Source organism: Gigantopelta aegis, chromosome 1, assembly GCF_016097555.1.
Source record: "Gigantopelta aegis isolate Gae_Host chromosome 1, Gae_host_genome, whole genome shotgun sequence".
NCBI classification, from domain to species: Eukaryota; Metazoa; Mollusca; class Gastropoda; order Neomphalida; family Peltospiridae; genus Gigantopelta; species Gigantopelta aegis.
This window is the reverse complement of record NC_054699.1, coordinates 22632102-22693526: the sequence shown is the minus strand read 5'-3', so window position 1 is coordinate 22693526 and position 61425 is coordinate 22632102. Positions and strand designations below refer to the sequence as shown.

General features: G+C 37.8%; 1 protein-coding gene across 2 annotated transcripts; it reads left to right on the top strand.

Annotated features, from left to right (window-relative positions):
* The first annotated feature begins 5491 nt into the window (after positions 1–5491).
* On the top strand, positions 5492–60908 carry LOC121372252 (U2 snRNP-associated SURP motif-containing protein-like). Of its 2 annotated transcripts, none has more exons than XM_041498551.1 (24): positions 5492–5571; positions 11201–11296; positions 11937–12054; positions 13162–13295; positions 13962–14032; positions 14312–14451; positions 15430–15512; positions 19791–19956; positions 20778–21025; positions 24257–24300; positions 31571–31675; positions 32927–32993; positions 34417–34589; positions 35024–35186; positions 38659–38738; positions 41784–41871; positions 49412–49525; positions 51318–51471; positions 54075–54185; positions 57596–57674; positions 58094–58223; positions 58582–58692; positions 59365–59477; positions 60007–60908. In XM_041498551.1, the coding sequence occupies exons 1-24, from the start codon at positions 5512–5514 to the stop codon at positions 60104–60106; spliced, it is 2748 nt and encodes a 915-aa protein (XP_041354485.1). In that variant the 5' UTR covers positions 5492–5511; the 3' UTR covers positions 60107–60908. The 2 variants fall into 2 exon arrangements, with proteins under 2 accessions (XP_041354485.1, XP_041354480.1); XM_041498546.1 differs by having other exon boundaries at positions 13159–13295.
* Positions 60909–61425: the final 517 nt, after the last annotated feature.

Below are 61425 nucleotides of genomic sequence, written 5' to 3'. Positions count from 1 at the left end.
TGACATTAATGACTGGTATTCATGAGATACATTCACATGGAAGCATGGCCAGTTATCATCAGTAATCGAGTTGCATTCGTAATCGAAAAGTTCAACACCCCCCCCCCCCCCCCCCCCCATATCAAGGCCAGTATCTGGTGTGTCCACCATTGGCCTGTGAGCATGCGTGAAGACGACGGGGAAAGGATTGACACAAACATCTCAAATAAGCCGCAGGAATGTTCCTCCACTCCTCCTGCAACGCCTGTGCAAGCTCAGCAACGTTACGCGGTGGGGGCTGGCGGTGACGTACACGACGTCCTAACTCATCCCACATGTGTTCAAATGGGGCCAGTTCATAACGGTGATACCGGCTTGTTGCAGGAATGCCTGGGTAATTCTTGTAGTATGTGGACGGGCATTGTCTTATTGAAGCAGAAGGGGACCTCCTGGTCTTCGGTGACGGCGCAAAAGTGGCTGGAGAACTGGTCTTAGAATAACGTCAACATAACGCTGGGCTGTAAGAGCATGGTGGACAATGATGAGATCACTCCTGAAATCACAGTTGATTGCGGTGATTGCCCCCCCCCCCCCCCCCATACCATCAGACAACCGCCGCCAAACCGATCACGTTGCCTCACACATCCATCAGCGTACCGTTCATGGAGTCTCCTGTACACACGTGCTCTTCCGTCGGTAAAGGAGACAGAGAAACGGGACTCATGTGAGAAAACAATGCTCCGGTAAAAGGCTGGTGGATGATTACCATTCTGGAGAGCAAACTGTAGTCTCGCAGCACGATGTCGCGGTGTCATGGTGTTGCCGTTGTACGGGCGTCTGCATCTGAGTCCAGCCTTTCTGAGTCGACGGATGACCGTCATCGGATGGATAGGCCTTCCATGACGTCCTATCGTGTTGCTTGCTGTCATCGTCGCAGTTCTGAACCGGTCACGGAGGTGGTGTCGTCGAATCTGCCGATATTGGCGTGGGGTCGTAACGGGACGTTGACCAGGTCGAGGTCGATCACGGACACTCCCGGTCTGTTGATGACGTTCAGCAAGTCGTCCAATAGTTGATGGATGGACTCTGAAGGTCCTAGCAACTTGGCTTTGCGAAGTCCCCTCTTGAACCATGCCCAACGCTCTCTCCCTTTGTTCTTCTCCGAGTCGTGGCATTCTTAATGTGATGAGGAATATGACACCGTTACGTGACTTTTATGTGTCCACATACTGGCATTTCACGTGCATTGCATGCAGCATGATTGAGCATGTAGTGAACGCATTTCACATCATTTTGTGTTTCTGCTATTGTATGTGTAACGAGAACAAAACCAGGATTAAAACCCAGACAAAAGTACCAATCAATGGCTTCCTCTCATAAATTGTTATTTAAGTCCAATAAATATATTTTTCATTAATCACAACAAAATAGTGAAAAATATCTGTTTTGCGTTTTCATTGTGTGTCAGTATATATAGAGTAGAAAAAAATTTGTTTGTTTTTTTGTGGGTTTTTTTTTTTTTACCTATTCTTTATCGAGTTAGGGTGCACATCCCTCGCCCCAGCTCCCTGGTTCCTACGGACCTGCAATACACACTTCAGTGACAAATGAACAGTTTTTGTTTGTTCTAATAAAAAACATGGGATATGTATCGTGTCACGACCTACACGTGTCGAATGTTTAAAGTTACATTCTCTGGTTACCATGGTATAACATCATGTACATCATAACATCATAACGGATATCGTCAAACGTATACGCTTGATTCCGTCGCCCGTGCCGCCATAGCTTGGCAAAGCACAAACGACAGCCTGTTGTTAATTTCAGTTAACACGTCCGTTTGCCGATTTCAAATTGTTGGGTTCGTCTCAGAAAATTAAAAGAGAAATCTTGCGCTGTACGAAGAACGTTCGGTTGAGAATACGGTACTCTTGAGTTAACCGGCCTCGGTGGCGTCGTGGTTAGGCCATCTGTCAACAGGCTGATAGGTACTGGGTTCGGATCCCTGTCGAGGCATGGGATTTTTAATCCAGATACCGACTCCAAACCCTGAGTGAGTGCTCCGCAAGGCTCAATGGGTAGGCGTAAACCACTTGCACCGACCAGTGATCCATAACTGGTTCAACAAAGGCCATGGTTTGTGCTATCCTGCCTGTGGGAAGCGTAAATAAAAGATCCCTTGCTGCTAATCGGAAAGAGTAGCCCATGTAGTGGCGACAGCGGGTTTCCTCTCAAAATCTGTGTGGTCCTTAACCATATGTCTGACGTCATATAACCGTAAACAAAATGTGTTGAGTGCGTCGTTAAATAAAACATTTCTTTCTTTTTTCTAGTCTTTAGTTAAAATCGGTTTGATCTTGACAACGTATTATCGACAGTCGTACCTTCCTATTTCGGAACTGATATTTTATAAAGTGTTAGTAGAACTTTCAAGGTTTAGTTTGTATACTAGTAACACATTAATCATGTTGTCACGGGGATCCTATAATACCCGTAACTGAATGAAACACGATTGTCCAAATATCTCTCCTAACTGTATATCTATTAGATCTCTCTGCAACAGGCAGTTATACCCGCTGGCTCGTCTAGGTATGATCAGAGATAAGATCTTATATAAAGTATATATAATATAGCACGTTTAGTTCACTAGAAAACACAACAAAAACACAATACACTTTGGAATCTGTATTAACCTACGCTGACAAATGTACAGCCGCAGTAGTTAATTAACAACAATAAATAATAACAATCCAGAACTGATCACTTAATTAGTTAAGCTCTAGGTGTCTAGTTTACACAATATGCTAATCACTTCACCGTGACACAACACCCACACGTGTGATAATTGAGAAACGCTTCCAGGAGAACTTAATTAATAAAGGAATTACAACTCTATTCCTAACTGGTTAATTTTTAATTAACCCTTAACTACTCATTCAGTAACCTTGTAATACAGACTTAATACTGGTACCTATCACAATAAAGACAATAACCTACAGTTTACCTAGGTCCTCTAGGATGACTGGCTAAGCTTTATATATTTATTTAGACAGCGAGCCTACAGTTTACTGCGTCAGATGACCGGCAGCACCGTCTAAATAATATTGGTATAATACAGTATTAAAATATTTAAAGTCACATCAATCACATCAAGGTTATACACAGAGCAGAAATAAAATTATTTATCAGTCCGGACGGACAGCGATCCCCTGGAGCCTTCCTTATGTTTCTCCCCGATATCTCTAAAACCCTAGCTATTTATTATAAAACCAAATATCGCGGTACCTCACGTATCATCTGATATTTCCACCTCTCCCAGAGTCGGTATATTTCCTTAGATGACCAGACATTCTGTCGCCAGTTGCCAAAATCACGGTTGTAAAAACCGCACTCGCGGAGGTATTACGTAACTACTGGCCACCTGGGCTTAAGTGCATATGGAACTGCACACGGCCCTCTAAAACAATTAATATCGCCACGGGCGAAAAGAAATTAAGAGCATGTATCGTCACACATGTATACATATATTTTTAAAATAAATTATACTAAAGTAGACAATGAAAGAAGTGTTTTATTTAACGACGCACTCAACACATTTTATTTACGGTTATATGGCGTCAGACATATGGTTAAGGACCACACAGATTTTGAGAGGAAACCCGCTGTCGCCACTACATGGGCTACTCTTCCGATTAGCAGCAAGGGATCTTTTATTTGCGCTTCCCACAGGCAGGATAGCACAAACCATGGCCTTTGTTGAACCAGTTATGGATCACTGGTCGGTGCAAGTGGTTTTATACCTACCCATTGAGCCTTGCGGAGCACTCACTCAGGGTTTGGAGTCGGTATCTGGATTAAAAATCCCATGCCTCAACTGGGATCCGAACCCAGTACCTACCAGCCTGTAGACCGATGGCCTGCCACGACGCCACCGAGGCCGGTTAAAGTAGACAATTAATTCAAATAAATATTATTTCGTTTGGAAAGGGTAAAGTTGGGGGGGGGGGGGGTGTTTAACGACATCAAAGATAAAGCATATTGATTTAATAATCATCCGACCCCATACAACCGTAAATAAAATGTGTTGAGTGCGTCGTTAAATAAAACATATCCTATCCTTTCTTCCATCTGCTGTTGGATGTCTAACATTTGGTAATTTTGACATATAGTCTTAGAGAGGAATCGGGTGCATGTGCAGGGGGAGGGTATTGGAGGTCGAAACCCTTACTTGCCCAAGCTTAAAAAAAATTGAAATGTATTTTTGGGGGGAGCATGGCCCCATATAAACTTTGCTCAACACAGTCTATAACCCCAACCCCGCTGAAATCCCTGCACACGCGCCTTGGAAACCCGCTACATTTTATTTTATTTTATATGTAAGCCTACCATCCCACAGACAGGATATCACATACCATGGTCTTTTTGTATACCCGCCGATGGGGATCGATCCTAGACTGACCGCGCATTTCCAAAAACCCACCTTTTTAGGTCTAAGTAATGAATACAAATAACATATAGATCTAGTCTTGAAAAATGTTACGTAAATCGAACACAATACCCTCTTCCTCTACCTATAGAGCGTTACGTAATTAGCAACACCCCTTACATGTAACGCGTATGCCAACAGCTGGCCACTGTCAAATTTTCAAGGCAAATCCCCCACTGACCGACCCCTAGAAAGGCGTTGTACCATATCTCTATGGATATAAATATGTTTTGGAGATATGAGATGACCCCTCAATCAAAACAATTAAATTTGCCCCACTTTCAAAATAATGGCTTTGTTTTTTTTACCTGGATAAGGCAGCGTAGTGCGGTGCACCAAACGTAATTGGATTTTCTGTTCTATATGCTTAAATAATAAAACTATTCCAGGGAATGTAGTTTTAATGACACCATTGCAAAAATATTTACATCGGCTATTGGGAGTCAAACAAAGGTAAATTTATACCGTTAAACCTGCTCTAGTTGACGCCTGTTTTAATTCATAATTAATTATTTTTATTTTTTTTGCCATCAGAGGGCTCCATCTTGCGTAGTTTCTATAAACTGAACAAATATAATAACATAAATAACTTAATATAGGCATAGTATTATTTACTTTGTGACAGTTTAAAAACATTTATTTAAAATCTAAAATCGCTATCTTCTTGTAAACTAAAACAGTTTTCAACAAAAAGATGCTCTCAAGAAAACACACACATACATATTTTAATAATAATGATGATGATGATAATAATAATAATAATAAATATATATAAAATAAATAATTAGCTAGTGAACACATCATGTAGAACGCATTCAAATGGTGGAGGGATGGTGCATATGAAAATATCTTGCTACTTAGTCTAATGGGAAAATGTAGCGGGTTTCCTCTAAACTTATATATCAGAATTACCAAATGTTTGACATTCAACAGCAGATGATTAATAAATCAATCTGCTCTAAAACAAGAAAGACAGATGCTGGATCTTTGAAATGAATGGAGGAAATTTCTAGAATTTTCGGAAAGAAAGACGCCGCACACCCAAAATGGCTGACAAATTACCTTGGGGGATGAAGGGGGATAGATTAACCCCCGGATCAACCAAAGTAAGTGTAATTTTTATCATTGTTCTATTCTTGTACAACTTAATGATATTGTTCATCAAATAAAGTTGATAACATGCAATTGTTTGATGCATTCTTTCCAGAATTCCTTTTTTTCGCAGCAGTGCTGATCGTAGCATTGCAGTTTGCATTAGCCATGATTAGGCTTAGCAATGAACAGATCAATGAGTGAATGACTTGATTTTATGATTTAATAGGGTAACCGGACACTTTTTGAATATAACAAGAATGATAGTCATTTTGGGAAAGAGCTCGACCCGTACCTCTCCTATACTAACACTATAACTAACCTTAGGCTAACCATTGAAAAGGGGTTACCGGTTGAACTCATGCTATACAATAAGCAAAAAAATCAAATATAATAAAAACAATACTTCGTAAATACAGTAATACTTTACCTATCTCAAGTAACATTATTTTATTATGAAAAACAGTAATAATCTCCCACGAACGTAACATTTTCCTCCAACAAACTAAGCCCTATTGTCCGAACCAAATTGTTAACAACTACAAAAAATTACTCTCCTGCCTTTAATTGCCGTTAGATTTCCTCCAAAGTTTGTCCAAACACAAATCGTAAAAAAAACCCCACTACAAATATACAGATTCCACACACAAGATTGCAACGATGTCGCCGATATTGTCTTTGCTGAGATTGCATAGGGAAAAATACATGCAGTTTTCTGCCGTCTGCCATGTTGCTTGTTTATGGAATACTCTTCAAGAGGGGTGAAAGCCTCCAAAGTATGTGACACAATTAATATGAAATCGATGATCTCTAGTGGTATCTTTAAAATAATAATAATATTTTTTTTTAATAATATGACGTCATCACGTTTGCTTTTATATCATAACATGTTATGATGTTGTTAGATTAAGTCCTATCCTTTCACCCCTCTTGAAGAATATTCCATAAAAAGTCAAAATGGCAGCTGATACAAAATTACATGCTTTTTTCCCTATGCGCTCTCAGCGAAGTCGATATAGGTGACATGGTTATTATCTGGTATGTGGAATGTGTGTCATTGTAATGTTTTTTTCAAGATTTGTGTCTGGACACACTTTGGAGGAAATCTAACAGCAATTAAAGGTAGGAGAGTAATTTATCGTAGTTGTTAACAATTTGGTTCGGACAATAAGTCGTACAGCCTACAGGACGTAACAGGTGTTTCTGCTATATTTTGACAAATGTCATATGTTTTCAATAGTTTCATTGGCTAATCTATTTTTTGTCCTTGTTATGGTAATGTAGTGTAGGTACACTCCATGCAATAATTTACATCAAATTCTTCTTTTGAAAATAAAATCATAAAATGTTTGTAAAAACTTGTAAAACATATTAAGTAATTTTCAGATCAATAAAAAGTGTTCACTGAAAACCAGTGGTTGCAAAACAAGGCGTCGTGCATCGCATGCGACATTTACTACCCTCATTTCCGACGTCTGTTTTCGCCACAGTTGCTCAGACTCCAGTTCATATTTTCTTGGTTCTTGTCTGAATGTATAGCTCGGCTTATATGGGTTAATTTCTTCAGGAAAACTGAGTTTCCCACGAATACGGCGTCCATTACTGCTCATTGCCTTTGTTTTTAAAATATATTTTGTTTTGATTCATGAGCACACTCACTGGTAGACCCAGTGATTTTCCGCGATCGCAGAAAATGGACGGAATTCCCATTGTGAAACAGAATTTACATTTGGAAACGGAATTACGATTTTCCGCGAAGTTAAAAATAAATAAAAAAATACTATTTTACTATTGCCACATGCTGTAAAACTGACGCTTGACCCGTGCGCAGTACTATTGGCAAACGCTAGACTGGATTATGCGCTTCACGGTAAACCAAATGGTCACACTGGGAACCAATCAAATATTTTGCGAACGTTAGCGAAACGTTTGCTGACTGAACTTGGGGCTGGTTTTCTACTTAGTCTGTTGCGCCTGCGCAGATGGAACAGGTTTTTATTTTCCAGGAGTAAGCTTAGCCAGCGGTTTGTCGCTAACACTTGTCTCGGAAGACAAATTTTTACGCTACACATTAAACCGAATGACCATTTTGGGAACCACCAGTCAAAATAGGTTTGCAAACATTTAGCAAAAAAACAGTTGGCTGAACGTTGCGATGATAAAATAAATGTTTACGTTTTGTGAACCCTAAGCCCCATTGAATAAAGCAGTGCACTTAATTGTTGGACAGTCATGCTTTATGTAGTTATTACAATTGTAGCCTTTGCTCCTGATGTGATTTTTCGCAACTAATATGTAGGCTTACTTTGATTTAATGACAAATAGCGACGCATGTTAACACCAGTACATTTTCGGACCCTTTAATTTGTCACAACTTGTGTTAGTTCAAATGTTAATTACATATTGTAGTCTGAAACGGAATTTACAAAAACATGAAGCTGAAAATAGCTCCTTTTTTTAAAAACGGAAAACCACGAGTCATACTTGTTCTATTCTTGGGCCAACAATTTCACCAACTATATGCATTACAAGTGTACTACATTGCACACTTCTGTGGTAACAGAGTCCGGCCCATATCTGGGTTCTAGACTTGAGCAGATACTCCACTTGTAAACTTCGACTAGACATCAGTGATCTTAATAGTCATATAAAAAATTTTCGTTATATCTCAGATGATCCGTCTTGTTCTTGTGGCCATCCAATAGAAGATACAAATCATTTCATTCTCCACTGTCCCCTATACGATGAACAAAGAAACAATTTCATGTCAAACTATTTACATCTAAATTATAAGCAGATTCTGTTGGGAAATTCAGAATTTAGTGAAAAAGAAAATGAAAAAATAATTAAAACTACTTTAAAATACATAACTGCTACTAAACGTTTCTGCTAAAGTTTACACTAATGTTTTGGCTAGAAATTCCCAAAACCAAAGAAAAGTATTTAGTTTTTTATTTACTATACCTACACCTTTCACTCTATCCCCTCTTCTTTTCTTCCTCCTTTAAATCTACTATAGTCTGTGGTATCTAAACATGTATCCGCATGTAAATTGTAGGGAGAGGTCTTAATATAGGCTAAGCCTGTTGACTAATCCCAGTATGTTGTTTTGGCAAATAAATATTGTTTAAACCAGCTATATATTTTCATAAAATCTAACTCCACCAGACCCTAATCTTGTCGGCGAAATGAGCATTTTGTTTGCCGAGAGTCTACTCAAGTCGCCGAGTTATTAGCAGTAGTGAGAAGTCGAAGTCGTCGTAATATTTTTGACCTAATCCTATTTCAAAAACGAAATCATACAACAGACGTCAAGATCCCGACTTGTTTATTGTCATAGATCACATGGCACTTTGTCGCCATATGTCTAAGTGTTTTTTCTTTGGTGTTAGACTGTATTCTTGATGTATAATCTCGAACCTGCCTATTAACGGGAAATGGTTTCTGTGCACGCGCATTGTAATGACCGATTGATTTGATGAATTAATGTTTTACCTTGATCAATTTATTATTAAAATCAACCAACAAATGTTAATACTCATGCCAGTTTTGCTGTGAAGAGATTAAATAAATTTTTAATGAAACCAGAGGTTCTAGAATACGGTGGCCCGATGCCCGAGGTCAGTGCTTTTTGGATTCGGGCCAGTAAAAGTTGTTGTGTGCCATCCCTATGGCAAGTCGTCAAAACATTTCTTTTTTTCAATCTACAATGCTACGATTGTACGAAAACAAAATAAACATTTACAAGTTACTTCTTACATTTTGCTGTCACATGCAATATATCGGCAACAAATAGTTGGCCACCAGTAATCTTTGACCCATCCATGACATCAATATACCTATCGATGTAACTATATTCAAGTGTAAACATTGAAAAAACAAAAGTTCATTGTATCGCTGCCATTTTCTTTTTTGCAACGGAACCCAAAGATTTGTTACTCTAATACTAATATTAGTACAGTGCAAGCATAATATGCCAAACTGTAACCAGTCTTTTATTAGTTTAAAGGTTGCAAGCTATTATTTACATTTGCAAAAATTTAAAATTTAAAATTATTTATTTAATTTATAAAATGACATAAATTTTAATAAATAAATAAATAAATAAAAATAATTAAATACACAATATCATGGAATATATACATTTAATTTAAGTATCTACATTCAAAAAATACTAATTCGGTGTGGGGGGGTTGTACAGGGGGAGAAGTTCCCATTCATAAGTAAATCAATATATACTCATAAGATTAATTATGTCACATAATTAGGAGGCTTCCACCCCTCTTGAAGAATATTCCATAAAAAAACCAAAGTGCCAGATGGTGAAAAATTGCATGTCTTTTGTCCTAGGAGAAAGTGGATATTGGTGATATGGTTTCAGTATTATAACCGGCCTCGGTGGCGTCGTGGTTAGGCCATCGGTCTACAGACTGGTAGGTACTGGGTTCGGATCCCAGTCGAGGCATGGTATTTTTAATCCAGACACCGTCTCCAAACCCTGAGTGAGTGCTCCGCAAGGCTCAATAGGTAGGTGTAAACCACTTGCACTGACCAGTGATCCATAACTGGTTCAACAAAGGCCATGGTTTGTGCTATCCTGCCTGCGGGAAGCGCAAATAAAAGATCCCTTGCTGCTAATTGGAAAGAGTAGCCCATGTAGTGGCGACAGCGGGTTTCCTCTCAAAATCTGTGTGGTCCTTGAACCATATGTCTGACGCCATATAACCGTAAATAAAATGTGTTGAGTGTGTTGTTAAATAAAAAAATTCTTTCTTTCAGTCTAATAGGTGGAATCCATGTCAATGTATTAATTTTTTTTTCATGATTTATGTTTGGACAAAACTTGGAGAAAATCTAATGGTAATTAAAGGTACTTATGTAGGAGAGTAATTTATCGTAGTTGTCATCAATTTGGTTCGGACTTAGGTCACATTGTACAACTATTTTGATGTAAACAGAAGGGACAATGGAATCCAGTTCCCGTAATATTCCTGTAAACAAAAATTATGATAATCTAATTAGATTCCTGACATAACATCATTGTCATCAAAATTTAAAAAACAAAAAAAACAACAGTGAAAGAAACATTGAGAAAAAAAATATCGTTCTGGGCACACACAAAAAAATTTTCCCACAGATTTACAGGGTTCTATATTTTTATTAAAAAAGACATAGTTGCAACCAGTTTTATGTATATTGACTTGGAATTTTTCTGATTAAATGCGGAACAGGGCGAAATGTTACGAAATGTACCAATACATATATTCACTTCGCCTATTTTTATCAAACTTCTCTCCTTTTTTGGGGGAAGGAAGAAGTCATTTCTCCTACTTTTTCAATTCTAGATTAGGGCCTGCATACGATAGAGCATTAAATCGGGATCATTTTGTTTTCAGCGATATTTTTAGTCAATTGAAACTTCATTACCACTACTGTTTAATGTTTAAAAATTGTGTAGCGATGTCTGAAACTTGCGTAGTGAATCGCGACACGATACTGAACAAAATGTTCCCTGTTACATTACATAATTGTGGAGCAGCCACATACATGTAATTCCCATTTAAAAACATATTTATTTCCTTTGCTCCTGCTAGAAAGAATATTGTTTCATCATCGTCATTTGTATGTTTTTGTCTTTTCCAGGCAATATCAGAAAGTAAACTAAAGATGTTTGAGATTGGAAATATGAATTTGAAGAAAACACTCACAAAGAAAGAACAAGAAGAATTACGCAAAAAGGTTAGCATTGATGCTGTGTAAAACTATATGGATTCATTACTTTGTTTTATTAGCAACGTTACTATGGAATAGAATGGTGATGGTAGGTGATACTATGTCATATGGATTTTATCATGGATGGCATTTTTAATACCTTGTTTGGGGTGGGGGGGACTAGCTCAGTCGGTAGAGTGCTCGCCTGATGTGCTTTCATAATAGGATTGAACCACCTCAGTCGACCCATTCTCTGATTTGTTTTTTGTCCCGTCCCAACCAATGACCCACATCTGTTATATCAAATGCTGTGGTATGTGATGCCCTGTCTATGAAAGAAATTGCATATAAAAGATCCCTTGCTGCTAATGTAGCAGGTTCCTCTAAGATTGTGGTAAAAAAAAAAAAAAACCATACATACGTTTGACATCCAGTAGCCAATGATTAATGAATCAATGTGTTTTAGTGGTGTCGTTAAACAGAAAAACTTTTAACTTCAGGCATCAAAATAAGAAGTTCAGTATTGTCATTTGGGTTACTAAGACGTTACTGTGCATGTTAATAAAAATGGGTTAAGCAAACTATACTTACGCGAACGAGGCTCGAGCGAAACTATAACTGTATGTGATGTCGTTATTAAGTACACATTATTTTCTTTTGTTCCTAGCGAGATGAAGAAGCGACGGCTCAAGTGTACCGGGAATTTGTTGCCTCGTTTGAGGACTCCCACAAACACGCGGGCGGCAAGACGTGGGTGAAGGGAGGAACAGTGAATGCTGACAAAGGTGAGTACAGCAGTGCTAGCTCTGGGTGAGCAAAATATCTCGGCAAATTATCTTTAAAAAAATGCAAAACCTTGTTATTTTCCTACACATTTTTTTCGTCAAATAGTTTTTTTATTTTTTTTATTTTTCTTAAAATTGGCAAGTGACAAAGCTAGCCCTGGTACAGTCAAACCTTGTCTAACAGACACATGAGAGCGAGACAGCCCAGTGGTAAAACACTTGCGTGATGCACTGATGGTCTGGGATCGATCCCCGTCAGTGGGACCACTGGGCTATTTCTCGTTCCAGTTGGTGTAACAAAACCCATGGTATGTACTATCCCAGGGTGCGAAATAAGCGATATCTATTCGCAAACTGTGACACAAATATCATGGTTTGCTAGTCAAATATGTTTCTGTGTTGCAGACAATTGCGATGTAATTTTTAATTGTAATTAAAAATATATATTATTATGAAAATGTGTATGTCATTCAAGCATGGACTAAAGTCAATCCCCGGGTCTATAGTGTAGAATGCAATCAAATTGTAAATTTTTTGAAAGAGGCACGCTAGGTTTTCGCTTCCTATTTATTGCACAAGTTTATTTTGCTCAAGAATAATATACCACCAGACCATGTAACATTCGAATAGTATGTTCATGCGCAAACGAAACAAGTGCAATAAATAGTGAAAAAGACTGTGACGAATCCTTTATGTATTAAGATAAATTAACTGATGGTGAGGTTATGTTTATTTTAGTAACATGGTTATGTGTTGTATGTATCTGTAGGTGATGCAGGGCAGAACGTAGCCCAGTGGTACAGTGCATGCTCGCTGTGCGGTCGGTCTGGGATCGATCCCCATCGGTAGACCCATTGGGCTATTTCTAGTTCCATCCAGAGCACCACAACTGGTATATCAAAGGCCGTGGTAATGTACTACCCTGTCTGTGGGACTGTGCATATAAAAGATCCCTTGCTGCTAATCAAAAAGAGTAGCCCATGAAGTGGCGACAGCGGGTTACCTCTCTCATTATCTGTGTGGTCCTTAACCATATGTTTGATGCCATATAACCGTAAATACAATGTGTTGAGTGCATTGTTAAAAAAAAACATTTCCTTCCAGTAGGTGATGCAAAGCAGGAGAAGGGTAAGCTGTATCGACCGACATCGAAGCTGGCCGAACTCGCATCAACATTCCAGTCGAACAAGGAGCCGCGCAGTCAGGATGAAGACAGCCCAAGTCACAGATTGGCTGCTGCGGTTTGTAGTGTCCTATATTTCTCGTTCCAGTCAGTGCACCATGACTGGTATTTCAAAGGCCATGGTATATCAAATCCGTGATATGTGCTATCCTGTTTGAGGGATGGTGCATATAAAAGATCCTTTGCTACTAATGGAAAAATGTAGCAGGTTTCTTCTATAAGACTACATGTAAAAAAAATAGCAAATGTTTAACATCCAATAGCTGATAACTAATAAATCAATATGCTATAATGGTGTCATTGTAACTGTTAAGTAACTTAGTTGAAGGGTCTTTTCCATCCTGTTACAAAAATGTTTTTTGTAAATAATTTCATTATGGTTTGACGTAAGAAGAAAAGTAAAAATAGTTTGAAAATAACAAAAATATACCATTTTTGTGTGCAATTTAGAAAACAATCGGATCAGAAATAATTTGTAGTAAATTCTATAGTATGGGGGAAAAAAGGAGTTCCTTGTGGGAAGGACTATAGGTTTCTTGTCAGTTTGTCACACAGTGTTTCCAACATTGTAACTGTTAAGTAATTTAGAAGAGAGGAGCTACAGTAGAAATGTCACAGACGTTGCCATTTAAAGGGAGCTGTCACTCTCATTCCCCATCACTCACCCACCCCCCATGATGTTAGTGTTACTTGCATATTGATTATTAATGACTGTATGTTTCAGAAATCGGCCAAAAAGAAGATGGATGAGAAGAAGAAGAGTAATCTTGAATTATTCAAAGAAGAGCTCAAACAGTGAGTAGTCTTGTCTATCTGTCTTATATCTGTGTCATGAATTATTCACGGAAGCTCTGAAACATCGAGTAACTTGTTAATTTCTCAGTGACTTGGCAGTGTCATTGAGACATCTTGGTTCATAGTATCCAAATTTTAAGTTATAAATTGTAATCTTCAGCGGGGGGGGGGGGGGGGGGGGGGGGTGTGGGTCCCGTCAGTTTTAATTACAAGTAAACTGACTCACGGTTATTGGATTTATATTTGATATTGTTATTAAGATATTTTGTTAACTTTCAGAATTCAGGAGGAGAGACAAGAGCGACACAAGCTGAAGAGAGCTTTCCGCAGCATTTCTCAGCAGAATCCGACAGTTAACGTTCCAGACATCCCCGACGTTGACCCCATGGATGTTGGTCCACCCTCTCTTAAAGGTCCAGGTAACTAGCTTTTCTTTTCAGACAAAATCGGATGTCCAAGGTTGGCGTGATTTATCATATTGTCAATATTGTATATTCATTTGTCAATCTGATTTTGGTTTTTTAGTCCCCGACCAGTCCGACTGAAGGGGACTATAGGTTTCGTTTCCATTTGTCTGTCCTTCCATCTGTCCCACATATAGTTTTGCAATATTTTTACAATGCCTCAAGATTTTAAGCTGACATTTTGTGTATGACTTTATCATGTTCTGTTACAGATCAAATTCAACTTTCATTGTGATTTACCCATTTTTATGGACCTTGAGCTTAGACTGGGTTTTTTCTCTCATAATACCTCAAGATATTGAGCTGAATTTTTTTTGTGTAGCTTTATCATGTATTGTTACAGATCAACTTTGACTTTCATGACGATTTACCCATTTTTCAATGAGTTATGGCCCTTGAACTTAGGATATACAAATGTTTGTTGGGTCCGGCAGGGGACATGTATTGCTTTAGCAGTACTCTAAAAATGCTTGTTTTTAAATATTTACGTCGGTGAACTTGCCTTGAATTTCAAAAATCCGATAGTCTATTTTTATTATTGTGCTGTTACAAAGATATTCAATAAAGTATCATAGTTGTCAAACGTCAGTATTTAAATCCCAAATTGATGGAAACTAAACACAAAAGTAAGGTTTGTTGGTGTTGCATCTTTCCACAAAATTGTAAAATAATTTATTTTTATGGAATAAAATGAAAATAGTTGATTTACCAGGAAAGGAAAACAAAATTAATCAATTATTTTGTTGTTTTGTTTCTGTTAATTAAAGTTAAAAAAAGTTTGAAGGAATTAATTTTACATGTGGCACTAAACCATACATAGTCTTCAGTATGTATCCATCAAAGTATGTAGTGGTCAAAAAACCTTAATTTAGCATTTCTTTATCTAGTTAATCACATGCAAATTTAATGTTGTACTGTATGTATTGCTTTCAGGAGATCGTGGTGCACCCGGATCATGGGGAGACCCTGGCGATGAGAACACAACAAACATATACGTAGGAAACATCAACCCTAAGGTAGGAATCGCCTTTCCCAAGTGGGGAAAATAGCTATGCTGAATACTAAATACGAAACATCAACCCTAAGGTAGGAATCGCCCTTCCCGAGTGGGGAAAAAACCTATGCTGAATACTAAATATGAAACATCAACCGTACGGTAGGAATCGCTCTTCCTGAGTGGGGGAAAAAATCTATACTGAATACTAAATATGAAACATAAACCGTACGGTAGGAATCGCTCTTCCTGAGTGGGGGAAAAAAGCTATACTGAATACTAAATATGAAATATCAACCGTACGGTAGGAATCGCTCTTCCCGAGTGGGGGGAAAAAGCTATACTGAATACTAAATATGAAATATCAACCGTACGGTAGGAATCGCTCTTCCCGAGTGGGGGAAAAAAGCTATACTGAATACTAAATATGAAACATCAACCCTAAGGTAGGAATCGCTCTTCCTGAGTGGAGGAAAAAAGCTATGCTGAATACTAAATATGAAACATCAACCCTACGGTAGGAATCGCTCTTCCCGAGTGGGGGAAAAAAGCTATACTGAATACTAAATATGAAACATCAACCGTACGGTAGGAATCGCTCTTCCCGAGTGGGGGAAAAAAGCTATACTGAATACTAAATATGAAACATCAACCCTACGGTAGGAATCGCTCTTCCTGAGTGGGGGAAAAAAGCTATACTGAATACTAAATATGAAACATCAACCCTAAGGTAGGAATCGCCCTTCCTGAGTGGGGGAAAAAAGCTATACTGAATACTAAATATAAAACATCAACCGTACGGTAGGAATCGCCCTTCCTGAGTGGGGGAAAAAAGCTATACTGAATACTAAATATAAAACATCAACCGTACGGTAGGAATCGCTCTTCCCGAGTGGGGAAAGCTATACTGAATACTAAATATGAAACATCAACCGTACGGTAGGAATCGCTCTTCCCGAGTGGGGAAAGCTATATTGAATACTAAATATAAAACATCAACCGTACGGTAGGAATCGCTCTTCCCGAGTGGGGAAAGCTATACTGAATACTAAATATGAAACATCAACCCTAAGGTAGGAATCACCCTTCCTGAGTGGGGGAAAAAAGCTATACTGAATACTAAATATGAAACATCAACCCTACGGTAGGAATCGCTCTTCCTGAGTGGGGAAAGCTATACTGAATACTAAATATGAAACATCAACCCTAAGGTAGGAATCGCTCTTCCCGAGTGGGGAAAGCTATACTGAATACTAAATATGAAACATCAACCCTAAGGTAGGAATCACACTTCCCAAGTGGGGAAAAAACCTATGCTGAATACTAAATATGAAACATCAACCCTACGGTAGGAATCGCTCTTCCTGAGTGGGGGAAAAAAGCTATACTGAATACTAAATATGAAACATCAACCCTACGGTAGGAATCGCTCTTCCTGAGTGGGGAAAGCTATACTGAATACTAAATATGAAACATCAACCCTAAGGTAGGAATCGCTCTTCCCGAGTGGGGAAAGCTATACTGAATACTAAATATGAAACATCAACCCTAAGGTAGGAATCACCCTTCCCAAGTGGGGAAAAAACCTATGCTGAATACTAAATATGAAACATCAACCGTACGGTAGGAATCGCTCTTCCTGAGTGGGGGAAAAAAGCTATACTGAATACTAAATATGAAACATCAACCCTACGGTAGGAATCGCCCTTCCCGAGTGGGGGAAAAACCTATGCTGAATACTAAATATGAAACATAAACCCTACGGTTGGAATCGCTCTTCCTGAGTGGGGGAAAAAAGCTATACTGAATACTAAATATGAAACATCAACCCTACGGTAGAAATCGCTCTTCCTGGGTGGGGGAAAAAAGCTATACTGAATACTAAATATGAAACATCAACCCTACGGTAGGAATCGCTCTTCCTGAGTGGGGGAAAAAAAGCTATACTGAATACTAAATATGAAACATAAACCGTACAGTAGGAATCGCTCTTCCTGAGTGGGGGAAAAAAGCTATACTGAATACTAAATGTGAAACATCAACCCTACGGTAGGAATCGCCCTTCCCGAGTGGGGAAAGCTATGCTAAATACTAAATATGAAACATCAACCCTACGGTAGGAATCGCTCTTCCTGAGTGGGGGAAAAAAGCTATACTGAATATTAAATATGAAACATCAACCCTACGGTAGGAATTGCTCTTCCTGAGTGGGGGAAAAAAGCTATACTGAATACTAAATATGAAACATCAACCCTACGGTAGGAATCGCTCTTCCTGAGTGGGGGAAAAAAGCTATACTGAATATTAAATATGAAACATCAACCCTATGGTAGAAATCGCTCTTCCTGAGTGGGGGAAAAAAGCTATACTGAATACTAAATATGAAACATCAACCCTACGGTAGGAATCGCTCTTCCTGAGTGGGGGAAAAAAGCTATACTGAATACTAAATATGAAACATCAACCCTACGGTAGGAATCGCTCTTCCTGAGTGGGGGAAAAAAGCTATACTGAATACTAAATATGAAACATCAACCCTACGGTAGGAATCGCTCTTCCCGAGTGGGGGAAAAAGCTATACTGAATACTAAATATGAAACATCAACCCTACGGTAGAAATCGCTCTTCCTTAGTGGGGAACATTTGAGGCACTACACTACCATTTGGCGTGTCATTACTTGTAGCAGCTTAACCTTTAGACTACTGGATTAATTTTTAACAAAAACCACGAGTGGGTACAAGTTTATAATTTTTACTCACATATATTCACTTAAATGTTTTATAAATACATGAAATAAAGTTCATATTTGAATCGGTAAGTATTATTTTCGTGTCTTTTTTTGTAATTTTTATTATTTTAGATCGGCTAATGGTGATTAAAATTAGGCAAAAAATCGAAAAAGTTGCGTTTACTTAAGGGCATTTGTGGCCAGCTGTCCAGTATTTATGTCCATTATTCCCGATAACAGTGGTTTTCTGACCAGAATTTTTTTTTAAACCCGAACTAAGATTCATATTGCAATATTTGGTAATTTTCGTTGTTGGTAAAACGATCAAATTTATTATCAAATTAGCTGTCACAATCGGCTATCGATCCCTGAAAATGACCGCGACGTGCCACCATTGTTGTCAAGCGAAAATACTTGCCGAAAAAATCAAAACAAAAGCCACCATTTTGAAAAAAAATCTTTTTTCTTTAATTATATTTCCGTTTCCGGTGAGTGTCATGTGCAAAACGGCGGGAAATATGAATTGGGGGAATGCACTGTATACAGTGTACAGTATATCGACTGACGTGACGTCGGGCGAGATATCTCGCCTGCAGTAGTCAGAAGGTTAATATAGTCCGGTTTACGAAATAGTTCCTCATAAAAAAAAAAATATATATAAAATTCTGATATGCTTTCTGAAATCTTTCTTTGATGATTACACATAGGTTGACCTCTGTAGAATTTAAATAACACATTGGTTTGAAGTTACATGTTATATGTAGTACGAACTGATAACAACTGCAAGTGGTATATTGCCACTTATATAACAGCAACACAAGGTGGTACTCTGGCATGAGGGTGGCTAACTGAACAATTTTGTGGTCTACCTATTTTCATAGTTTTGTTATGGTACTTGTCAGTTGAGAGCACTCCCTAAAATTAGTAGTCACATGACCCTCTCGACAGTGTTGTATTTTTCACAAAATATATTCTAACATAGAAATTTTATTGAACTGCATGGAGTAATTAATGGTGGCGTGGAACCTTGATTGTGGCAAACACTTTTTATAATTGCCGTAGGTAACAAATTCTTACGTTCAAGCCCTGGACTAAATACAATAAGTGCTCGCCTGATGTACGATCAATCTAGGATCGATCCCCATCAGTGGATCCTTTGGGCTATTTCTCATTCCAGCCAGTGCACCATGACTTGTATATCAAAGGCAGCAGTATGTGCTCTCTTGTCTGTGGGATGGTGTATATAAAAGATCTCTTGCTTCTAATGGAAAAATGTAGCAAACTATATGTCAAAATTACTAAATGTTTGACATCCAATAGCCGATGATTGTCAAATCAGTGTGCTCTAGTGGTGTCGTTGAACAAAACAATCTTTTTCTCTATAGTCAGACCTTGCTGTTTAGTATACAAGAATACTGTAATAACCAATAAACAGGGACGGGGTTTAGCTCAGTCAGTTGAGTGCTCGCCTGAGGTGTTTGCGTTGCAGGTTCGAACCACCTTGGTGGATCTATTAAACTGATTGGGTTTTAAAAACAATAAAGATGGATTATTGTGGTGTTATTCCTCAGATGACAGAACAACAGCTGTGTGAAGTGTTTGGAAAGGACGGACCACTTGCCAGCGTTAAGATCATGTGGCCACGCACAGATGAAGAGCGATCAAGGGGACGTAACTGTGGTTTTGTCGCCTTCATGAACCGAAAAGATGGAGAACGTGCCATGTCGTCACTGAAAGGTGAACAGTGAGATTGAAATTAGCTGAATTTGATTACCTGATTGAATTGCTGCAAAAACAAAACAAACTTTTAATATTGATCAACTAAGCATCAAATTTAGCTCTTAACAATAACCATTAGTCAAATAATTTAAATTTACTCAAGGTTTAATTTTTGTCATGTAGACAGACTACTGAGTTTATTGCTTTGGTGATTATGTAAAACATTTAGTGATAGCTGAGGATGTGTTTTTGCTAGACATGTATGATGGAGACTATTAGATTCATTAACTTCAACATCTTTGCAATTATTTGTTTTCATATAATAATGACTTGAAATCTAGGCCCATATTTATAAAGGTGTTGAAAATGTAAAACATGTTTAAATTTAGTAAAATAATGTTCTACAAAAACTCATTGGTTATAAAACTAGTGAACATTGATCTGGATTGAGACTGAATAATTTTAAGCAAAACTTGGAGATATTTTTAAAGTAACAGACCCTAGTTTTTAAACACCATGGGGTATTTGTCATTACTTTTGCTAAAATGTGTTTTACATAATATACCTTAACAAATATGGGCCCCAGATTCAAATTTGTGTTTGTTTATTTTTAAGAAGTAGAAATAAAAAATAATAAAAATTGAGCTCATTGTTGTAAAAAAAATTGTTTTAAGTAAGAAGCTTGTTTTATTTATATCTTTATCCTTTTCCCTTAAAAAAAAATTAATGGAAAAATTCTTGTCTATTTATTAACTTAAATTATTGCATGTTAAACCAGTTAATAATGTACACTATTTGCTAACCATCACGTTGTATGCATTCTGAACATTTGAATACAGGGAGAGATGTGATGGGCTTTGAAATGAAGTTAGGTTGGGGGAAGGCGGTGCCTATCCCGCCCCACCCTGTTTATATTCCACCCGCCTTGCTGGAGGTGACCCAGCCACCCCCTCCGTCAGGTCTGCCCTTCAATGCTCAGCAGCAGAGGAGAAGTCGCCATCATGACAAGGCTCGTATTGAGAAGCTGTACGACAGTCCGAGGTCAAGTGTCAACGGAGGACGCGAGGAGCAGGCAGACTTGGAAAAGGTACCAGTGCTGTTTTTACTCATTTAAATGTTTTAAGTCATTTTTCAATTTAATTTTTTTTTTTTTTTTTTTTTTTTTTTTCTGCACATGTTCTTGTATGTCTCAAGTCCTTTTTTTTGGTAAATATTAACAGTGTTAAAGTGACACAATCAGAGTTGAGGTCAGCTGTTTTGATTAATATTAACATTATTAAAGTGACACAATCAGAGTTGAGGTCGGCTGTTTTGATAAATATTAACAGTGTTAAAGTAACAGAGTCAGAGTTGAGGTCGGCTGTTTTGATTAATATTAACAGTGTTAAAGTGACACAATCAGAGTTGAGGTCGGCTGTTTTGAGCATGTTTGGAATTATTATTGAATGCTCGGTTTTATGATTGTTGAAATGATCATCTGAAGCCATTGAGTATATCTCGGCTAAACTATATTGTTTGTGTCTATAGTGTCGGGATTTAACTCAAGTCATTGTGTGAGTGCTTGCTTGAGGTGATTGCGTCGCAGGATGGAACCACCTCGGTGGATGTATTCAACTGATTGGGTTTTTTCTCATTCCAGCCAGTGCATCACAACTGGTCAAAGGCTGTGGTATGTGCTTTCCTGTCTGTGGGATGGTGCATATAAAAGATGCCTTGCTTTTTTAGGAAAAATGTAACGAGTTTCCTCTGATGACTACAGTTAAAAATTGATTAGCAACTACTATTTACTGTTTTTGGAAATGTGTGTCAATTTCTGAAACTTGCATTTAACAACTCACAGGGTGGTACTGAACAAAATATTTCATGGTTTCTGCCAGAGGGTAAAACGGCTATGGTGCCATACCCAAAACATTTGCAGATTTTGTTTTTAAAGTTAACCTTTTGATAAGATTAATTATTGTTATCATTACTGTATGGGTTTCGTAACCCTATCCCTAAATTTAACCCATTTTCTTTTTCTGGGGGAGGCCCCCATACCCCATATTGACTGTAGTTACATTCAATTACATAGCGCCATACCCAAAAATGTCTTTCTGGCAGAAACACTGATGCAGTACAAACAAAATCAGGTGTAAACAAGTCCCATATATATCATTTTCTTTTGCCTGTACGAGTCAAACACATAATCTCATATATTACAACTGTGATATTGTTACTTTAACCACTGAGCATGTTTTCATCAACAAATAAAACTTTTGAAATTTAAACTTATATCTGGAAGATTTCTCAGGAATTAATTCATTTATGATGTTTTATTTGATATATGTGGTATTCAGACATACAAGAACATAATACTAAATATAGCTTTCATTTGCAGTGTATGATTTTTGAGAATTTAAAGTGCTGGTGCACAGATAGTCTATCCATTTCTGTTTACAGAGTTAAAAGATTAGAAATAATGTACAAGTGTTGCAGTTGTAGGTATTGGCATTAACTTTACAAAAGAAGAAGTAATTTTGACAACCTTGCAATCATATATATATATATATTTTAAAAAATCGTGCACTGCATTTGGCTGAGAAAATCCTTCATATCTTGCTTATAAAAAATTTAATCTTTAAGTGGTAAGTACTTAAAGCATTAGTTTTTGACATTTATACCAAATTCCCCCTTTCTATTTTCAATATATTATTTTTGCAGATCTGTTCGAAAATAAAACAAACAAAAAATAAGTTTACTGATAATTTTCTCTTTACACCTCCATCCTCTTTCTCTCTCTTTCATTCCCTTTAGTTTATTTTTCTCTTTTTGCTACAATTGTTATTATGTTAGTACAGGAAAATATGTTGAAGGTGCGGGGTGGGGTGGGGTGAGACCTAATTAAAAAATAAAGGTTCTAACTATACTGATAATATTTGTTATGTAGTCATCTTTCAAAATAGGAATTCTGTAATCCAATAATGTAAATAAATTCATTATATCTTGTAAGGCATCAAATAATCATAGGTTAAAACTTGCTGATGTGTTTTGAAACAAACATTCCTTTCTTTTTTTTTCTATTTAAAATCAAACTGCTATTAATTAAATTTCACACCTTATGAAATATCCTGATTAATATTACCCTTTGATGTTGCAGATGCTTAAAATATTTGACATTTCAAGCATTTCTTAATTTAGTACCCTAAAATTTATCAACTGCCTTTTGTAATTGATGTACATTTAAAATCTTGTCCTAAAATGTGTCATTAAGTAAACCACTTCCTTCATGTGTTGTCCTAAAAGTGCGGTAGTACTGTACATGGGTAGTTACAAATTACAAGACTTATCTGAAATTTTATCATGGCAGTCAAACTGTGCCTGTATTAAACAGTAAAACCGGCCTTGGTGGCGTCGTGGCAGGCCATCGGTCTACATGCTGGTAGGTACTGGGTTCAGATCCCAGTCGAGGCATGGGATTTTTAATCCAGATACCGACTCCAAACCCTGAGTGAGTGCTCCGCAAGGCTCAATGGGTAGGTGTAAACCACTTGCACCGACCAGTGACCCATAACTGGTTCAACAAAGGCCATGGTTTGTGCTATCCTGCCTGTGGGAAGTGCAAATAAAAGATCCCTTGCTGCCTGTCGTAAAAAGAGTAGCCTATGTGGCAACAGCGGGTTTCCTCTAAAAACAGTGTCAGAATGACCATATGTTTGACGTCCAATAGCCGATGATAAGATACAAAAATCAATGTGCTCTAGTGGCGTCGTTAAATAAAACAAACTTTACTTTTAAACAGTAAAATTAGGACCAAGGATGTGGGGTGGCAACATGTAATATATCCAATTCAAATTTAATGGTGGGCTACAAGTCCTAAAATGCTTCTGATTAAATCCTTTTTTCTGTAGTTACTGTTTGGAAATATTTCCTGCTTTACACATTTTGTTCTGCATTACATATCTAAACAATATTAAGGTTATTTTTTATTTTAATTTTAAAAATACATTTAGGTTATTTGCATTTTTCAATTAAAAATATCAATGTATTAAGATATTGTAGCTTTGAATTAACAATTTAAATATGTTTATGAAATTTATTGGATTTGTTTTAAAAAGATTAATTAATTGTAGTTTTTTTGTTTGTTTTTTAAACTGAACAATATATTTAAATTATTTGCAATTCTTATTTTAAAATGATATTTCTATATATGAAATTATATTTTTTTTTACAATTTTTATCATTATGTATAAATAAAATTTTGTGATTGCTCTATATGATTTTATATAACTTGACTGAGCCTCGTTAAACTTAATGTTGTTTTCAACTGCCGTTTCTCCAGACCTTAGCCAGTGCTGTTGTCAAAGTGGTTATCCCCACGGAAAGGTATACTTCTACAGTTTTTACTCTTCTTTCTATCACAGAGTTCTCCCAACACCATACAGGCAGTAGCTCACTTTATAATACACCTTATTACAAAAAATATTTTATTGACCATTCATTTGATACAAAATCTTGCATGTTTAGTACGTATTTACCTGAATGACGTCATATCCCTAGCCAGGAATGATGTCGTGTCCCTAGCCAGGAATGACGTTGTGTCCCTAGCCAGGAATGATGTCATGTCCCTAGCCAGGATACTCGGCTATACGTCTTTTCCATAAAATTCAACTAATTTTTAAAACATAGTAAGTTTTGTTATTTAATGAAACTTTTGTTAATGGTAATATAGAAATGTGGTATGTAATAAATACAGAACCACATACTAGTTGTTTTGTCATGTTATTTATTGCACACGTTTATAGTGCGCAATATATATATATATATACAACTCGACCCCTACGCGGTCTCGTGGTATAATATTCTTGTGCACTATAAACTCATGCAATAAATAACGTGGCAAAACAGCTGGTATGTGGTTCTGTTTGTGTATTATACTGGCTGCTAATTTCGCAGGTTTCCATGCTATAGCGAACTCAATATTAGGAATCGGAATCGTAAAATTATGAGATGAAATTCCAAAGTATCTGAATTACATCATTTTTATTTTTCTGGCAGAATCCTAAAAAATGCCCAAAATTCAGTATCTGTTATATATACAATACAGAGGTTAAAAATTGATGTTCTGTCTATTTGAGGTATTGAAAATTTTCCACCGTTACTGAAAGAAAAACTAATTAATTATATTTTTACACATATTCATGGTTTGACAATAAATTGACGATGATCACTTTGTTTACATAACATCTGTAAGGAATTCCCCAGTTACGTTGTGCTATTTATAGTAGCGTTGTATCCGGAAGGTAGTACCGGCTGCAGAGTTGAATACGGAAAGTTGTATTCAATTCTTGTATTCAGAGCTGTATTTACATAGTAAGATTTAATGGGTATGTAATAAAGTATGTTATTCCCTAGTTTAAGATCATGTCATATACATGGTAGTTGATAGTCATTGCATAATGCCGTGCGTTTACTAGTTTAATAGGTTTACTTCAAAATACATTAGGGGAGCAGGAGTTAGTACAGTCAGTTGAGCCCTCGCATCCCAGGATCGAACCACCTCAGTGAATTTGTTCAACTGATTGTTTTTTTTCTCATTCCAACCAGTGCACCACAACTGGTCAAATTCTGTGGTATGTGTTTTCCTGTCTGTGAAAAAGTGCATATAACAGATCCCTTGCTGCATTAGGAAAATGTAACAGGTTTCCTCTGTTGACTACAAGTCAGAATTAACAAATGTTTGACATCCAATAGCCGATGATTAATTAATCAATGTGCTCTAATGGTGTCGTTAAACAAAACAAACTTCTTAAAAATACATTATGTTTGATACATGTCACTTGAAACTTTTAGAACACCTGTTTCAAAATATGTATATTAAAAAAAATGGTTGTAGAATTATTGGGAAGTTAGTTCATAACAAACGAATATTCAAAGATAATATAATATGAAATGTTATGGTTTTGGGGGCATTTTTACTATTTCAACCATTTTTCATCTCTTTAAAATTATTAAAAATTATTTAAAAGAAAGAATTGGCTTTGATATGTTAAATATTTTGGATAGCGGATTGTTATGAAGTTCAGTAGGATAGTTTTAGTTCAGTAGGTTAGTTATGTGTACTGCCTTATGGTGTGTGGCTGAACTCGTGTATTGGTAAAATAACATTTGATAAGATACGGTTAATCAGAGTAACGTATCCTGAGACTTGGGGAGAGGTCGGATTGGAACAACACAACATCTTGATGTGGATCTGCCGAGATACGTTTTTAATAATAAAACATTAAATATCTTTTGTATACCTTGGTTTGTACAAGCCAGGAAAAATAAGAAAGTTTAGAAGAAAAAAAAATTGTGGAGATTTTCTTGGGTGTTTTTTTTTTTTTTTTTTTTAAGATAGTAATAAAGTTATATGTTCTTTATTTAATAAAGGTCATGTGAATTATTCTAAACTCGTTTTATATTTTGAATTTGTTTCATTCTTTTATCAGAAGTGAAATCTTTTTTTAATTTGTTTTAATCATGAAATTTCATAACTCTTATAGCTGTTATTTTTCCTGGCTTATTTACATTTTAAATTTTTTTATGTTTGTGTTATATACAGTATAAATGTATGAAAACAGTAAATATTTTTGTAAATAATTATTTAGATATTAAATATATTTGATTGTTATTTGTAATAGAATTTTGTTGGCAGTGTTTCAAAAAATATTGTTGAATATTTGTGGTATAATATTTCATTAAATTGTTGACTGAATATAGAGGTTTATATGTATATATTGTATATTTTTAGTACCTTTTAACCAAAAGAAATTATTTTGTTGTGTTTATGACTATTGTTTTAAGCTGTAGTACATAATAAATGTGAATTTTTGTTGTTAATGATCTTTGAAGAAACCTTCATATCATTACTTAATGTAAATAACCATGGAAACATTGTATATTAGAAGATCTATGCAGATTTCTTTTGGAACTTGTGGACATTTTCAAAAGATTTTTTTTTGGCATCATGTCATATAAAGTCATTCCAGCCAGTGCACCACAAAGGCTATGGTATGTGCTATCCTGTCTATGGGATGGTGCATATAAAAGATCCCTTGCTACTAATGGAAAAATTTAGCGGGTTACCTCTCTATGACTGTCAAAATGACCGTATGTTTAACATCCAATAGCTGATGATTAATAAATCAGTGTGCTCTAGTGGTGTCGTTAAACAAAACAAACTTCTTTTTTTAATAAAGTTTTGTGTTCATAAAACGATGGACTGCCATAGAGATTGACAAACAGTTATTCCATCTGTAATAACTGTTTAATAAAAATCAGAATGTTCACTTTTAATCAAATCTCAATTTAAAGATTCTTTTTTCGAAAAAAAAAAAAAAAGCTAAAAACTAATTGTGGTCTGTTTGACAAAATGCATGTACCTACTTGTCATTCATTAGTGTGTTACAGTTAGGTCATTGTGACCTACACTTGTCACATTTCTTTAAAACAATATATTTTATCACAATTATACAAGACCAGTATCAACCAAGGCTGGAATATTTATCACTCAATTTAAATAGATGGAACCGATTGCGTAAAAGATTTGTAAAATGGATCTTAATTCAGTTTAATGATACAATGTCTGAACATTTAACTGTCATAATTGTGTCTTTGTGTGTGTGTGTGTGTGTGTGTGTGTGTAATGTATTGTAAAACAGTTGAAATATGTTCCTAATTGCTATGTACTATGATTGAAGTATCTAGGATTCTTTTTTAACAAAATACTTTTCATTAACTGTACATTTTTGTTGATCCAGGCATGAGATTTATTGTATTTCTAGCCATTCTGATCTGTCCTAGGAGCGGGATATAGCCCAGTGGTAAAATGCTTGCCTGATGCTTGGTCGGTCTAGGATCGATCCCCATCAGTGGGTCCATTGGCCTATTTCTCATTCCAGCCAGTGCACCGCGATCGGTATATCGAAGGCCAAGGTATGTGCTATCATGTCTGAGATGGTGCATACAAAATATCCCTACTAATGGACAAATGTAGCAGGTTTCCTCTCTAAGACTATTTCACAATTACTGAATGTTTGACATCCAATAGCCGAGGATTTATAAATCAATGTGCTCTAGTGGTGTTGTTAAACAAAACAACCTTCATCTTATCTGTCCTAGTAAATTCTTCAACTGCCCATGTATGTAAAACGGATAAAATGTCAGAAGCGGAAACTATGGCTCTTATGACGTTTTGGGCCAGGAATGTTTTTTTCTCTTCCTATGGCGCTCGCATAGTATAGATCTCATCATATACATTGCTTTCATGACCGTACCAACTTTAAATTGTTTCTGACACTCCTGTAAATACAGATATAATGTATAGATAAATTGAACTTGACTTTTTGATTATCAGTGAACATGAATAACATACAGAGTTATAACAATACTCACAACAGTGTGTTAAGTGGTTTACATAATTTTTAAATACATGTACTTGTGTGGATATCAAAAAGTAAATGGTTTTTAGAGAAAAGAACAGATGAGGTAATAAACAGAAGTTCATAACAAATGAAAAATATTAATTTTATAATAACTTGTAAATCATTTATTATCCCCAATATATCTCATGCTTGGTCAAATGTTATGATGTTATTGACACAAATGTTTGGTTTGTATTTTTGTTATAGTTGTATATTGTTTTTAATACCTGGGTTTTTTTTTATCACTATTAAACATCCAGCCAGTGCACCACAACTAGTACATCAAAGGCCGTGGTATGTGCTAACCTGTCTGTGGGATGGTGCATATAAAAAATCCCTTGCTGCTAATTGAAAAGAGTAGCCCATGAAGTGGCGACAACGGGTTTCCTCTCTCAATATCTGTGTGGTCCTTAACCATATGTCAGATGCCATATAACCATAAATAAAATGTGTTGAGTGCATCATTAAATATAGCATTTCCTTCCTTCCACTATAAAACAGGCCAGTTACGATCTTATTTTAACAATGCGGGATCTAGGTCAGTGGGTAGAGTGCTCACCTGAGGTGTTTCGGTTGCAGGATCGAACCCCCTAAGTGGACCAATTCTCCAATTGGTTCTTGTTTTTTTCCATCCTAACCAGTGCCCCACAACTGGTATATCAAAGGTCATGGTATGTGCTGTCCTCTGGGGAAAAGGCATATAAAAGATCCCTTGCTATTAATGGAAATATGTAGCTTGTTTTCTCTCTGAGACTATGTGAAAAGTACCTAATGTTTGACATTCAATAGCCAATGATTGGTAAATCAATGTGCTTTTTAATGGTGTCGTTAAACAAAACAAACTACATTTTTGTTTATTTGCAGTAATTGCTCCCTTTAAGAAATGAACCATGGGTGGATAGTTGACTTTCTTGTTGAGTTGTATACTGTACAGTATAATTACTGACTTATGAAACCAACACTTTGTTGATGGTTGACTTTGTTGTTATGTTGTAAGCAACATTCTCATTATTCCTCATTGTTATGTTTATATGTAATCCACTGGTGATGTACAATTGTCGGTTCTTTTCATGTCATGCCCAGGTTTTCTAAGATCAAATAATTAATATGTATAAATGTAGACAATGTTTGCACTTAAAAGCAATCTAGTTGGTGTCAAATATATTCAACTGTTATGGGGATTTTTTTTTACTTGTCTGTAACACATCACTGAGAACTTCTTGTTTAAATTTCCATTTTGCCAAATCCATTGTGTTTCTGGTAATCCTGCTGGGTGTGCTAGGTAAAAAAAAAAAAAAAAAATTATTTGAAACAGAAAATGAGCTAGTTTCATTAACTTTAATATTAGTTATAATAATTTCCATGGAAATCCAATAGTATTTACTGCCAAGTCTATGATAATATTTTCAATACACTATTTACTGGTAAGTTCTTAGTCATATATTTGAAAATACTGTTTTATAGTGTTAAGTTCTTAACATATTTTTAGTAAAAAAAAATCACCAGAATATATATCTCACAATCAATGATAAGCGTGGAGATTTTGAATTGTAAAAATACAATTGGATTCTATGTTGAAATTGAAGTTAAGTGGTAACTTTTCAGTATAATTGTATGTCAAGAATGATCACATTTTGTTTGCTGTTTCATTATAAAGCATTTTTTAAAATCCCTTACCGGTCTTTGCTCCAGCCAGTGCACCAAGATTGGTACATCAAAGGCGTGGTATGTGCTATCATGTCTATGGGATGGTGCATATAAAAGATCCTTTGCAGCTAATCGAAAAGAGGAGCCCATGAATTGGCGACAGCGGGTTTCTTCCTTCAATATCTGTGTGGTCTTTAACCATATGTCTGACACCATATAACCATAAATAAAATGTGTTGAGTGCATCATTAAATAAACCCATTTCCTTTCCTTATCAAGTACTGTTACATATCAAGTTTGACATTTATGGCAATTTATCCATTTTTGACAGAGTTATGGCCTTGAACATATGATAATTTGTTTTCCAGACATTTGTTTTGGAATGCCTTCAGATATCAAGTTTGAATTTGATGACAATATACCAATTTTTGGCAGAGTTATGGCCCTTGAACTTAGGAGATACAAACAAAAAAATTGTTTCCGATATTCTGGGAATGCTTGAGGTTTTTTTTTAACCCTAATGCTGGCCCTAGTGTCAATGATTTATTGTCTCGTCTTAGTAATAATGTTTCAACTGTTTACTTCTACATACCTCTGCTCATTGTTGGAATATGTGATGACGCACAAAGCTCATCAGAACATATTTTGCTAGAAATTATAAGTAACCTACCAGTATTTTGATTTACATTAGAAGAAGAGAAAGGAATGTACAAGTTTATCATTATGTAACACTTGGTAAAGATCCTTAGTTTTTATGAAAATTAAAAAAAATTGTGGTGCATGTTGATATGAAAAGGATTGACAATTAAAAGTGACAAACTTGTTTTCCTGTCAGTAATGTTGAATGATAAAAAAAAAAATTGAAATGTATTTGAGGCACTGCCAATGCAAAATGTACTAGCCATTCAAATATCTTTCTGTAATTTTGTTTGACAGTATATCCAACTGGACATTTTAAAATTTATCTTTTAGCTTCCATTCCTACATTCTTCAGATAATTAGGCATTTGGATTTACTTGAAGCAATTTTTTTTTCTTCTCATTATACATATTTTGCTGGATCTAAACATATTGTCTGTTTTTAAAATGTTATTACATGTCATTGTTAAACAGCATTGTACAGAGGAGGGTTAAAATAAACTCCAGTTAACAGCTATTACCAAAAAAATAAGAGCTTTTTGTAATAATTTTTACATTAGCTTAAAGAATTAAACATCAATTACAATAGTTAAAAAATAAATATAATAATTATATTTGTACTGCTATCTGTAAATGTTGAGAATTTAAATTTTCTGTTTGTCAAGTTTTTTTTCTTTTTTCTAGCAGTTGTATTTTCAAAAGTTTTCATACGGGTCAGTGTGAGTTTTTAAAAGTTAATTTTCACAATGTACCAGTGGGGTTTTTTGTGGGGGAGTGAGGGTGGTTCGGTTGACAAAAGTCTTTGGATGTACTGTTAACAAGAATTAGGCACAATTTTTCATGTTTTTGAATTATGGGAGTTGCCTCCCTTGCCGTGTGGTTGGACCGTTAGATTATTTGTTCCAGAAACATGTTGGCGTTGATACATCGAATGGTTGAGTTTGTGGTTCGCGAGGGCCCCATGTTTGAAGCAATGATAATGAATAAGGAATTAAATAACCCAATGTTCAGGTGAGTACAATCTTTGTGTTTTAAAATTAGGAAAAATTTTTAAAAACGAGTTACATCAGTAAATATGTTTTAACAGATCAAATATATGTCCAAGAAAATTAGTCCATTTTTATCGCTCCTTCAATTTTTCTAAGTTTTCACTTTTGCGCATCAAATTAAACAAATGAATAACAGTAGGTTAAGTCTTGACAGGACCATATTTGTTTATCAAGAATAATAACGTAACTTAAAGCATTTGAAAAAAAGTGGCTATTTGTAATAGAACTAAAATAGTTTTTTTTATTATGAGTTGAATTCTGTTTGCAATTGCTGTCATATTTTGTAAGAAATTAACAGACGCCCCAAAAAACCCCACCCAAAAACAAAAAAAAAAAAAAAAAAAACAAACAACTCCTCCTACTAACTAACGAACAAAGAAACACGTACCTAATTAAACTTTCAGTTAATGTTTATTTAATGATCGTACATGTTTTTGTCATTGAACAGCAGTTAATAACATTTTGTTTTACCCTAATATCCATTGCATTGTATCGAAATTAACAGTCATAACTGTAAGTCCGTTTCCTGGTAACATATCTTATATCGAAATTAACAGTCTGTCATAACTGTAAGTCCGTTTCTTAGGTAACATATTTTATCCTGCAACCACCATTTCTATTGACAAATAAAGCAAAGTCATATCCTGCTACTAGCAGGATATGACTTTTGACGTCACTCATGTGATGTCACACGCATAGCTATATTACAAAATTGCGAATTGTACAATGTGGCTGAATTAACAGAAATAATAGCTTTTCCCCTTAATTTTTATGGTCTGCAGGATAAAGACAATAACTAGTTAATGAAATCAGATATCTGCTTTATCCTGTTCAGGCTGAACGAGAAATTCCTCTTGGCAGAGCCTTGCAGAATTTCTCATTCTTACCTTCACAGGATAAAGCAGATATCCGACATCATTAGCTAGTTATTCTCTATCTATTAGTAGAATTACCAAATAATCTGTTTGAGAACCTAACAATGCACTTAGCAACCAACAGCTTTTGCGTGAATTACAAACTTAGTAACCGGTGTTCAAACTAAAGATCATTCTTGTAAAAAAAAAAAAAAATATATGCCCAGAATTTGACATGTAATTTTCAAACTTGGTATATGTCTGTTACATACTAGCGTCTGTTTAACTTTCTGCGTGCATGGGTCATGGTCATGTTGTGTTTTAAGCTGTTTGTTTTACCTTGGTGTGTCTGGTTATAGATTCCTGTTCGACAACCAGTCTGCATCACACACATATTACCGGTGGAAGCTCTTCTCCATACTACAGGTAACATATCATTTACTTTTAAAGTCTATGTTCACTGTGTTTATACAAGTAAGGCAGGATCTTTCTCATTGTGTAAAGCACTTGCTTGCATCATACAGTCGAACCACCTATAGTCCGTCCCACAGGACATCAAAGGCCATGGTATGTGCTATCCTGTCTGGGATGGTGCATATAAAAGATCCCTTATGCTGCTAATCGAAAAGAGTAGCCCATGAAGTGGCGACAGCGGGTTTCCTCTCAATATCTGTGTGGTCCTTAACCATATGTCTGACGCCATATAACCATAAATAAAATGTGTTGAGTGTGTCGTTAAATAAAGCATTTCCTTCCGTCCGTCCCACAGGGAACGCCTTTTTTCATACTATGAAATTAGCTACAAGTTATTTACTTCTGAGTCGATTGTTTTTTAAATTACACAAAAAAATAGTTTTTTTTTTGTTATTTCCAAAACACTTTTACTTTTCTTCTTATATCAAACTAAACTGAAATTATTTACAAAAAACATTTTTATAGAATGATGGGACAGACTTTAAGTGAATCCATTCTCGGACGGGTTTTTGCCCCCTTTCTCAACCTTTCTCAACCAGTGCCCAACGACTTTTATATTAAAGGGTGTATACTACCAAATCAAATTCCATAGATGACAATAGTAACATACGTGGCTAAAACCAATCGACATAAATGCCACAGATATAAATACTACCAACCCTATATGTCAATTGGGGGGTCAAGCTGCTCATTTCTGAGTTTCTATGACTACCCTAGCTCCACACAAAATTTGAGTACTTTTTTTTACAGGTACCCCATACATGTTTCAAGCACAAGGTTACTTGACACAGTGGTACTAGATGAAATAAAATTGCATAAATTTTTCGCTCTGATATATATATATTTTTTTTTACAACCAACACACTCACATTTATCACCAGTCGCAGGACTTATGGTGTTCACTTCTCTATCAAAAGTTGGGTGCACCGCGAACTTTGACCCAGCCGGAAGTTATTTGGTTTAGTGCTACGTAAAGGCCATGGTATGTACTGTCCTTGGGAAGGTGCATACAAAAGATCCCTTGCTGGCATTGAAAAAATGTAGCATGTTTCCTGTAAACATTTTTCAAAAATTACCAAATATTTTACATCCAATAGCTGATGATTAATAAATCAATGTGCTCTAGTGGTATTGCTAAACAAAACAAGTTTTTATTTTTCACAAGTAATTTATAAAACATGTATAAAATTATTAACAGCTCTTTAAGTTTAGAAAATTGCCAAACATATGATGCCTTAATCATGAGTAAAACAGTGATGCTATATTAAAAATAAAATCACTTGCATAATTTAGCAAAGCCTGAAATCTGCCATAATCCACATATTGCCGAAATGGTACATAATTATTATTTCTGTTGTTATCTGTGTATGTATAGGGTGACTCCCCATACAAATGGAGAATGGAGGAGTTTCAGATGTTCAAGGGAGGGTCTATATGGCGACCCCCACCCCTCAATCCTTACACTCAAGGCATGCCCGAAGAGCTGGTTGATAGATCGACACATTTTCCACTAGTGGACTCCATGAAAAAAGGCCAGCTCACTGACAGGTAAAATAATGTCTAATATTCAGAGAACAAGTTCAGTTGTAGACCGTGAAAAGAGATTTAAAATAAACAAGGTCAACTCACAGACAGGTAAAAACATTGGCCGAGGTCAATATTAATTTCTTTGGTCCATAAAACCTGATATTGCCCTCAATTATGGTTAATAATTGATAAATATTCAGAGAACACATTTTTCAATATTTGACTTCATGAAAAAAGGCCAGCTTACCACATAATATTCAGAAACCGTAAAACATATGGTACATTGAGGATTAATTTTGTAATATTCGACTCGTCAAGATTTTGAAAGCAATATGCTCCATGGATTTACTGTATAATTATGTAACTGTACTTTGCAAACATTTTGTATTATTGTTGTTATTATTATTATTATCATTATCATTATCATTATCATTGTTATTATTCTGTACATGCAGTCAGCGTGACCGCTTGGAAGACATGCTGCGTGAACTGACGCCCGAGAGACCGAAGATCGGAGATGTGATGGTGTGGTGTCTGGACCACGCGGAATCCGCTGAGGAGGTCGTAGAGTGCATTGCCGAGTCCCTGTCCATCCTACAGACCCCTCTACCAAAGAAGGTGACAGTCTGTCCCCTTACTTATAATATAATATAATATGCATTGTGGAGTGCCTGTTTATCCTACAGACCCCTCTACCAAAGAAGGTGACAGTCTGTCCCTTTATCTATAATATAATATGCATTGTGGAGTCCCTGTCCATCTTGCCGACCCCTCTACCAAAGAAGGTTACAGTCCGTACCCCTTATCTATAATATAATATAATATGCATTGTGGAGTGCCTGTCTATCCTACAGACCCCTCTACCAAAGAAGGTTACAGTCTGTCCCCCTTATCTATAATATAATATAATATGCATTGTGGAGTGCCTGTCCATCCTACAGACCCCTCTACCAAAGAAGGTAACAGTCTGTCCCCTTAATCTATAATATAATAAAATATAGTATGCATTGTGGAGTGCCCGTCTACTAATACAATATATAGGGAATAACTGGTTACTGTCTTAAGATATCGGCTTTATCCTGCGAAGCTATTATTACATTACTGCATTAAAAAACCCTTGGTGTGTTCAGAACAGACAAAATACCTGTTGTGCCAAAATTAGTGGCATCTAAAATCTATATAATATAATATATATAATATATAATATAATATAATATAATATAATATAATATAATATATAGAGGTTATTACCAGTGTTTTTCGGTATTGTCAATATATTAGGAATAAAAATTTTGTATTATGCGAGCATAATACATTATTTTTATTCCTAATATATGATATTGACGATACCGAAATACATGAGGGTAATAATCTCTTTATCATATAAGCTCAAGCTTAATACAACGTGTTTTTGTAAACTGTACACGCAGCTTTAATTCCAGTCAGCCATTACTAGATATTCAAATGACGTAAGAATATGTGGTGCAGTGTATTTTTTAATGGAAATGACGTCAAACTCGAATAATGTCATTTTGGATGTCCTTACATCAAAATAAAGTTATGCCTACGTTTTTTCTTTTCTGAACGCTGGACAGCTTTCAGTGTCAAACTGCCATTGAAATGTTTTTATTTGATGACTGTGAATGCATACATCAATCATGGAGTGTCACTCAAGTACGTTTGCTTAAATGTCAATAAACCTAGTGCCGAGACCTCGACTAATTTACATCTAATTTGCAAAGTTTCTTAAAGTATGTGATCTGAAAAATATCACATACTTTGATTACACTGATAAAATAAAATAAAATATAATATAATATAATATAATATAATATAATATAATATAATATAATAAATAACGTATGCAAGGCCATGTTAACAGTTTCCCATTGTTCTGACAACTTCTCCATTTTTGATCTGCACTGCCGACTGCCATCTTTGTACTTACCCGATGCCACATATATCTCTCTGCGAACAAGTTTCAGTCGACTAGTGTACACACATTGTGCTAAATATTGCATACAAAGATGACTTCCATTACAAAAACCTCCATCTTTGTGATCGCATGATTTATATTAACACAGAAATGGCAATATACATGGCAGCCGAACCCATAGCACGGGTTACATCTAAAGTCTGAACCACATTTTAACAACTACAGTAAATTACATTCCTACCTTTAATTACTGTCGGGGCAGGACGTAACTCAGTGGTACAGCTCTCGCTTGATGCACAGTCTGTCTGGGATCGATTCCTAATTATCAGTGGGCCAGTTGGGCAATTTCTCGTTCCAGCCAGTACACCACAACTGGTATATCAAAGACCGTGGTATGTGCTATCCTGTCTGTGGAATGGTGCATATAAAAGATCCCTTGCTGCTAATCGAAAAGAATAGTCCATGAAGTTGTGACAGGGTGTTTCCTCTCTCAATATCTGTGTGGTCCTTAACCATATGTCCGATGCCATATAACTGTAAATAAAATGTGTTGAGTGCGTCGTTAAATCAAACACTTCCTTCCTTTAATTACTGTTAAATTTACCCCACATTTTGTCCAGACACAAATCGTAATAAAAACATTACATTGACACAGATTCCACAGACTAAAATGTAGCCATGTCGCCTGTATCGACTTTGCAGAGATCTCCTAGGACAAAAAAGATGACATGTTTTGCCATATGCCATTTTGCTTTTTTATGGAATACTCTTCAAAGTCTGCAAAGTATGTGTTAACTAATTAATATGACGTCATGATTGCCTATACCAGGCCCCAAGTTCAGTTTGCAAATGTTTTGCTAACGTTCATGAACTATTTGAATGGTTCCCCACATGACTGTTTGCTTTACTGTGAAGCACATAAACTAATCTAGTGGACATTTTTCTGCTCAATGTGGCCCACAATATACGTCATAACGTTGTTAGATTACATTACATCCTTCCACCTAGAGTATTCCACAAAATGGCAGCGTACATGTGTTTTGCCAATATAAACGACATGGTTGACATCTAGTATGTTGAATCTATGTCATTGCAATGGCGTTTTCACAATTTCTGTCTGGACAAAATGTTGTGGAAATCTAAAGTTAATTAAAATGAAGGAATGTTTAATGACGCCCCAGCACAAAATTACACATCGGCTTTGGGTGTCACAAAGGGAGGAGAGTAATTTATCGCAGTTGTTAACAGTGTGTTTCAGACTTTGGCAGTTTATGGTTTGATCAGGGTGAGATGTAGCTCAGTGGTAGTGTTTACCTGGGGTGCAGTATGTCATGGGATCAATCGCCCTTGCTGGACTCTGGGGGTTTTCCCCATCCTAACGAACGTCCCAAGGAATGTCCACTAAAGGACTTCGTTTGTGCTGTTTATGATAAAATGCCTTTTTAAAAATTACTTGCTGTTTTTGTTTTTGTTTACTTTTTTATTATTCACAGATTCCCTGTTACACTTAACCTACCTCTGTCCAGGGGAAAACAAGCAGTTGGTCAACATGACCCAGGAGTTATTTTTGACTTATGTGATTTTTAAAATGATTTTTGCAACATACATTCACACACACACACAGTCATACCCATTCATAATACATCCAATACTCCTTGCTATTTTTTAGTAAAGTAACTGATATGTCTTTTTCTTTCTCTCTCCACACTCTTTCACACTCTTTTTTTCCCTCTCCCTCTGTCTGTCTCTCTCTATCCCTTCCTCCCCCCCCCCCCCCACCTCTCTCACTCACTTACTCACATATGTATACATACAAGGTAAGTTTTCTCTGTTTCCCTCACTGACCCACCCCCTCTCTCTCTCCCTCTCTCTCTGTGTCTCTGTCTGTCTGTCTGTCTCTCTGTCTCTCTCTCTCTCTCTCTCTCTCTCTCTCTCTCTCTCTCTCTCTCTCTCTCTCTCTCACTCTCACTCACATATCTATACATACACTCAACAAATCTCAGGGGAGTATTGGGGAGCCAGAGTAATAGCTCCCCTTAAATTGACTGATTTTTACACTATAATATGTATTCAGATAACTCAATTATTTCATTGTTAAAATATATTACACAGATTGTAAAGTTGTTTTATTTTTGTATTATGTTCTGTTTTCAGATTGCCCGATTATTTCTTGTGTCTGACATCCTCTTCAACAGCAGTGCTAAAGTTGCCAATGCTTCATACTACAGAAAGTTGTAAGTAAACACTATTATTACCCTTGTGGTTAAAAAGTATCATGCAGGGCTTCTAGATTATGGTAGCCCCACTCCTATGGCTAGTGATATTCAGTGTTGGGCTAGTAAATAACTACTATTGCCATGCCAGACAGGGCTTCTAGATTATGGTAGCCCCACTCCTATGGCTAGTAATATTCAATGTTGGGCTAGTAAATAACTACTATTGCCATGCCAGACAGGGCTTCTAGATTATGGTAGCCCCACTCCTATGGCTAGTGATATTCAGTGTTGGGCTAGTAAATAACTACTATTGCCATGCCAGACAGGGCTTCTAGATTATGGTAGCCCCACTCCTATGGCTAGTAATATTCAATGTTGGGCTAGTATATAACTACTATTGCCATGCCAGACAGGGCTTCTAGATTATGGTAGCCCCACTCCTATGGCTAGTGATATTCAATGTTGGGCTAGTAAATAACTACTATTGCCATGCCCGACAGGGCTTCTAGATTGTGGTAGCCCCACTCCTTTGGCTAGTAATATTCAATGTTGGGCTGGTAAATAACTACTATTGCCATGCCAGACAGGGCTTCTAGATTGTGGTAGCCCCACTCCCATGGCTAGTGATATTCAATGTTGGGCTGGTAAATAACTACTATTGCCATGCCAGACAGGGCTTCTAGATTGTGGTAGCCCCACTCCCATGGCTAGTGATATTCAATGTTGGGCTGGTAAATAACTACTATTGCCATGCCAGACAGGGCTTCTAGATTGTGGTAGCCCCACTCCCATGGCTAGTGATATTCAATGTTGGGCTGGTAAATAACTACTATTGCCATGCCAGACAGGGCTTCTAGATTATGGTAGTCCCACTCCCATGGCTAGTGATATTCAATGTTGGGCTGGTAAATAACTACTATTGCCATGCCCGACAGGGCTTCTAGATTATGGTAGCCCCACTCCCATGGCTAGTGATATTCAATGTTGGGCTGGTAAATAACTACTATTGCCATGCCAGACAGGGCTTCTAGATTGTGGTAGCCCCACTCCCATGGCTAGTGATATTCAATGTTGGGCTAGTAAATAACTACTATTGCCATGCCAGACAGGGCTTCTAGATTGTGGTAGCCCCACTCCCATGGCTAGTGATATTCAATGTTGGGCTAGTAAATAACTACTATTGCCATGCCAGACAGGGCTTCTAGATTGTGGTAGCCCCACTCCCATGGCTAGTGATATTCAATGTTGGGCTAGTAAATAACTACTATTGCCATGCCCGACGGGGCTTCTAGATTGTGGTAGCCCCACTCCCATGGCTAGTAATATTCAATGTTGGGCTAGTAAATAACTACTATTGCCATGCCAGACAGGGCTTCTAGATTGTGGTAGCCCCACTCCCATGGCTAGTAATATTCAGTGTTGGGCTAGTAAATAACTACTATTGCCATGCCAGACAGGGCTTCTAGATTGTGGTAGCCCCACTCCCATGGCTAGTAATATTCAATGTTGGGCTAGTAAATAACTACTATTGCCATGCCAGACAGGGCTTCTAGATTGTGGTAGCCCCACTCTCATGGCTAGTAATATTCAGTGTTGGGCTAGTAAATAACTACTATTGCCATGCCAGACAGGGCTTCTAGATTGTGGTAGCCCCACTCCCATGGCTAGTAATATTCAGTGTTGGGCTAGTAAATAACTACTATTGCCATGCCAGACAGGGCTTCTAGATTGTGGTAGCCCCACTCCCATGGCTAGTAATATTCGGTGTTGGGCTAGTAAATAACTACTATTGCCATGCCCGACAGGGCTTCTAGATTGTGGTAGCCCCACTCCCATGGCTAGTAATATTCAATGTTGGGCTAGTAAATAACTACTATTGACATGCCAGACAGGGCTTCTAGATTATGGTAGCCCCACTCCCATGGCTAGTGATATTCAATGTTGGGCTAGTAAATAACTACTATTGCCATGCCCGACGGGGCTTCTAGATTGTGGTAGCCCCACTCCCATGGCTAGTAATATTCAATGTTGGGCTAGTAAATAACTACTATTGCCATGCCAGACAGGGCTTCTAGATTGTGGTAGCCCCACTCTCATGGCTAGTAATATTCAGTGTTGGGCTAGTAAATAACTACTATTGCCATGCCAGACAGGGCTTCTAGATTGTGGTAGCCCCACTCCCATGGCTAGTAATATTCGGTGTTGGGCTAGTAAATAACTACTATTGCCATGCCAGACAGGGCTTCTAGATTGTGGTAGCCCCACTCCCATGGCTAGTAATATTCAGTGTTGGGCTAGTAAATAACTACTATTGCCATGCCAGACAGGGCTTCTAGATTGTGGTAGCCCCACTCCCATGGCTAGTAATATTCAATGTTGGGCTAGTAAATAACTACTATTGACATGCCAGACAGGGCTTCTAGATTATGGTAGCCCCACTCCCATGGCTAGTGATATTCAATGTTGGGCTAGTAAATAACTACTATTGCCATGCCAGACAGGGCTTCTAGATTGTGGTAGCCCCACTCCCATGGCTAGTAATATTCAATGTTGGGCTAGTAAATAACAAAACAGATCATAAGTGTCCCTACTAGGTGGTTATGCGTTTGAAGTCTTTTAAAACTGGACACTTTATTTCAAATACTTTGACAAATTTAAAATAGCAGTTCTCTTACTATAATCTTTCTAATAATTAAAAAATTTTATCCTTTAATTTCCAAGATTTTAGGGTACATAATTTGACTCTGGCAGAAACCCTGTCGTATGAACTAATTTTCAATTGTCACAAGCTTTAGCAAGTGACAATGGAAATTATTTCATTAATGACCTAAACATGACATGAAATGGAAGCTTGTTTGTTATCTTATAAATATGTTCATTAAACTGATAGCTAGGGTTTGAGGATGTATTACTCAAGTTCGTTTTTGTTCCCACAGTTACCCTAGCAGAATCTAAGGAATACATATTTTATGAATGAGTTGGTTTAATAAAATAGCTGACAAGTATATTTTGACATATAATGGATGTAACCTTTGTTGATGTTTTTTTTTCTTCTTTTTTCAGTTTCCAAGTTCACCTTCCCACTGTGTTCAAAGACATTCATGAAACATATGAAGCTATTGATGGTCGGTTGAAAGCAGAACAGTTTAAGGTGCGTGTCATTTCAAATATATATATATATACACACACACACACACACACACACACACACACACACACACTGACATCTGTACAAATTGTTGTAAATGAGACATTTTGTTGTACATGAAGCAATAATGCATGTCAAAGGTATAAACCCCTTAAACCAGACACCCACAATGACTGGGTTTTTTTCCCCTCTCCCCATATCGCTCAATCGTGTTTTTTATTTTTTATTTTTTTCTTGGCTGAAATTTCGTTTAATAAATTTGATTGTGACGTTTGTTATCGAATAATATCAACAACGCAGTCAGTATATAATAATAATCCACTTGAACTAGGTCTGCAAACGGCTGTAACATGTTATCTCTACATCGTCACAGTTACAGCATGTATTGTTTACTTTTCCCTTTCAAGTTTCTGGCACAGGAAATGAGTCCAATGACATGCGTGTTTTGATTGGTTGGACACGTCACGTGGTAGTTAATCTTGCACATATGTTTTAGGCTAAGAACTTGGAAATCACCAATCGCGACAACAGGTTAATATCAATCAAGTAAACCCCAGTCATGCTTTGAATTTTAGTGTTTGTTTTATTTTATTTTCTAATTTAACACTTCGCTTACATGTGGTTATCGGCAATCAGGAAAACAATTTACTTTAATGGTAACCGCACATGCAGTGACTCAGCTTGGCCTATTACGTTTGGATAATGCGTCACAGCTGCCGATACAAGATAATTTCTATAGACATTACCTGTCCTCAAACAAGTGCACCTCCCCCCCACGCAAGTGGTCTGGTCCGAACATCCCAACAGCCAATGGGATGGCCTAAATTCTTCTACTGCATACTGCTCTCTAGTTCCGGTCACATGACTGTAACTTCCTTCTTTTTCTCTTCGCTAAAGGGTCTGGACGTCCTTTTGCTTGGCTCTGTTTGGAGTCAACTTTTATAAGACCTTTGGTTTTGTATTAGTGTTTGGGTGAAATGTTTTTCACCTTCGTTTTCATTAGCTTTCGTATGTTCTTTTCGCGTATTTCACTTGACTTCCAAGCGTTTAATTACATGAAATGTTGTTTATATTGCCGGTTGTCGTGTCGGACGCCATTTGCAAAATGGCGTCTGTGTTGACTGGCTTTGTGTTTGGGTGAAATGTTTTTCACCTTAATTTTCGTTAGCTTTCGTTAGCTTTCATATGTCTTTCGCGTATTTCGCTTGACTTGCCAAGTGTTAATTACATGAAATGTTGTTATATCGCCGGTTGTCGTGTCGGACGCCATTTGCAAAATGGCGTCTTTATTTACCGGCTTTGTATTTGTGTTATGGTTGGTTTTTCTTTCTTTTCACAGATTGAAAAATTACTATTATCATATCTGATAATGTTCAGGCGACTAGTTCGAGCGTGTTACGCTGCAAGAAGTTAGCCGGCGGCGACCCAGGTTGTCGTGTTCGTGTGGCCTCACTTCTAGATGCGACCTTTGTGCGGGCTTGTCTGATGTCGAGTTCGCGGCTTACCTGAAGGTGGTGTCAGCGAGGACCAAGAAGGTGGAATCTTCGAGGACCAAAAAGGTGGAATCTTCGCCTTCGATTGCTGACTCCGTGGCGGAAGAGTTACGTTCAATTCTACCGACCATGCTGGAAGAAACAATGGCGTCAATGGCGACCTTACCTAAATCGGCGAGTTCGGGGTCAGGTCCGGTTCCAGTCCCCTCTTCAGGGGGTGCGGCTTCTTCAGCTCCACCGTTACTTAAGACTTCGGATGACAGGCCTGCGGTCTCTACGCAGCCCTCTAAGAAGCCGGCTCATTCAGATAGACGCTCCACGGATTCCAAGGCTCACCGATCTTCGGCGGGGAAGTCCCCTTCGGCGCATCGGAGCCGGGACCGTAGCCGTTCCACATGACCTGTATGGCTCCCTACGGGTTCCATAGATCGTCAGCGCCAACCTTCAGTTGATGTGGCTTCCAAGGCCTCCGAGGGCTAGACGGGACCATCCACGGTCCGGTTTAACCAGCGGCTTCCATTACGGTACATCGATTGGCCTGTGCTCGAGTTCTACGAGACTTTGGTGATGAAGCGCCTGCGGCATCTGTCATTGAAGAGCCCGACTCTACGGACCATATGACTATGAGGGATTGCTTGGCGGCTGTCTACGACATGTTGCCGTCCTTGCCACATCCAACGACGATGTGGTCATCCGTTCCTTGGTATCCACACGGGACCGCCCACGGTCCGGTTCTCCGGTATCTCCATCGGGCCATGACCAGAGCGACTGGCCTGTTCACGGGTGCTACGTGACTTTCTGATGATGTATCGGTTCATGCGGTGCTGGAAGATCTGGATGCGGCGGACCACTTGTCACTGAGGGATTGTCTGGCTGTCATATCTGATATGCTACCGCCGCTGGCCCATCCACCGGTTTCAGCCAAGAAGGGTCCGGGTTCGATGATCGCCACGGAGGTTCCACCGGCAGATATCGGCATTCGATCGTTGGCTGCCACAGGCCCCCGTCGGTTTACACGGCTACCAGTAACTGGCCCGTGCGTATCGTTGTTCCAGCAAGCAGACGGAGCCCTGTAACGAATTGGAAAATTGCGTCATCGGCTCACCGTTCGGTACCGTCGTCCCGTGATCGATCGAAGTGGTGCAGTGTCCAGGGTTCCACCGGCTCCTGCCGGTCCGTGTACATCGTACCGTCCACACCAGTCGGCAGCTGATTCGGCGTTCAGGGTTACACCGGCTCCTGACGGGACCGTCCACGGTCCGTGTTTCCGATGCAGCCAGTACATTGGATCGAAGTGCCTGTGCCAGGTTACTGACCGATTTTCCAGATGATGCGTCGGCACCTTCCGTTATAGAAGATCCGGACGCAGTGACCCACATGGCTGTGACTGTTTGTCTCGCTGCGGTGTATATGCTTTCGTCACTTCACAGTCCACTCGCACCATTCTAGAAGGTTTCCGTTTGAGGACTGATCCGATGTCGGTTTACTTGAGTAGACTTCGTTTGTGCCGTTCCCCATTCGTCACAACGAACGTATCCCGTCTTCAACCTATCCTTCAACGGTGTGACGCCGGCCTTGGATGACGCTGTTTCCGGCGGGACCAGACGTCTTCCTAGAACTTACAGATTGGCACGTCCTGTCGATGGCTTCAGTTCAGCGTACATGTTGTACATGGCGACCATAACTCCTCATGTGCAGGATGCCAGAGGATATGCCTTGTTCTAGCCGTCGACTTTGATGTTGGTCTACCTTATATCTTCCGTGACGTCGATGTGCACTACGATTGCACACTATCGTCAACCGACTTGCCTGAAGCGATCCATTCTTGACTTTCAGCACAAGCCGGTAATCTTGGCAGACCTGTGGTCTACATACGGCTCTTTGCCGTGAAGGGGTCGACGTTACAAGCGTTCCGGGTTGGTGACGAAGAAAGTCTACTGGTCCGGTCACTTGTGTTGAGATCCCGTGCACCGATATTCTCTTGTTCGAGGAAGGTTCAGCGACATTCGGCAGATCGTTCTCTATATCCGGTGGCGATGCAAGACAGTCGCTACTTCCGCTGGTTCCGGAAGTTATCCAGTTGCCATCACGTGGTACGGGGGTTTTACCGTCACCGTTTTCCTATGGTTCATTGCGGCTTATCAACTCACTGACGTTTACTGTTGTTACCGCCAGAGTTCGTGACCGATGCTGTCTAGATGGTCTCTGCTGCTGTTTCGCACCGGGTGGTGTGACGGCCGTGGATTTTAGCCGGTTGCTGTTTTGCGTTGCTTCACTTCCAGGTATATCGGGCATGTAGCGTAGCGAGTTGCTACGCTGTCTTGGCTCTTGCCTGTATCACGGGGTCGCTGTTTCCGATGTCTTGATTCCTGAATCACTCTATTACTGTTTCATGAAGTATCATTGCAAGAGTAATTTTGACGTCGGCGCAACAACATTTATGCTTAGAGGTCGCGGTATCCAGTTTGTTTCTGAATCCATGCATTCAGTACAATAACGCAGATTTGCTGATCCGGTTACCAGTCGCCTTGCAGTCCAGTCCCTGTTGGTGGCTGTGGTTTCCAGATGAAGCCGATCTACACATCAACCTGTTGGAGATGTTGTCAGTTACGTCATCTTTCATTGGCGAGAGATGCTGTCAGGCGCCTCTCTCATGGTAGCCACAGACAGTACTACCGCGGTGGCTTATATCAACCGTCAGGGCGGAACCCACTCCAGCAGTCTGCTGCAGTTGACTTATCGTCTCTACAAGCTGGTTGACGAGATTCCGTTGCAACTTCGGGCTCGCCATATTCCAGGGGTTTCCAATGTACTAGTCGACACACTGTCTCGGCCGTCGTCTCCACAGCCGACGGAATGGATGCTCCATCCCGAAGCGTTTCGATGGGTGTGCGACAGACTTTGGACACCAAACATCGATCTCTTCGCCACACGATTCAACCATCAGCTGAGGGTTTACGTGTCTCCGGTGCTGGATCCCGAAGCTCTGGATCTCGACGCCTTGGCCATCAGCTGGGAACAGATGGACGCGTACGCTTTTCCTCCACGAATCCTCCTTCCAAGGGTGCTTCAGAGGTTTCAGCTGTACCATTGTCGCCTGTTACTCATTGCTCCAATGTGGCCATCCAGGATGTGGTATCCAGATCTAATACGTCTTGCCGATCCACATCCTTTACCGCTGCCAGACTGGGATCATCTGTTGCTGCATCCCACGTCAAGACTATACCATCCACGTCCGCAGTTGTTCCAACTGCACGCGTGGACTTTATCGCCAAGAGTTTGAGAAAGAAAGGTTTTTCTTCACAGTCTACGGCGGCCATTTTGAAAGCGCACAGATCATCTACTACTAACGTCAGATGGCTTTGCTTTCACCGAGGGTGTTTCCGGCAAAACCTCAAACCTCAGACGATCCAGATACTTCGTCTTGCTGGGTTTTTTGGCTGTATCTGCGGACCACTTTACGATTAAAGGGGTCTACCATCGCTGGGTACGTTTCGGTCATCGCTACTGTTCGTGATGTCGCTACTGGAACGAAGTTATCGGGTATTCCTGAGATCCATAAGATGATCAAAGGGTTTCGCCTTGATGATCAAGTACACCGGTTTCGGCCACCAAGATGGGACCTGAATCTGGTGTTACGAGCGTTATCGACCGCACCTTATGAGCCGATCGAATCCTCTTCCCTGCAAGACTTGATGCGGAAGACGGTGTTTTTTACTCGGTTTTGCCACGGCTGCCCGTGTCTCAGAACTCCATGCTCTTGATGTAGACTTGGTACGTTTTCACCAAGATCGGCGTGCAGTCAACTTGGGGTTACTCATGAACTTTGTTGCAAAGAATCAGTTACCAGACCAAGCGCCTCGTTCGTATGTTGTGCAGGCCCTCTCCTCTATCGTTGGTCCGGCGGACGTTGAGGACTTGGCGTTGTGCCCTGTCAGAGCCCTGCACCAGTACATCGAGAGGACCAGATCTTTTCGACAACATCGCAAAAGACTTTTCCTTTCCTGTAACCAGAGTCGGTTGAGGGACCTTACCAAGAACACGGTGGCCACCTGGATCCGGTCTTCTATCCTGACCGCCTATCAGAAGGAGGGTTTACCTGCTCCGTCTGCTTCTAATCCGCATGAACTCCGTGCCTTGGCTGCCACGATGTCCCTGCACTGCAACACACCCATTCAGCACATTATCACTGGTTGGTTCTGGGCTACGGACTCCATCTTCGCCAACTATTATCTGAGGGATGTCACCACAGAAGACGTTGAGGGGTTCCATCATCTGGGTCCGGTTGTTGCTGCACAGACTCTGTTGAATACAAGCCGTCCTCGTCGCCGTTGATGTCTGTCTGATTCTGGGCTGCATACCGAGATGTCCATCGAATAGACAGATGAGGATTGCTTAGACTTTTGTTCTTTTGCACAGTTCACGTACTGGTGCCGGAACTTTTGTCTCGATAACCTTTACCCTGCACTGCATGTGGTTATTGGTTGTCGTTATTGAACTAACAGATCTTTGGTGTACTAGACAGAAAACACTCGGGGGTCTTGTTTTGTTCAATGTTCTGACGGATGCACCTCATTAGGTTGTCGCTTGTTATTGAAAAACTATAACACTTCAATACGTGAGGGTTACCTAACACCTGCATCCCTGGTGGCTACGTCTTCCCACCCTGTCAGAACCAGCATGAGATGTGGCTTCCGCCTCCTGGTCCATGTGTTCTAGGAGCCGTACCTGCCACTGCTGACGGATGCCACCATTCTGGTTGTTGTTACTAACATCACCTGCATTGGTCTGTGACGGGCATCCCTAGGATGAGGGCTTACCAAGGTTGGCCTTATTCTTCCACTAGTCAGCCTCTTTCCGGTTGGGGAGTTATCACAAGCATCTACGGATCTCGGCACCCACCACCATCTGTTGAATGCTGCACTTGTTTGAGGACAGGTAATGTCTATAGAAATGGAGAAAACTTGAGTGTTTTCTCTTTTATAGATACATTACCTGTCCTCAAGATTCATCCCGCCCGGGCCTCCCCGCTTCCTGTTCTCCGTGCGATGCGCTCAGGGAAAAAGAAGGAAGTTACAGTCATGTGACCGGAACTAGAGAGCAGTATGCAGTAGAAGAATTTAGGCCATCCCATTGGCTGTTGGGATGTTCGGACCAGACCACTTGCGTGGGGGGGAGGTGCACTTGTTTGAGGACAGGTAATGTATCTATAAAAGAGAAAACACTCAAGTTTTCTCCATACCTTTTTTGTTCATCAATTAACAACGGATTAGATGTCGCCGTTATATTCTTTTGATATCGGTCTGACATGGGATAATGCCCTGTATTCGAGCAATTGGCATCACCGTTCCTGGTAACATGAATAGTAGGCCTTAAATGTATAACCCACTACCAAATACACTGAACCATCTGTTACCGTGTCACACTGTCGTATCCTCATTTAAATTTAATTATTTTGATAGTGGGTTTAGATACCAACCATAGTTTGCTCAATTATTTTTCCCCGGGGTGGGGGGGGCGAAAACGGGATAATGACGATGGATCACACTTGACAAAAGACCAAACGTACAACACGACAAAAAACTAAAAGATACAACATGATTTAAGTGTTTGTTTTGTTTTACTGTTATACTCGTAAATGTGTAATGTTACAAAAATTATATAAAAATCCAGTTATAATTGATCAGGAATTAAAAAGTAGTCCTTGAAGTGGCAGCGGCGGGTTGTCTTTCTCATTATCTATGTGATCATGTCCGACACCATACAATGGTAATTAGATGTGTTAAAAAGTTTTAAAAAATTTGTTTAATGACACCACTACAGCACATTGATAACATATACCACATCCTTTTATATATAAGTCATCAAGCATTGGCATTAATGAGAAATAGCCCAATGAGATGACTGACAGGGATCGATCCTGAACCATCTGCACATCAGGCGAGCGTTTAACCACTGGGCTACGTCCCGCCCTTAAATATGTTGGAAGGCATTGTTAAATAAAAACAAATTTCTCTCTTTTTACTAATTTTTTGTTTTTGCTTTTTCAGCAAAAAGTGATGTCGTGTTTCCGTGCGTGGGAGGATTGGGCGGTGTACCCGAATGAATTCCTTATCAAAATGCAGAACGTTTTCCTCGGATTGCTACCCACAAAACCAGAGATGGTACTCACACACATACAGCATATTTTAAAAAAGATTCCATTTCATATCATGTTTATTTCCCAAGTAAAAGAATGTTCAATTTTTTTACGAGCTTTAGTGAGTGACAATGAAAATTATTTCACGAGGTACATAAATATAATACAAAATAGCAGCGAATTTTGTATCCTATTTATAACCCATAATCAATTTTAATTTATGTCACTGAACTCGTTTGATTAACGAAGGTATTTTTAACCATGTGGGTAATGATATAGATTTAGTGTCACAACTTTCTGTCTGTCTATCTGTCTGTCCCACATATAGTTTTCCAGACTTCTGGTAGCAAACATTTTGTACATGGCTTTATTATGTAGGGTTAGTTTCATGAAAATATATTCAAGGGTCATAACTGTGAGAAATAGAATGTATCTGTTTTTGACAGAGTTATGGTCCTTAAATTTTGGAGGAAAAAAAAAATTTGGTCTGAAAATGTAAAACTAAATGGTTTTATAATGTTTTTAATTTCTTTAAATGTTTCTAATTATAATGATTAGAACATTTCTAATTGTACTAATTAATTTGTTTAACTCAAGTAATTAATACTTTTCTAGTTACAGTAATTAATATTTCTGATTATAATAAGGAATGTTCTTTAATTATAATAATTACAGGCCAGATGATTTTCAAATTTCATGAGAAACACTTTTTTGGTTCCGTTCCTTGTGTCGGTCTACAGGCTGGTAGGTACTGGGTTCGGGTCCCAGTCGAGGCATGGGATTTTTAATCCAGATACTGACTCTAAACTCTGAGTGAGTGCTCCGCAAGGCTCAATGGGTAGGTGTAAACCACTTGCACTGACCAGTGATCCGTAACTGGTTCATCAAAGGCCATGGTTTGTGCTATCCTGCCTGTGGGAAGCGCAAATAAAAGATCCCTTGTTGCTAATCGGAAAGAGTAGCCCATGTAGTGGCGACAGCGGGTTTCCTCTTACAAAATCTGTGTGGTCCTTGACCATATGTCTGACGCCATATAACCGTAAATAAAATGTGTTGAGTGCGTCGTTAAATAAAACATTTCTTTCTTTGTTTCCGTTCCTTGTGATTATGGGAACCCATCAGAAACTGTTTTTAGAAAATATATATATATATATGTTGAATAGTCGTACTGAATATAATAATTATGGGAAACAAAATTTCCATTCCATGCTACCGTGAAATTCCAAGGCCTGTAATTGAATGTTCTCAAATTATAATAATAATGTTCACTAATTATAGTCATTAGAATTAGAATGATCTGTTATCACTGTGGAATATTAATTTGTAAGTTATATTTTCTAATATTTACAGATTTTTGAAAATTCACTTGACCAGAACAGTGATGTACATTTATTTATTTTTGTGAATTGTTAATGGAAAAAATAAGTAATGAATCATGAAGAAGCAACTCTTAAGTTGTATCCTAACTGGACTCAGGCGATGCAAGCAATTTTTTTTTAAACCATTGATTTCAACTGCTGCATCTTAACCACATGCATACGTTGCAACAGATTAATTTAGTCTAGCACATGTAACAATACCGATAGGAATTTTTTCTATTTTTTTCACGGAACACTAGCGAGAAACATATATTAACGAATCAAACAAGTTTTACTTGGTGATTTAAACTGTTGATAACAATTTTAAAATTAAGACTGTCATTATGGTCACATCTGGTTAGGATATAACTATTATCACGTCCGGTTAGGATACAGCTTTACCATTAGTAATCATGTATTATTGGTATCAAACATATTATAATGTATGAAATTTTGTAGATGGAGGCAGTTGTTGACAAACCAGACGACGACTTGGATGGGGCTCCTATTGAAGACTTGGATGGACTACCCATTAAGGAGCCTGACTTCGATGGGAAACCCATAGAAGACTTTGATGGGGAACCCCTACCAGATGATCTAGATGGAACACCGAGTGGGTTCATCTTGTTATTTTTATCTCAATGTTACTAACTCTATAATTTTTATCATTCTTACTTCCAATTCTTGTGGTGTGGTAGAGAACTCACTTGAGGTGCCCTTCGTCTTAGGATCAATCATTCTTGGTAGACACTAGCATTTAAAATAAGCACTTGTCCATTTGTCCTGACAAGTGAAAATCTGCTCCAACAAGCAACGTGTACCTTAGTGCAGTGTTCTCGCTGCTCCATTTAAGCGGGGCGGCCCGCCCAGCTATTCCATTTTGCTGCCCTCCTTTCACGTTCTCCGCCCTCCTTTATTTTTGTGCGCCCCTCTTTATTTTCCAGCACCTATCTCTGCTAGTTGAGTGCGTCATTAAATAAAATATTTCTTTCTTTCTGTCTCCGCTATTTCCAAATGCACACTTTTTTCCACACCAAAAACCAACGATCAGTCTGCACACTGGACAGTTACCGTAACGTAATTTAACAGTATTTTTAACAGCCTCTATTTTGTCCCATATCTGTATCCATTTGTATGTTTAATAGACACAATAAAAGTTATATTTTATTTGAGCAATGAAAACATTTTTATTTTTTACGGATTCGGCAATCTCCGATTGAAAAAACCTCACTTATTTGGCGCCAAATTTGTCACGTGATCAGAAGGGTCATTCTGTCTTTTGTTTCCACTAACTATCATCTGATATTTTGTTCTCAGTTGCAGATATAATTGGTTGTAACTGATGATTTTTACTTTCTGTCATTTCTGTCATTCTGTTTATTCAGTATTTCTTTATAAAATATTGTAAATTTTTAATTTTGGGGGGATATGAATGTTTATAAAAACAACGAAAGTGGTAGTGTTTCTCATTAAAATCATTTATCTTGAGAACCAAATAATATATACAGCACCTTTACAAAAACGAAACTACTTTTTAAATATTTTATGCCATTGGACATTGTTATTATGTTTTATATATATGATTATGAATATTGTCTGATGTCCATCTTGTTTAGGAGAGCACTTATATAGGCTCTGCCTGTTGTGCAATCCTTTTGATTCTCTTTTGATCAATAAAATATCTCAAAATCAAAACAGAAACTACTTTTTATCAGCTGTCGATAATATTTTATCACAGTGATCGATTCATTCAATGAAGATGGAAATAACAAAACATGTATCCGACATTAGGGGATCACTTTACAAACAACTTTATTGTTTTTCGTATATCTTGAAATCTTTATTAAAAATAATATTAAAACTTTGATCGGTTCAGCAAAACCGGAACTGCCTGTGAATGTCAGACTGATATCATCTTTGGTTCAATTAAAAGACGAGTCTGCTGGTATTTCGTATTTATAAACCTTTTTGCACTTTTTTGTAGGCAAAATAAGGAGTGTGTCTTTTCACAAAGTCTACCAACACACAACAGTGTGGTAACCAAACCACCTCTCTCTCCCTCCCCCCCCCCCCCCCTTTCGTTTATGGGGTTTTTTGGGGTTTTTGAAGGGGGTGGTGCCGAGATGCCGCCCTCCTTTAATTTTCACCCAGCGAGAACACTGTTAATGGTTTTCCATCGAATAAGTAAAAATGTTCGATACAGTTACATTTTGAAGCAATCAAAAATGTAATCCTTGCACATGAATTAAACAAATTATTTATTTGGACAAGTGAAAATATTGGTAAACATGTATTTATCTGATGGTCTTGTGAAAGATTCTGCTTATTTCTTTCACTGGTCACAAAATAATAAATAGGTGGCATGTTCTAATTGTTACACCATGACACAGTACACCTGACTATCACTTCAGGAGCCAAATTATGTCAAACAAATTGATCAGAATTTAATTGTTTTATTTTACTCATCCCATTTTTATAATAATTGATTTTTTTTTTATTGATTTTTTTTTCAACACCTGTAATTTTGGAGAGTAGTATGGTGTACTCTTTTAAACAGTGCTTGCTTGACAGTGTTGATTGCGTAACTTTCAGTTTGTTGCTGCAAACTCGGACCTTCCCTAGCCCTTGCCACTGATAACATTATTTAAAATATTCTGGATTGGTTTCAGTGATTTTAATGTTTATAAGTAGTACTAAACCAAATAACATTCGACTGGCTCAAAATTCGAGGTACACTGAACTTTTGATACTACAAGTCCTGCCATTGGTGATAAATATGACAGTTTTTGTTGCAAAATGTTTTAGTTCCATGTGGTAAATATTGAAATATGTTGTTCCTTTGGTGAGAAATATGACAGTTTTTGTTGCAAAATGTTTTAGTTCCATGTGGTAAATATTGAAATATGTTGTTCCTTTGGTGAGAAATATGACAGTTTTTGTTGCAAAATGTTTTAGTTCCATGTGGTAAATATTGAAATATGTTGTTCCTTTGGTGAGAAATATGACAGTTTTTGTTGCAAAATGTTTTAGTTCCATGTGGTAAATATTGAAATATGTTGTTCCTTTGGTGAGAAATATGACAGTTTTTGTTGCAAAATGTTTTAGTTCCATGTGGTAAATATTGAAATATGTTGTTCCTTTGGTGAGAAATATGACAGTTTTTGTTGCAAAATGTTTTAGTTTCATGTGGTAAATATTGAAATATTTTGTTTGTAGTTGACAAGACTGTTGAGCCGGATGTAAAACCCAGTGATGTGGCTGTGGTGCTGCCGAGATTCTCTCGTTCTAAGTGGGAATCTGTCGACGAAGCTGAACTCGAGGCTCAAGGTTTATGTCGGTTAACTATACATAGTACTTATACAGGAAAATACAGTTATACGTTTGTCATACAATTCATACACTGCATGATAGGGTAGAACTGGAAACTCAAGGGTTTATGTCAGTTAACTATATACAGTACTTAGGAAAATACATTTATACAGTTGTCATACAATTCATATACATGTGGTAGAACTGGAGATTCAAGGTTTATACCAGTTAACTATACATAGTACTTACACAGGAAAATACAGTTATACGTTTGTCATAAAATTCATACACTGCATGATATGGTAGAACTGGAGACTCAAGGGTTTATGTCAGTTAACTATAGCCGGTACTTAGGAAAATACATTTATACATTTATCATACAATTCATACACGTGGTAGCACTGGAGATTCAAGGTTTATGTCAGTTAACTATAGCCAGTACTTAGGAAAATACATTTATACATTTATCATACAATTCATACACGTGGTAGCACTGGAGATTCAAGGTGTATGTCAGTTAACTATAGCCGGTACTTAGGAAAATACATTTATACATTTATCATACAATTCATACCCGTGGTAGCACTGGAGATTCAAGGTTTATGTCAGTTAACCATAGCCGGTACTTAGGAAAATACATTTATACATTTATCATACAATTCATACACGTGGTAGCACTGGAGATTCAAGGTTTATGTCAGTTAACCATAGCCGGTACTTAGGAAAATACATTTATACATTTATCATACAATTCATACACGTGGTAGCACTGGAGATTCAAGGTTTATGTCGGTTAACCATAGCCGGTACTTAGGAAAATACATTTATACATTTATCATACAATTCATACACGTGGTAGCACTGGAGATTCAAGGTTTATGTCGGTTAACCATAGCCAGTACTTAGGAAAATACATTTATACATTTATCATACAATTCATACACGTGGTAGCACTGGAGATTCAAGGTTTATGTCAGTTAACCATAGCCGGTACTTAGGAAAATACATTTATACATTTATCATACAATTCATACACGTGGTAGCACTGGAGATTCAAGGTTTATGTCAGTTAACCATAGCCGGTACTTAGGAAAATACATTTATACATTTATCATACAATTCATACACGTGGTAGCACTGGAGATTCAAGGTTTATGTCGGTTAACCATAGCCGGTACTTAGGAAAATACATTTATACATTTATCATACAATTCATACACGTGGTAGCACTGGAGATTCAAGGTTTATGTCGGTTAACTATAGCCAGTACTTAGGAAAATACATTTATACATTTATCATACAATTCATACACGTGGTAGCACTGGAGATTCAAGGTTTATGTCAGTTAACCATAGCCGGTACTTAGGAAAATACATTTATACATTTATCATACAATTCATACACGTGGTAGCACTGGAGATTCAAGGTTTATGTCGGTTAACCATAGCCGGTACTTAGGAAAATACATTTATACATTTATCATACAATTCATACACGTGGTAGCACTGGAGATTCAAGGTTTATGTCAGTTAACCATAGCCGGTACTTAGGAAAATACATTTATACATTTATCATACAATTCATACACGTGGTAGCACTGGAGATTCAAGGTTTATGTCGGTTAACCATAGCCGGTACTTAGGAAAATACATTTATACATTTATCATACAATTCATACACGTGGTAGCACTGGAGATTCAAGGTTTATGTCGGTTAACTATAGCCAGTACTTAGGAAAATACATTTATACATTTATCATACAATTCATACACGTGGTAGCACTGGAGATTCAAGGTTTATGTCAGTTAACCATAGCCAGTACTTAGGAAAATACATTTATACATTTATCATACAATTCATACACGTGGTAGCACTGGAGATTCAAGGTTTATGTCAGTTAACTATAGCCGGTACTTAGGGAAATACATTTATACATTTATCATACAATTCATACACGTGGTAGCACTGGAGATTCAAGGTTTATGTTGGTTAACTATAGCCAGTACTTAGGAAAATACATTTATACATTTATCATACAGTCCTGGGCAAGGCTAAGCCCAGTGGTGAAGCACTCGCTTGATGTGCGGTCGGTTTGGGATCGATCCCTGTCAGTGGATCACGACTGGTACATCAAAGGCCATGGTATGTGCTATCCTGTCTATGGGATGGTGCATATAAAAGATCCCTTGCTGCTAATCGAAAAGAGTAGCCCATGAAGTGGCGACAGCGGGTTTCCTCTCTCAATATCTGTGTGGTCCTTAACCATAGGTCCGACGCCATATAACCGCAAATAAAATGTGTTGAGTGCGTCGTTAAATAAAACATTTCCTTATCATATAGTCCACAAATTACAGGACAATTAGACCAGTACAAACAAAAGTGATTTCACAATAACTCTTTTAAAGTATTTAGATTGGAAAATATATAGTTACGTGCATTTGTTATACAATTTGTACACTACATGATACGGTTTGAACCAGAAGTTCAAGATTTATATGTCAGTTATCTCTCTACATTATTTAGATAGGAAAAAAAAGCACATAATGTTTTTAAATTTTGAAAGAAGTCAAATGAAATACATCTATTGTTTACAGTTCCACAAACGTCAGTTAACTGTACAGTATGTAGATAGGAAAATATTTTTATTCTGAGATTTTCATAAATAATTTATATATATGATATGATGTATTATGAACTAAACGGTCATAGTTTATGCCATGCCAGGGAACATTTTGTTTAGTATCACGTCGCGATTTGCTAAACAAATTTCAGAGATCGCTGCACAATTTTGAAATATTAAACTAGTTGCTGATCAATTTTCAATTGACTAGAAATATCGCTAATCAAGATTTTGAAAGCAGAATGTTCCCAGCATGGTAACTCAGTACAGTATGCAGATATGTCTGTTCAAAAGAATCAAACTTCACATTTCATTTTCATTTCAACTTATTTTCGTGCTTATATCCAATTAAGGTTGAAGCACGCTATCCCTGGCACATACCTCAGCTATCTGGGCTGTCTGTCCAGGACAGTGGGTTAGTTATTAGTTGGTTAGTGGTTAGTGAGAGTGAAGAGGGTGTAGAGGCCTTACACCTACCCATTGAGCCCTTAAGAACTCGCTCTGGGTTGGAGCTGTGGCAAATAGATTTGAAGCCTAAGATTAATTGAAAACATTTTATTGTGTATACAAAAGGATTGAGCACAAATTATCCAACTTACGAAGCTTAAGATAATATCAGTTAACACTGTATCAGAATTTGAAAAAAAATCTTCTGTTTTTTAGGAATTTATATGGCGTACTTAGGCAGGATTTTTTTTTAATTCAGTCAAGGCTCACACTGAATCAAAGAGAAGCAAAAGCTCTACAGACTGAGCCGAAACGGATTCTCAGTATGAAATATAAATGGTGTTATTTTTGTTTCTATTAGCTGTGACCACATCGAAGTGGGATAAACTGGATCAGCCGGATGAAGAGGAGAAAGGTCCATCAGAGGATATAGATGGAGCGTAAGTACGGAGCTTATAGGCCTCATAGTGATGCACCACATCCTCTAGCTTGGTGGTGGTTGTGGTGGTGGTGGGGGGGGGGGTTCAGGAATAAATTTAAAAATTAAACTGGAGTGTTCTTCAAAAATATCTCAGCAATTTTAGTGGAATGAACAGTAATTTTAAAAAAAACTACTTTTTATTGGATTTTGGCATTTAAAGATCATATCAGCTTTTGGTTTGAAATGGGTGTACCATATGCCTGATTTTGGAATGACAAATGTGGCCTCAATCAATTTGACTGGCCTTTAATGGTGACAGTGGATCATTTGAGAAATAAATAACTTGTAGTAAATTCCATAGTATGAAAAAAAAGTTCTGTATTTCTGGTATATTTGAAAAGTTGTGATATTTATTTTTATTAATTCGTTATTACTCAGTCCAATGGAGGAGTCCCGATCTCAGGGTTCGGATTCATCGGAGGACAGTGAAGGGGAGATAACTTCGGAGACGACTCCACAACGACAGGAGATGACGGAAGAGAGACGTGCAAAACTGAGAGAAATAGAGGTCAGAAATCTGCCACAATTTCACTTGTTATTTTAGTTAATTTTTTTTTTTTTTAATAATAATAATAAATAAACATTTTGTCAGCAGTGGAGTTTAAGGATCAATTTCTGTTTTAATTTTATTAATTTTTTAGGGCAAATTCATCATCAAAATGTTTAAGAAACATGGATTGAACTAAAAAAAAAAAAAAAAAATTATTATTATTATATGAAATATGGATTGGGACATGCACGGCATACAGTATACAGTATGTTGACTGGCGTGATGTCGGGCGAGATATCTTGCCTGCAGTAGTCAGAAAGTTAATATGCAGCACAATTTACATATTATTACAATAGATGTTAACACTGTTTTGCAGGTTAAGGTAATGAAATACCAGGATGAGGTAGAGGCAGGCAAACGATCGCGTAAACCCAACATGTCCTTGTTACAACAGGTCGAACACTATCGCCAAAAACTGTTGGCTAAGGTTTGTTTGTCTGTTTTTTCCCCTGACGCCATATAACCGTAAATAACATGTGTTGAGTGCGTCGTTAAATAAAACATTTCCTTTCTTCCGTTTTTTTTTTTTTTTTTTTTCAGTTTTAATGGTGCCATATTCACTCTTTTAAAAAATATTTATGAGGAATAACTACAAATTAATCAATCCCATGCATAAGATTTAAATATCAATGCTCAACAAGGGCGGGACGTAGCCCATTGGTACAGCGCTCGCTTGATGCGAGGTCGGTATGGGATCGATCCCCATCAGTGGGCCCATTGGGCTATTTCTCGTTCCAGCCAGTGCACCACGACTGGTATATCAAAGGCTGTGGTATGTACTACCCTGTCTGTGGGATGGTGCATATAAAAATCCCTTGCTGCTAATCGAAAAGAGTAGGCCATGAAGTGGCGACTGGGTTTCCTCTCTCAATATCTGTGTGGTCCTTAACCATATGTCTGATGCCATATAACCGTAAATAAATTGTGTTGAGTGCATCGTTAAAACATTTCTTTCTTTCTTTATCAATGCACAACAATGTAATATCTTAAATGGCTCCCCATATATTTAAGTTAGGGGAGCATGTAATCACTCCCCTCAAATTCTTTTACATTGAGGGCTGTATATTATTTTATACAATGTATATAAAAAAAATTCCAGGACTCTTATGAGGGACGGTCGTCAAGGAAACGTCACAGGTCAAGATCACCGTCTCCACCATTGTCATACAGGTCATTATCAGGAAGTCCTAAGAGATCACGCAAGGTCAAAAGGTCAGTTTTTTTCACTTGTTAAACAACCTGGTGTTTCATTATGTAGATACTTTGTATATAAAATTAACAAGTATTTTATGTATTTATCTTAATGATTTTAACAATGGATTTGGCAACAAAAATGAATAAATATGTTATTTTGGTGGATTATTAATGGTTTTTCCCCTAATAATTCTGCCTAAAATTATTGTCAGCTTTCTTGTTGATCACTTTTATTTCATTGCAGAACGCATGTGATTTGTTCACTTATTAGTGAAATCCAGTTTTGCATTTTGTTGTTGTTGTTTTTTTAAAGTCCAAACCCCTATAACCTCTCTTAAATTTGGTGTTTTATTTTTGTTAAATAAATCTTAATTTGTTTTCACACCAAAAAATATTTACTTGCATTTTTAATTTTTTAAGGTTTTTACTTTGGGTAAGATGCAAATTTTTTATTTTCCATTCTCAGATTATTATTTTTTTGGGGGGAGGGGAGGGAATAGGTTAGATAGACCAGTCCAAAACTCAGTTGTATTTTTTAATTTTTCAGCCCGAAGAGGTCTCGAGTTTCACGATCACCTAAGAAATCCCCATCCAGAAGTCCTAGCCGCCATCGACACAAGCACAAGAAAAACAAGTACAGAGACTGAAAACAAGTGTTATAATCCAGTGCTGTACGAGTGGATATTTATCTTACATGTGTGAGACGTGAGGACAAGTGTGCTACTGTGAGTGCCATGTGTAATCATTCTGCATTATGTGGGTGGGCTTCACCCAGCTGGATCCAGGAACTGTTGGGGTAAGGGAGGACTAAGGGGACACTTGGACCAACTCATGAAAAGAGCAACTCATTGAAAGATTTTTAAAAAAAAAGAAAAAAAGAGCTGCTTGATGCCCCTCCCCTTGGATCCTTCCCTGGATTCAGGTAATACAAACCAGGTGCTTCAGAATCAGCATTGCTTTGACAAATCTGTGTCTGTGTATATGTGTATACACAAACTGGGTATTAACACATGTACAGCTCTCATAAGGTATTAATGAATCAGGTCAGGTCAGGTCAGGTCAGGTCAGAGGGTTTTATGTGCACATTCAGAGCAAGCTGTTGTAGCTCGCGCCTGTCATGGACGCAGGTGCCGCCCATGGCCGGCACATGTCTAGGACAGGAAAGGGTTGGGGATGGGTGGGTGGGAGAAGGGACCGCCTGCACTGGCAGGTGTAAGAGAGCATTAGCAGCCCGACTGGATAATGAATTTATCATTTTCACTTTTAATGAGTGCGAATAACTGTGCTCTTGCATACCCGTTGATGGGTAAGACAATTTGTTGAATGAACCGCACTTCTACTGCAACACTGTTTATTGTGAGAAGATTGATTTTCCCATCTGTGACATTATGAGGACTGATTTTTTACACTTCTCTGTTTTTCTAAAGATAAAAAGTCTGATGTACATCACCTGAACATATTTGTGGGATTTGTTTTTTTAACAGCGGCTGTTAATGAAGGTACAATCCTTGGATACATCTGTGCTCTGAAGACTTGGCCTGGTGCTTATAAAAGTCGAGACTCGAATAGAGTCTGAGACACTAATGGCATGACCACACCATACAAATGGTATATGTGTGATGTCGTTAGAGATTGAGTCTGGACTATAAACACGGGGCCCAGGTGATTTAAGTGGATCAGTTAGTGAATCTAAACACAAAAATACATTTGTACGAGTTTACATATTAACAAACTGAAATTACTTGGTCAAATCTGTGTTTGTGAAGACCAGGTATTAATTGTTTGACCTGGACAAGTTTGTGTTTAGAAACACAATGTATTAACAAACATTCATTACCTGAATCTACCTGTATTGCTTAAGACTAGTATTAACATAGATATAACACCTGGACACATTGCGGTTTCTAAAGACCAGGCCTGGTGCTTATAAAACTTCTAGAGTTCTAGACTCAAGACTCTAATAGAG

Excerpts from the sequence above, each read along its gene's own strand:
- LOC121372252 (XM_041498546.1), top strand. The coding sequence starts at position 5,512 with ATGGCTGACAAATTACCTTGGGGGATGAAGGGGGATAGATTAACCCCC. Across the intron at positions 13,296-13,961 it reads GTCACAGATTGGCTGCTGCG|AAATCGGCCAAAAAGAAGAT; the intron begins GTTTGTAGTGTC and ends TGTATGTTTCAG. Across the intron at positions 38,739-41,783 it reads GCTTCATACTACAGAAAGTT|TTTCCAAGTTCACCTTCCCA; the intron begins GTAAGTAAACAC and ends TTCTTTTTTCAG.